The sequence below is a fragment of the Ixodes scapularis genome, unplaced genomic scaffold (genome assembly GCF_016920785.2).
Source record: "Ixodes scapularis isolate PalLabHiFi unplaced genomic scaffold, ASM1692078v2 ptg000137l_1___fragment_2___debris__unscaffolded, whole genome shotgun sequence".
NCBI classification, from domain to species: domain Eukaryota; kingdom Metazoa; phylum Arthropoda; class Arachnida; order Ixodida; family Ixodidae; genus Ixodes; species Ixodes scapularis.
The window spans coordinates 61,257-124,999 of record NW_024609919.1 but is presented as its reverse complement, the minus strand read 5'-3'; the positions used below and the strand labels follow the sequence as shown (position 1 = coordinate 124,999).

The 63,743-nt window shown below is 47.3% G+C and overlaps 1 protein-coding gene across 1 annotated transcript; it reads right to left on the bottom strand.

The window, feature by feature from the left end:
* Nucleotides 1–10,363: 10,363 nt before the first annotated feature.
* Nucleotides 10,364–48,895, bottom strand: LOC120846550 (histone H3-like centromeric protein A). Its single transcript, XM_040218358.1, has 4 exons — nucleotides 48,806–48,895; nucleotides 16,933–17,130; nucleotides 14,119–14,304; nucleotides 10,364–10,513 (listed from the first exon to the last, which is right to left on the bottom strand). The coding sequence occupies exons 1-4, from the start codon at nucleotides 48,893–48,895 to the stop codon at nucleotides 10,364–10,366; spliced, it is 624 nt and encodes a 207-aa protein (XP_040074292.1).
* Nucleotides 48,896–63,743: the final 14,848 nt, after the last annotated feature.

Here is a 63,743-nt window from a genome sequence, read left to right as displayed (position 1 = left end):
TCGCGAACTTTTGTCGAACCAGATTTTTTGGTCGAACTTTCGGGGTTCGACTGGATCGAACCGGTTCGACGAACCTTCGAACTTTTCACCGGATTCGACCGGTTCGGCTTTGTGGACAGTGTGGCCAGACCTTGATACAAGCATGTCTAGGTATGGAAATAAATTTTTATGCAAGGGGTTATTTTATATTGTGAACACCTGCAATTAAAAGAAACTAATTGTAATCACCCTACCGAAAAATCCGGTATAACTTTTCGCTATCCGGATTATGGAACCGGAAATCTATCTGGATTCTATCTGGACTCTATCTGGAATTTAGGTTTTCAGAAATTATTCCTTTGTTCTCAATCTGGATTTCGGGTTTCCAGTAACAAATTTCCGGTTCCATATTCCGGATAGGGAAAGTTATACCGGATTTTTCGGTAGGGCAATGAAGAAGTTAATAACTTTATTTTTAGTACTGTATTAACTGAAGTCGCCAATCAGCGCTGCACTTAATTCATCTCTTAGCCATTATCATCCAATCCGAAGCCAACTGGCCAGCCTGTCGCGCATGCGCACACGAGTCGAACCTCAATAGAAGGTTCGTCGAAAGTTTCACCAAAAGTTCGAAAAAGTCGAACCTGGTCGAACTCGAACCGCGGCCGGTTCGCGACACCCCTAGCTTTGACTACGTGCAATTTGGCTTGTCTTGGATTGGCAGAAACACTTTGCTACTTCGAGCAGCGAGCGGCCGTGAAATTAACGGCTGATGCCGAGTGGTTTTCGTGACGACTCGTCCATTTGTCTTCCATCTGCAAAATGCGGTTTGTTTGCTTCGCTTTTCTACGAGCGTACCGATATTGTGAAGCAAAGTGCGTTCCTCGGGCTTTGCGTAATCAGGATAAATCGTGTTCTTTTCAATACGCATCGAGTACGTTGCACCGACTCCCTCGTGAACCGCGCGCCCGAAAACCACGAGAGTCAAGGTAACCGAACGCCTCGGACACCAGAACCGCGCGAGACGGCAAAGCCCGCCGAGGAGCCTCTTTGTTCTCCTACTTCAGCGTGTTTTCTCGTACTATGTCGACTTTGCGGAGTAAGAAAAACAAGGGGAAAATAAAAAAATAAAAGTGAAGGGCAACCACACGCGCGTCTCTTCGTTTTATTATTTGCGTCCCCGTCTCGGATTAATAATGAGTCACCTTATGTTGTACCGCAGAGAAGGCCAGAAGCGCGAGCTCATAGCGTTGGCAGCTGCCCTTGTTGCACGAGGACTTGTACCGTCGAGATGTGCCCTAGAGCAAGGAGCTCGCGCTTGTAGCCTTTCTTGCGGTACAACACTAGGTGAAACAGAGTATAGCCTGCGTTTTTGCCACGAGTTTGTGACGTGTAAGCAACGCAACCCTTCACACTGCTTTTATTTATTTATTTTTAGAGCGCAGCTCTTAGGCGCCCGTTTCCGGCTTGAGCGGCGTCGCCGTCGCCGTCGCCGTTGGCGTCGCCGTCGGCGTAACCACGCGGTGCATTATGGGTAAATTTCCCCGTTAAATCTAGCGGAAAATTTCCCCGCTAAATCTAGCGGAAAATTTCCCCGCTAAATCTAGCGGAAAAAATTTCCCCGCTAAATCTAGCGGAAAAATGTCCCCGCTAAATCTAGCGGAAAAAATTTCCCCGCTAAATCTAGCGGAAAAAATTTCCCCGCTAAATCTAACGGAAAAAATTTCCCCGCTAAATCTAGCGGAAAAATTTCCCCGTCAAATCTAGCGGAAAAAATTTCCCCGCTAAATCTAGCGGAAAACTTTCCCCGCTAAATCTAGCGGAAAAACTTTCCCCGCTAAATCTAGCGGAAAAATTTCCCCGCTAAATCTAGCGGAAACAATTTCCCCGCTAAATCTAGCGGAAAACTTTCCCCGCTAAATCTAGCGGAAAAAATTTCCGCGCTAAATCTAGCGGAAAATATTTCCCCGCTAAATCTAGCGGAAAAAATTTCCGCGCTAAATCTAGCGGAAAAAATTTCCCCGCTTAATCTAGCGGAAAAATTTTGGTCACGTGACCCGGGGGGTCACGTGACCTGGGGAGTCACGTGACACCCCGAGGTCACGTGACCCCCTCCCGAGGTCACGTGACCTCCGAGGGGGCACGTGTTTGCCCCCACGTGACCTCACCAAGGTCACGTGCCCTCGGGGGGTGGGGGGTCACGTGACCCCCCCCCCCCCCCGAGAAAACGTTGCCCTCAGTACCCTCTCCTCCTCCTCCTCAAGAGCTGCGCTCCAATTCGGCGTTACAAGGACTGGTAAACGACTCACTTTTTTTTCCGCTGCGGATTTTTTAAATTTTTATTTGTGCCTGGTTCTGCTACTCTTCTGCTCTCGCCTCCCCTCCCCTCCATAAAAGAAAGGCCCACACAATAACGTGTTCCAGTAGCCTGAAGCAAGTCACTCTCATATTCTTCACCCTTGAAATACTTTAGGCTGTACAACAGTAATATGTGTGCACACTGAAAAGTAACTTCTTGCTGTAATGTTTGTCGTTGAATATTGGATCACCAGCACAAATATTACTTACCGATGAGTGCCCAGGAGAGCTTAAGAGACACCAGTGCACCCTTCAATGGTTCAAACCACTGCTTCATGCACCACACAGGTGACTGTGGCATAGTGACAAGCACAACCAGGGTGCTTGCTGTTTAATGTCAGAAACACTTAGGAAAATGCAGTTACCACTTGACCCTGAAGTTCTAGAGAATCTTAAATCTTGGTGCCATGCAAAATAACTAAGCTAAAGAAACCGTAAAGGAAGAGTCACAACAGGTACAACACACAGGTTCTCGTGACTCCACATACCGAGCCGGGCCGAGCAGCTGTAAATCAGCGAGCAGGTGTCGTAGAGTAGCTGCCACTGCAAGCGGTGCAGTGTCTCATAAAAAGAAATGGTTGCTGGAGAAAGCTCCCATGAATGCATGTCTGTGGTGAGCTTGGAGTAGTGATGGTGATCCTGAAGCAAATAGGATTCAAGCCAAGCCTGTTCCTGTGTTCCATGACGTATGGCCTCCTCCCCTTACCTGAATTCCTGGCTGTTATTTTCCTTCCTTACGTGTGCGTGCCCCCATCAGCAGCAATACTAATAATTGCACGTTGCTTCAACAGGACGTGCTGATTTGGAGGGGCCTGGTGGCAGAGTGTGTTAGCACACTGCACCTCGCAGTGTTTGGAGCGAAAACTTGCACTGATCGCCCCTGCCCGTTTTGACCTGGATGAGCAGTGCACCTTCACATGGGCGTGTATTACTGCTATATGAATTATCTTAAAGACTTTGGGCTATCGGTTGTATCGCACTAGTCAAATTTCTCATATAGAGCGTGACAAAGTGTCACCATGCGCTGCCAGACCGACCTTCCTTCTTCTCGACAAATAATGTCCAATTTTCTTTGTTCAAAATGCTCAGAACAAACGCATCAGGGGGCCCCGAGATCTTTATCTTCACCCGCACACGTAAGTGTGCGGGAAATAAGTGTGCGGGTGAAAAAAAAAAGTGTGCGGGAGAAACCTGCGACTGCCCAATGAGCATCCGAGAAAGCTAAACATAACATCCTTATGTTTAACAATTAGCTATGTCAGCTATCTTTCCCAGTCATATTTTCTTTGAGAAAGCTTTCATTCTCGACGCCCTCACCAAGGTTAAAATTTGATGCGTCTGTAACTACGATTGAAATCGAAAGTACCAAGAAACGTTCTGCTGGATATTCGAACAGACTAGTTTTAAGCCGTACCCTTTCAGTGGTTCATGCATAATACCCACTGATCTCTACCATGCTCAAACGGATCAAGCTTCTGATCGGACAGCATCATCAGTTTTCTGTGTAAGCACCAGCGGCATTGTAGTTGCGAAAGGTTGTGAAAATTTACGTCTTCTATAAATATCTCTACGACAGCAGAGTTGCTTGAAGTCATCGCAAATAAAAACTACCTCTTGCAGCGGCCGTTTATAGATAGTTGGAAGCGACTGCACTCCCGCATTCTCACTCATCACGTCGAACAGAAAGGCGCTAGTTTCAATTTGAGGTCGGTACTCTTTATACAACATATAGATTGCAGCAGCATGAGTCATCTGCACTCGGGGAACTCGAACGGTGCCATTGCGTGTGAACCGAATAAACCATTATTCAGCGTGTGTGGGACTGGCCGGACAGTTGATTCTTTCGAACGTGACACGCCCGGCGGCGATGTTGTGAGCTCTAGGGGTGTCGCGAACTTTTGTCGAACCGGATTTTTAGGTCCTTTTGGGGTTCGACTGGGTCGAATCGGTTCGACGAACCTTCAAACTTTTCACCGGATTCGACTTTGTGGACAGTGTGGCCAGACCTTAATACAAACATGTCTAGGTTTGGAGAATTTTTTTCTTTTTTTGCAAAGAGTTATTTGAATTTTGTGGACAGCTGCAATTAAAAGAAGAAGTTAATAACTTATTTTTTTTGTACTGTATTAACTGAAATAACCAATCAGCGCTGCCCTTAATTTTAGTCATCACCATCCAATCCGAAACCAACTGGCCAGCCTGCCGCGCATGCGCACACGAGTCGAACCTCAATACAGGGTTCGTCGACCTTTCTACTAAAAGTTCGAAAAAATCGAACCTGGTCGACCTCGAACCTCGGCCGGATCGCGACACCCCTAGTGAGCTTGCACGTCATTTCGGCACGCATATTAGTTAAAAATTTGAATCTATACATCAAAGTCGAGCTGGATATCCCTGTCTTGTCTGCACGACAGGGGAACATTTATTTTTCATTATTTTATTTACCTTGAAAATTTTCCCGCTAATTTTAGCGGAAAAATTTCCTACCAAATTTGAGAGAAACTTTTACCCTCGTAGTCGTAACCCGGAAACGGGTGCCCTGCGCTCTAAAACATGGCGCCACGGCGAGAAGGATTGCCGTCGATGGAAAGAAGAAAAATGTCGGGAGAGGGACTCCCTCCCCCATTGCTCTGGGCCAAAGTCGCAACGTGGTCGCAACCCTGTACCCCTGTGGGTCCGGTGCGGGGGTAGAGGCCCGTTCACGTGCTTGCGACCGAGTATGACCGGATATGCTGCAGCGGGGCTGGTTGTAAGCCGTCTCAAGAGGCTTAAAAACTGATCTTGTCGCTTTTTAAGCATCTTACGACCGGATGTGCTGCTGCGGGGCTGGTTGCAAGCAATCTCAAGAGGCTTAAAAACTGATCTTGTCGCTGTCGGTTGTAGTCTAACGCAAGTGTGTGAACGGGCCGCAGTGCAACGATTTTCGGACTTTGGCCAATTAACTGCGGAAATCAATTTGTGTCATCTATAAAACGAATAACAGAAAGGCACAATTTCTTAAAAGAGCTATTTTTTATTAAAAAAAATGAAACAAACCAAAGGTCAAAGTGCCTCTCAACTCTCCAAGTCGCCATTCGAGTGACCATCTTTGGGGGACCACCTGGTTTCCCCTTGGGCTCTCTCTTCAGAGACCCCAGCCGCTTCCTCCGCGATTGTCGACTTTTAAAGGATTAGCATCGTCAAAGGTCACGGCGAGCGATGGACACAAAGGACGGTTTGCCACGTGGCTGACGGCGAATGCAGCGGAGGGGGACAGGTTTTTGTTGACTTCCGCGTATCCCCCAGTGGCGCTGTCACCGTAGTTCCCGGAACAGCCGCACGCGGCTTCAGATCAGCAAATAGTCAGCTTTTTTTCTTTGCAACGACGAAGCAGAATAGCAGTTTATTGAAGCAAGGTGACACGTTTTTGGTCACTTGTGCTTGGATAACCAATATCAAAAATACAAACTGCCAACTCTTTGAACATTAATATTGTTGCCCTACCCATCTAACGGTGACAATGTTTGACCAGAGGGAAATTGGCGACTCCCTCATGGAAAAGGGGGGAGGGTGGGGGGGAGAGAGAGGCAGGGGGGTGATGTTTCTTCATTTTTTTTTGCCCGATCCCCCAAAAGTAATCCTGGTGATAGTTAGGGGGAGAAAATTGGCTTAGAAGGGAGGAAGGAATCATGTTTGTCTTTTTAGACTTATAGCCTCGTCCCCCTAGAGCGACTAACACAGATTTTTGTCTGGAAACACCACAAAGTTACGTGTCGCGGATGCTGTCCCACTGTAACAGCCAACACTTGCGACAAACAGGTTCCTGCTTGTCCTTGAAATTGAAGCGCCGCAAGCAGTCCCACCGAGGAACATCTCTCAAAGACAAACTTATCCCCTTCACCCACTTGTAACCTCGGCTGCCTCTCTTCCTTCCCTTCTGCCCTTCCTCCCGTAGCTCGCCTCACCGTTTGACCTTCAGAGAAGGCCTTGGCGGCCACTGATCGTTCCCGCAGTTCCAGTTCCTTGATTGCTTGTGGGGGTCGTGGCTTGCTCGCTGGCGGCCTTGTTGCGAAAGAGAATTTGCTGCGACTGGTTTTGCTCGCGAAAACCTGGGGTGCGAGATGGTGCTTCAAAACAGTGTTGGGGAATGGGCACCCCAATTCCATTCCAATTCCATTCGGGGGATTAGAGTTTTCGGTAATTCAATTCCTTTCAACTCCTAGGAATGGGGACACTGGGCCCATTCCCACTCCTGGAATGGCTGAGTCGTTCCATTCCATTCCTCTAATTCTTAAACGTAAAAATTGACACTTGACAGCTGCATTGCGTAGCAGGGTTGGGCAGAAATAGTCAAAAAATGTATTTGAAAATAGAAATACTGGGATAGAGGAAAATAGTAGCTAAAATACTGATACTCAAATATATCTGTAAAAATGTATCGCGATACGTATCGGAACTACGTTTTAAAAAGAGTCAGAAAGTCTTTGGAAAATCAAATACAGGAAAACATTTTAGGGAGGGAAGAAATATAAATACTGATAATGAAATACATTTTTCAAATTTCTTTGAGACGCCAACTGAGATGAAGCTTTAAGTTTGAAGTGGAAGTTTTTTTTTGTTTGTTTTTTTCTCCCGAAATTACTTTCTCGCAGGCTTGGCGCTTCGCCTTGAAGGTAGTGGTTCCGGACGAAGAGGAGTCTTCAATGGGTTCAAAAAACTTTCCATCAAGGATTGACCGCGGCCCCTTCCCTGGCATCCTGTCTGTCTGACCAGTGATGCGAAAAGACTTCGACCTCTAAATAAATTCCATCAAAACATCACTTCCCTGTCCAATAAGGGCGCCCCTGTCAACACTGATCAGATGACGTCACGGCGGAGTGAACTAGTATTCTTGTATCTGTAGGTGTTGCCTTGAACATGAAACTTTACCCACGCTGCTGTATGAAAGGACGATGCATACTTTCGTTGTAGGTGACCTCGTTTAAGACTGTGCAGGCAGTTGCATTTGGAATTTTCGAGAATAGGGTGGACCACCTGAAGCATCCTGGAGCACATGTCTAATCTTCCGTTACGGTTCATAAAACAATACGGTAGCATCCCTGTTGTCAAGGTCCTACCTGCCGACCTTCCGCCTCCAACGCATGAATGGCAGTCCTCAAGTTTCGGTTAGCATCATCCAAACAGAGACCTATGAATTGCGACCCGAGATGGCCGGCACAGGTGCGAGCTCTCCGAGAAACAGCGCGCTCGAGACGAGTCAGAGGAGTACGAAGACTGGGTCGGCACAGCGAGGCCACGTCTGGCCTCCTGCCTGGGTATCGGATCACCAGAGCAGTGGGTCAAGTTCACCTCGACTGATGGCGTACCCTTGAGCCGTGCAACAGGTGCAGATGCATTCGGGTTTGTGTTGAACTTCACTGGTGAAAGGCGCCACCGCCGTCCCCTTCCCTCCCTTCTTTGTTCTTTGCTTTGACCCTTGTTCTTTTGTATTGCACCTTTTTTTTGCGTATAAGTCTGCTAGGGCTCCACGCGGATTTGCAGCTTCCCACTCATTTTATTTCTGAACAACTGACTCGCTGACTAACTGAGTATAGCTAAACGTAAAAAAAAAAAGAATAAAAAATATAAAGAACCGGGCCCATTTCATTCCGGGCAAAAGGCATCTAATTCCATTCCCATTCCATTCCCTCAACGTTGCCGCCATTTCATTCCCCCCCATTCCATTCCGGGGACGCGAAAATGTGGAATGATTCCGGAATCATTCCAACTCCGGAGTGGCAACTCCGCAACACTGCTTCAAAACACCGAGGTCTTTACACCACTGCATCAGGATGGATACACCGAGGTTCGAGGACTGACCAATGCAAGACCGCTCGCCACGAAGTTGGACATGACGTTTCGGCAAACCGTTCCGGCAGACGGGAAACTGACATCACGTTTTGTGATAATCGGGATGCCGTATTCTTCTCCAAAAGGCGCCTTGGATATGAAGTTATAAACATCCTCAAAATCGGCATAAAATTTCGTGGTGCTCACCTAGAATTCCTCGAACGACCCCCAAAAAAGGAACGATTTGGGAATTCCAAGATCGGAAAATGTTTAATGTCGATTGTCATGACTGTTCGCGGAAAGTTGCCAATGGCAAATGAAGACTAGATGAAGCTTTAATCAAGAAATAAAGCAATCGTCTCCACTTTCACCGTGTTTTTCTGCACGTTTTACGCCCAAAGAGCAAAGCACGAAAACCGCGTCGCCAGACTCTGTTTGTCTGTGTATTTTGAAGTGTTTTGTTGACAACTCCAGTGCCACTAGGAAACAAGTTTCCTTGTCCCCTGTTCTGCGTAGTGTCCGCCAGGTGGGACGGCGGACTCTGACAAACAGGCTGTCTCTCGTTGTTGTGTGTCGCTGTCGTTTGTCGCTCTAGTGGGACGTGGCTATTAGGCTAGGTGGCACAAGCTACCACCCGTTACAAAGGATACAGCCGTTTACATCCATCCATCCATACAGGCGGTTTCCGCTACCTGCCTCGCTTTCATTGCCGTCGTGGACAATGAAGGCGAGGCCCATAGCTTTCAGTTACAATTAATAGTACAAACCCAACTCCAACTCCAAGTACAAATAATATGGTCCAGACTTGAAAGCTTGAAAAGTGGTTTTTATCCCGACTCAGAAGTACAATGACTTGTCCTGAATGAATGCTGATGAGTTAAACGGTAAGACATAGATGGTGAATGACCTCAGATTTGAAGGGAAACTGGGATGGCAGTTTCTTAGGACTATTGACCTTCAACACTTACCATATTTTTTGCATTGGGAGATTGAAATACAGTAAAACCTCGTTATAACAAAGTTGAAGGAGCGGTCGTAATTATTTCGTTATAACCATTAGTTTGTTATAGCCAATGTCCATTTCTTCCCACTATTAGCAAGCAAGGGGAATTATGATTGCTTTGTTATATCCATTAGTTTGTTATATCCCGTTTTGTTATAACGAGGTTTTACTGTATAGAGTTTAGCGAATAAATCCAAATTGACAAAACTTTTACTGGTGGGTGTTTTTCTGGGTTTATTCGAAGACACAGATTCCTAGTATACCTAGGCATTCAGTTCACTGCTATCAGACATCAAACTTCCTGATCATTATCCATCCATTTCAACAAGTTACTCAAAACCCTTAAAGGTTGAGCAATAAGCCGCTTGCAATGATTTCATATTACGAATAACTTAAAAATTGTCAAGATTTTGCATCATGACTCTTTAACTAAAGCAGAAACGTGCCGAGTGTTCTTCAGATACACTAGAAAAAAAAACCAAAAACTGCGCAAACATATCTCATCTGGTCAAATTGCTCAATCACAGTGCTTGCACGCAACCTACTGTCTCATGAAAGCAGTTCACCAAATGACAAGGCCTAAAACCCCTCCCGTTCTTGATACTGTGACCTCCGCTCGAAATCGGGATGCCGATTCAAACACCTTTGCCCTAATCTCTAAAATGACAAACAACTTTATTGAAAATAAAAACAAACAAGCAAACATTAAAAGTGATATGCTGAAATACCTGAGAGGAAAAAAAAGGAAAAAGTGTCCGAACTTTAGGTGCAATACGAGAACAGACAAATACGACACCAATCCGCAGAAAACTTTATGTGGAGCGGGTCGCACGCTTCCGTACACGCGTCCGTTAACGTTGCAAACGCAACTTTGTCATTGAAAAACAAAAAGCACGAGTTCACAGTTAAAACACTAAAAAGGCGCGAGGAAGAGAGTGAGAATGTTGACGAGTAAACGACTTTGTCCACACACAACCGTGGACGCAAGAAACTGGAACGCGGTCGAACCTGCGAGGCGGCGCTTTCCTCCCTCTTGGGCCTGCGACCGCACATTCGTCCCCGAGCCGACAGTGTGGCGACAAACTTCCACTGCACTGTCAGCTTGGGGGCGAACGGAGTGTTGGAAATGCAACGACGAGAAGAAAACTATTTACAATGTCGGCGAAACGAAGCTATGTACAGAGCATTGTCGGCGTCTGAAGGAAGTGGGCGGCTTCAGAAGGCCGTGGCGATGCTGGCACCGAAGGCCTTGAGGAGGTTCTGGAGGAAAATCATGTTTGGCCTCATCAAGGTCTTTCTCTTGGCGTAGAGGGAGCACAGGTAACTCGCCGACAGGAAGTTCGTCACGAAGTCCTCCGACGCGTCCTGGAAAAGAGGTGATGCCCGTCAAACGCCGACGAATCGAGGCGACACGTTAGAACTCGGACAGTGCCACAATTTTAATGTCGAAAAATTTACGGCTCGCATTTTTTACATCGTTTCTATTGGCAATAGAGGAGAAAATGTGGCACCTTCATTTAAAATGCTGCAAATTTGCTGCATACGGTAGAATCTCGATGATACGACGACGGTTCGTCCGAATTTCGGTACGAAACAAATTTTTCGAAATTCCCGGCCGAAGGTCGTTAAGACTAATATATTACGTTTCGGGATAGTCCGAATGCTTTCTCGGCCGCGGTGGATCATGGGAACGATTATCAACAACGTTTACACATCCTGTGGGGCGGCATCACTTGGCTCCTACGACTGTAGCAGGCTTTTTGAGTCATTTCTCTCGCCGTTCTTTCTATATATGCACCATGCAATCCCGGTAACCGTAGGTGCGTTCCGAATTTCTAAAACACACCCACATCCAGCGCTGCTCTGTGTTGTCGCGTGATGAGAATTTGGCTCGCTGGAGTAACTCGCATTTGCTTACTCCAGGGTTGCTGCTTTATATTTATTGTCACGCGATAAATGGGTTTCAGCAACTCTGACTGACTCGAGTGAACGTGAGAAATGACGTTTGGAATTGACGTTGATCGTGGAATCAACGCTTATCTGACGGCTTTTGCAAGTGTGAATTCACAAATCCTAGAGTGGCTGCTCCTCCGGAACCAGAGGAAAACTTGAGAATTGAGGATTGAGACCTGCTTTGTGCCGAGAAATCGGCCTTTGATTTAATTACCGCAGATGACAGCCTCGCTACTTGCGGATTAAGGACTGCCGAGGCAATCGTTGACGAAGTGACGGCACCGCAAGGATGGTCAAGTAGTGGAGATAACGACGGCGACGTAACTAATGACAAGCAGCCACCGACGACTGCTGAAACACTGCATGCCCTCGATGTGCTGCGCCGCATAGTGAGCCCGAGATCAAGGTCAGCGACGACAGGTACGCGCGTTCTTCCATGTTCCAAAAGTGCCGTTTGGGTGACATCGAAAAAAAAAAGACTCGGAAGAACATTACAGACTTCTTTAGACGGGCGTGTGACCAATGAATTGCACGTACAGCCGCCCCTTTGCTTTTACGTAGTTAGGCGACTTGTTTTTTGTTAGTATGAATTTTGAATGACACAAAAATTTCCTGCGATCCCTCGAGATTCATATCATCGATATTCTACTGCAATTGAAAAAAAACAACACCATATTTTTTTTAAATTTGCAGTCTTGTGTGGTTGTCATCGGAACTATGGTGTGACCTTTTTCGCGGTGCCATCTATCCATCTATCGGAAATAAAGGAAACCGTTTCCTTTATTTCCTTCTTTCTCCTTCTACGTCTTCTACGTTTCCTTCTACGTCTTTCCCCGCGGCAAGCCGTCCCACCTCGATCCCTCGACGATGGCAAGCGTGACCTTGAAAAGTTGACCAACGTGCAGGGAAGACTGCTGGTCCCAAAGACGACACCGAACCTCACTCGAAAAACTTCTTGTTCAATCTCTTTGTAGATTAAAAACTAGCGCACACAAGAAAGAAAGGGTTCCCACTTCTCGTATTATGGGTGGCCTTGACTAATTCCCACAATTACTTGGCCAAGGCCAAAGTTAGAACATCGTTGCACCGCCTCTTTAAAGGGGAGACACTGCTCTTTCATGTAATGGAAAACCGGCGGTCGGGTCTGTTAGTGCACCGCGGCTCGGACAGCGTAGAGCGCAAGCTCGCACCGCAAGACCCAAGGTTCCTGGATCTTGTGATCCTCCCTACTCCTGCCCGTTTCGATCTGGACGAGCATCCTACCGGCGTATGCCGAAGACCCAAGGCTAGCAGTGGTACCGACTAAATAGGCCCTGTAGGTCGATTCAGTCACATGCCTACCTGACCTATGACTGAATAGGCATGTATTGACGAAAGAAAGGACTACCGTAAAATCCAGAGAGATGCCCCACCCGAGAAAGATAACCCACCCCCATTACTGGCCAGATGTGCTATTTTATTTGAAGCACCAAAAGATAGCCCACTCCTAGTACAGTGTAGACCGCATATAACGTATGTCGCGGGAGTCTCGAAAATCCGCACTATAAGCGGTACCGCGCTATAACCAAAACATCAATTTTTTCAGGCCAAAATACATGCCATGAGACAACTTACCTTTGTAAAAGAATTTATTTTATGTTAGATGAAAAAGAAAGCTTAGTTTGAGGAAAATCATTATTTTACCAGCCTAGTACAGTTCTGTCTCAAGTGTGTCACACATTTTGAAAGAAATGAGCAGCTTTTGCCTGGTGCAGCCTTTTAACGGCGTCGCGGGTTGCGGACGGACGTTACGAGTGTTCAGGATTAGTAACCCCAATCACTTTTCTCGGGAGATGAAAACGCGTGAAAATTCGCATCCTTCATACGGTACGCGCCAGTAATACCTTGTACTTGAGCACACGGATGAAACGCGCCAAATAAGAAATCCGGGCGATGTTTGAGGACACAAATGCTTAGAAATCACCACTGTAGTCGAAGTAAACAAACACAACGACACGGGCGTTTCCGCCGTCTTGAGAGCGCCGCCACGACATCGCCGCACGAGTAGGTGGATCTTCCCTTCTAGTATGTGCTGGGTTATCATAGCGACACACAACGAAAATTCACAGTCAAGGATAGCGCTTTTACGCGAACGATGAGATGAACGCCGTCTACGACGACGATCACAACCGACGCCATGTTTGCGGATAGAAGCAGCCGGCCCGCGACCGGCATGCAGTGCGTGTGAATACTTCTCCTCGACCTGCGATTGGTCTGTCGTTGCGGTTTGTTCCCAACGCAGCGGAGGGACGCACGCACGTGAACGACACGTGCGTGCGTCCCTCCGTCGCTATGGAAACCGAAGCCTCTCCCTCTCTTTTCGCTTCTCCCCGCTCCTTCGAGCAACCTCCGTGCCCCGCGAGTTCCGCTTGCGGCTCGCGCCGTCAGCGCCGTTATCTAGTGTCGCACAGGGAAGCGTGCTCGCTGCTCGGGTCGTCGGCACGATCGGCGGGCTGTGCCAGAAACCGCATTATAACCGGTATTTCCCTTCGCACGCCTGAATTTTAAGCGGTATGTAATTACATGGAGTTCTATGGGAGGCGAACCGGTGGTTTAAAAAAACCGCATTATACCAAGTCCTGCACTATAAGCGGTTATGTTGTAAGTGGTCTATACTGCAATCATAGTTTCGGATCAACGATGACCGTGGCGCAAATGCGCCTAGTTAGCTATGGCGAGATATAAGCGAACACTGCTGATTGGAAAGTACAGTCATCTTTGCTTCATTGCCCCTTGCTGCGATAACAACTTCGACAGGGCCACACAATCAAAAAATAGTATTTTTTCAACATTCCTCGACTGCACACCGAAAGTTAGCCCACCCCTCATTTTCACCCAATTTTCTAACTATTTTGGTGAGCTATCTCTCAGGACTTTACGGTATGTGGGCAAACGTCGACGGACAGACGACGCGGGTCGTTGCCGACGGCGATCGGTATGTGCGCCACGACGAGGACCGAAAGACGAGGCAGGCCCACCTGTAGCGCCTGCAAGGCGAGCCCCTGCATGTAGTAGCGGTCGGAGCGACTGGGGGCCAAACCCTGCAGTATTTCCCTCACCACCCGCGCAAACGACAGCCGCGGAATGAGGAGCCGGGTAGTCCTCTGGAGGTGACGGATGTTCTTGAGCCAGGGTGGGGCACGAAGCTTCGGCCTCACATTGCCCTGGGCAGAAGAGGAGTGGCAACCGCGCTGATTAGCTCCTGGCGATTGGCCTCCACCGGGCTAAAGTGTCAACCGCCATTTTTAAAAAGAAAGCTGATGGCGACTTTTTTTTCTTCTAAAGTCTTACGCTGCATGAAATGCCGTATTTCAGGAGCGGTCGTCTAAATTTGCTTAGAAGACACTTAACGGTCGTCTCGGAAAGAAGCTATACATTTATTAATTTTACCGCTAAACCTGGCGGGAAATGCACCGACAAGCAGACGGATGGGCGAAATCTTGCAATTGGTGGAGCTCCGTTGAAAAGCATTTCGCACCTTCAAGAAAAGAACTCTAGCAATTTCTGCAGTTAGGCAAATCAATACCAAATAAACACACAAAAAAAGAAAGCTCTTCTTGCATTGTTGTGCCAAAGGCAGACTTAACACAGAATGCACTGCATACTGCTTCGCACTGACACTGCTGGGAGGAACTCTGCACGTGTCTTGCGCCTCGACGGCACGAATGTTGTCATGCGCTACGTCTCTGCAAGAGAGCCCCGCCAAAAGCGGAGTAAGCTCTGCCCGCACACCGAAAGTGGTCTTGAAGTGGCAATGAACACACCGCCGCTGGGACACCGCCCTTCTGCGATGCCATCGGGCGGAAATCAAGGGACCATTTTTCTTGTGACGCGGTAAATGCGCCGATCGGGGGAATGTTTTGGACGCTTTGGTGGGAGTAAAATGCGAACTTCATGCACACAATCAACAACTACAAGTTACCTGTTTGCTACAATCTCTTAAAATTATGTGATTTCTCGTTTGTTTGAGCAGTATTTATGGTCCGTGGCGGGCCGTAGCTGAAAACAGTTCCGAGATAATAAAATTAACTTCTTTAGGAAAAGGGGATTCTTAAAACCCTTACATTTGATGCTTTTTAGAGAACATCGAGACAATGTCTACGGGGTGTCCCAGATTACTTGCATCAAACTTTAAAAAAAGTGGAAGCCGTTTACAACTCCCTGTAACACCGAATTAGAGCGCAGCTCTTGAGGAGGAGGAGGGAAGGGTACTGGGGGGGGGTGAAGTGACCTGCGGGAGGGGTCACGTGACCTTGGGGTGACCTTGGGGGTCACGTGACGATGCCGATGATGTCATCAGTGACGTCACTGATGACATCATCAGTGACGATGACGATGCGGACTCCGATGACGTCATCAGCGATGATGACGATGACGATGCGGATGTCAGTGACGTCACTGATGACGTGATCCGTGATGATGACGATGACGATGCGGATGCCGGTGACGTCATCAGTGACTTCAGTGATGACGTCATCAGTGACGATGACGATGCGAATGCCGGTGACGTCATCAGTGACGGTGACGTCATCGGGGAGGTCTCGTGACCTCGGCAGGGGGTCACGTGACTCTGGGGGTGGTCACGTGACCTCGGGGGGTGGGGGTGAGGGGTGTCACGTGACCTCGAGGGGGGGGGGGGCAGGTGACCTCGGGGGGGGGGGGGTCAGGTGACCTCGGGGTCACGTGACTTTGGGTGGCGCGTGACCCTGGGGGAGGGGTCACGTGACCTTGGGGGTCGCGTGACCTTGGTTACGCCGACGCCAACGGCGACACCGCTCAAGCCGGGAACGGGCCCCTAAGAGCTGCGCTCTAAAAAGCAAACGGAGTCCTCCACGGAAGGAAAACCAACTGTACATCGTTAGCAAGCGTCTTAACATAGTTGCCACATTTTTCTCAATCTGCCCAATTATTCGGTCGATTAAGGCCAATTAGCAAACTTCAGTTATTCCTTTAAGGGCCGAGTTGTGAATGGGAAAGCGCCCCGTTTCTTTCTTTTACGATTTGGTGCAAGTCATCCCAGACGCCTGAAATATATATCTTTTAACCTGTTTACAATCCACGCACTAAATACTTCCAAATTGCGTTCACTTACACCTACGCAACGACGCGTTTGATTGCACGGTGCCCCACACACCGTACAAAAATCACAGGAAGTTGCATCTCTCCATTGTAACCATTACACCCACTGTTGCCGGGTGCCATTAATGATGCCCGCGAGACGGCCGGGGAAACGTCGCTACTTGTGAGCGACGCTCCTTCGGCGGCTTCGGCGCCCGCGTCTGACGGTTTCAAGATGGCGGCACCCGTGCAACCGGGTGGGTAAAGACAAGAGCAGAGCACGAAAAATCGTGAGCGCCGACTTTGTTGGTCCCGAGAAAAGGGACGATAAAGACGGCGGCAGAAAAGAGGGGAGAGAAAGCAGACGGAGGGTTAGCCGTGCGCTTTTCTCCGCAGCGACTGGAGGTCGTTGGAACTCTGGTTGACTTTGTTTTCGTGGCATAAACAACGCTGACTTTTTTTTTGGCATGGCAGGTTTGAAAAGAAGGCAGCTCCGACCTCACGGGCAACGTTCTGCCGCTTCTCCGCGTACAGTAAGGAGCTGCCGGCTACACGGGCTTGTCGGCACCTTACTCCGGTACGTCCGCGTCTGCGCCGCCTCGCCGTACCGAAGCGGCCGGGATGCGTGGGACCTCTTCCTCCTACTCTTGGCACATCTAGTTGAGCGGCTTTAGTGGCCGTATTTTTCAAGATGGCGGCACCCACGCGAAGGCTGCGAGGAAAGGGCCAGTTACCCTCCTGGGAGAGGTAGACTTTCGCCTCCTGCCGGGTCCCTTTGATGCCGAAGGCTCCGGTGCCGGTGGCTCTCGAGCTCGGCGTACCGCCGCCGATGATTGTGCGGGAGCTTGGCGCGCCGGGTTTGGCGGACGTCTTTCCGGCGTGGGTTTGGCCCCTAAAGAGAGGTTAAGGTAAGTGAGAAAAACCCAAAAAACCTAAAAACAAAAACAAAAAAATAAAAAATAAAGATAAAGAGTTTTTTCTTTTAGTGTTTTGTTTGAGGTAAGGCAGTCTCGCAAATCCACGTTTGGGAACTGTCTCGGCACGAATTGACAAACGCCATAAGCTAAGGCCCCGGCGAGCCAACTGGGGCCTTAACCTGGACACTTGGAGAGAGAGATTTTGGGGGTTTATGGCGCAATAGCTACGAGGCCATCTGCGCCGAACTAATTGTAAGGATCGTTGTACTAAAGGAAGGGTTTTACAAAAGCATGACCAAAAGGCTAGAGTCGGTGTAAAAGGCCAGTACTACTAAGGAATTCTATTACTCGTTCAAAAGGGACTAGGGGATTCTCTCCCATAAGGAAAGCAGGATGAAATGATATATGATATTGAAAAAATTCAGGGAAATGAATGCGGCGCTTGGGCTGAAGGCCGGGACACAACCACAAGATATGTAAAACAGTGAGCCTGTCACCACATTGATCACACACGGGTGGATCTTCTCCCGAAAGCAGATACCTATGAGTTATAAATGAGTGTCCAATTCTCAGGCGACACAACGTTTCATGAAGTGGGCTCTTGCATGAAGAGCTTTCCCAAACTCCCAATGCAGGTTTGGTAACATAGAGCTTGTTATCACACTCCATGTCCCATTCCAATTGCCAAGAATGAAGAATCGAGGACTTCACCAAGGGCTTAATATCTTGATAGGGTAAACAGGACAGCGATTGTGGAAGGTTCCCAGAAGATCCTGCAAGCTTGTCGGCTTCTTCGTTGCCCTGAATGCCAATATGACTGGGTACCCAGCAAAATTTTATATTTTGACCCCCATGCAAAGCAGAGTTAAGTTTATATTGAATTTGTTGTACAAGCATATTTCTAGTATCTTTAAGAGAGCAAACTGCAAGAATCACACTTTGAGAGTCACCAAACAGGACCGCCCTCAGTATTTTCCTACTGATAATATAGTCAATTGCCATTGATACCGCGTAGAGCTCCGCAGTAAAAATGCTGGCAATACAATCAACTCGTTTAACCTTGGAGAAGCTTTGAGAGTATACAGCGCAACCGACGAAAGATGAAGTCTTGGCGCCATCTGTATAAACATGAAGATAACCATCATACTTATTTTGCAGTTCAGCAAACTCTCGCTTAATTACAGCATGGGAAATGCCGTGCTTGTTGAACTTTGCGAGAGACCAGTCGGATTCAACTCGCTGTGTTTTCCAAGGTGGAATACCGTTGACTTTCCGAACGAGGACGACCTGGTCCAGAGAAAGGTCCACCGAGGAGCGAAGATGTTCAATGCGGAAGCTTAACGGTCTTACAATGCTTGATTTATTTTCAAAAAGGCGATAGAACCTTGAACTTGTGAGGGAAGAGTACGTCGGATGCTGAGGGTCGGCCAGAATCTTGTAAGCATATGTTAGACTAAGATATGTACGTCGTTTGTTAAGGGACAGCTCATTAGATTCTGCATACAAACTGAGGACGGGGGACGTCCGGTAGGCTCCTGTTGCCAGTCGCAAGCCGAGATGGTGAACTGAGTCCAGCATCTCAAGGGCAGAGGGCCGAGCCGACCCATACACTACTGCACCGTAGTCAAGGCGGGATCGTACAAGGGCATTGTATAGCTGCAGGATACATTTTCTATCAGACCCCCAATACTTGCGAGATAAAACTTTCAGAAAGTTTGTCGACTGAAGGCATCTTTGCTTCAGCGCTTTAAGGTGGGAAACAAAATTAAGCTTTCTATCAAATATCACACCAAGAAATTTGTGCTCTTTCCTAACAGGTATAGGAGTTCCATTCAATTCCAGGGATGGATCCAAAGAAAAGGGAACACAGACCGTTTTTGAAGCAGAGAACTTGAACCCATTTTCGTCGGCCCACTTGGACAGTTTGTTTATGGCTAACTGCAACTGGCGTACACAACTAGAAAGGTTACAAGACGATGATGAAATCTGTATATCATCAGCATAAAGAGAATATGAAATTGAGGGTGGCAGCAGTTGTGCCAGTGAATTCATTGTTAGCAAAAACAAAGTAACTCTTCAAACACCCCCTTGAGGGACTCCGTTTTCTTGAACAAAGGAATCAGATAGGGCTGAGCCGAGACGAACTTGTAAAGTCCCGTCTGTCAGATATTCCTTTATGCTTCGCAGCATACGGCCCCGGATATTACAGGCATACAGGTTTCGGAGAATCCCATACCTCCACGCTGTGTCATATGCCCTTCCTAAGTCGAAAAAAACCGCAACACAGTGCTGCCTGTTTACAAATGCCTCACGTATCACAGTCTCCAGGCGAACTAAGTGGTCAAGGGTAGATCGACCTTGGCGAAATCCACATTGATTGTTATCAAATACCCTCTGGCTTTCTAATATGTAGACCAGTCGCCTGTTTATAAGCCTTTCATATGTTTTCCCAAGGCAGCTTGTCAGTGCAATGGGGCGGTAGCTTGATGGTTGTGAGGGGTCTTTGTTAGGCTTTAGGAGGGGGATGATATGTGCGTGTTTCCAAGCCCGAGGGAAACATGCCTTTTCCCACAAAAGATTAAAAAACAAGAGAAGGTTTTCAAGGGATTCTGGAGAAAGGCGGCACAGCATTTCATAATGAATTCCATCGGGACCAGGGGCAGAAAGCTTTGTCACATTAAGAGCCATCTCAAGCTAGCATCGCGTAAATGGTTGGTTATAAGATGCTGAATTTCCTCCTGACATGACAAGCTTTTGTCGCTCTGCACGAGCTTTTGACTGTCCGAAAGTATCACTGTAGTTGGTCGAACTAGATGAATTATAAAAATGTTCCCCAAGTATGTTGCCAATATCTTTTAGTGATGAAGAAGGGGCATTAAACGTTGGAATGGCAAAGCACCTGTAATCCCCATTTACTTTCCTGTATCTGCCCCAGGCCTCTTTGGCTGGAACAAAGCTGGTTAAAGAAGAAAGATACTTCATCCACGACTTCCGCTTTGCCTGCTTCCTAGTCCAACGAGCCTTGGCTTTTCGTCGCTTGAACTCAACAAGGTTGCTTGAAGTGGGGTATCTGCGAAATTTGCCCCACGCCCTATTTTGGTCCGCCCGGGTTGTGGCACACTCCTTATTCCACCAAGGTTTACATTTTTTGGGTATATTACCAGATGTCTGTGGAATGGACTGCTGAGCAGCCTTTAGTATCTGCTCAGAAACATAAAGTGTAGCGTTCTCAGGGGACATAGACGAAAGAAGCGAAGGATCTAAAGTGGAGTGAAGATTAAAAAGCGCCCAGTCTGCCTTGTCTAATTTCCAGCTAGGGACCCTCTTTAAAAGATTAGGCAATGGAACGGTACTCTCTAAAACAACTGGATAGTGATCACTTCCAAAAGGGTTATGAAGAACCTTCCAAAAGAAGCAAGGAAGTAATGAAGGTGAAGCAATAGAAAGATCAATGGATGTGAATGAGTTGTGTGCCGCACTAAAAAAGGTTGGCTCTCTCCCGTTAAGTAGGCACAGCCTTGAAGACAATAAAAGACGTTCAATCGCACCACCACGGGAGTCTTGACGGGTACTATCCCACATAGGATGATGGGCGTTAAAATCACCCAAAATTAAAAAAAAGGTTGCGGGAGCTGTCCTATAAGTCCCTGCAGCTCTTGAAGGTTTAAAGGAATGTTAGGTGGTAAGTATAAAGAAACAATTGTTACAAGGCGGTCCAGAAGGAGACATACTGCAGCAGCTTCCAGCGGCGTGCACAGCGGAACTTGAGAGCAAGCAACTCCACTCTGCACGACCACTGCAACACCACCAGAAGGGGTGGAAGAGGGGCGATCTTTTCTAAAAACCTGATGATGTCTTAAAATATTAAAGGAATCAGTGCGAAGATGGGTTTCTCGCAAGGCGAGAGCGATGGGCCAAAGCTGATCCATGAAATAGTTCACATGATCAATATTTCTTAAAATACCGCAACAGCTCCATTGCATAAAATGTAACTTAGTCATCTGTAAAAGGCATGTAAATATACTACTGAAAAAATAAACCTAATAAAATGAGTAAGATTGTAGAGTCAACACAAACTAGGTGGAAGACATTGGGATCATCATTTGGGAGGGACTACAGGCTTCTTATTCTTTTTATGTTTACTAGAGGGCGTTTCCCACTCCATATTGTCCTGGTCGGACCCAGGAGTGGACAGATTGTCAGCGTCCGTCAACATCTCCACCTCCTGAGAGGTATCCGTTGTTTTATGAGCAGCACTTGTCCGGCCAGGTGTCCGGGGGGGGGGGGGGGGGCAAACCCCGGCCACGACCGGCTGGGGGGGTTGCAGACGAGCTGGGCGACGAGTCGTCTGAGCTCGTCCGGTCCCCTCCTTTCACAGGAGCTGCATGGGCACCATGCTGCTCCTTCCGTAGGGGGGCCCTCTCTAGCGAGCAAGAGCGAGAAGTTCGCTCCGTCTCCCCAGCGGGGGACCTAGGAGAGGGGGCAGGCGCGGCTGCTGCCGGCCTGTCCTTGGAAAGAGGAGCAGCACGCGTGCTACCGCCAGGGATTGGAGGAAGCAGCTGCTGCCCCTGTCGGGGAGCTGGGGCCCTGAAGCCGGCAGCCAGGATCTCGGGAGAGACCTGAGTGGCCCTCGACTCCGAGCGTGGTGCAGGGCCCCTGCGCACCACCTCGGCAAAACTCCCCTTTGATAAAAAGGAGAACCGCTTCTTGGCTTCTGGGTACGGTATGTTTATGTTTTCTTTTGCTTTGATGGTAAGGATGTCCTTTTCTAACTTCCAAGAGGGACATGCCCGATAATCAGCAGGATGCGGTCCACCGCAATTAGCGCAGTGGGCCACAGCCGCCTCCCAAGTATCGGAAACATGACCTTGACTACCGCACTTCGCACATATCTCCTTCCCACGACAGCTGCGTGTTCCATGACCAAAACGCCGGCAACGGAAGCACCGCTGGGGGTTGGGGACGTACGGGCGGATGCGGCAGTTCAAGTATCCTGCCTTGATTGTCTCAGGGAGAGTGTGCCTTTCAAAAGTCAGAATGACATGTCTCGAAGGAATTTGTTCGCCATCTTTCCTAAACATGATGCGTTTTACGGCGACGACACCAGCACCTTGGAGTCCCTCGAGGAGTTCTTCCTCACTGGTGTGCAAGAAGTCGTCCTCAGAAAGGACTTCACGGACAGTGTTTAGAGTGCGATGAGGGCTCACCGACACCTTCACATCAACGATGGTAGTCAGTTTGAGGCAGACTTGTACACGTTACTGAAAAATAGTAAGGAATTACATTTACAATTACTCAAGGCTAAATTGTAATTTATTACAATTACAATTACTCTCCCATAAAAGTAACTGACCGTTACCCCAAAAAGTAATCCGTTACTTTCGTGGCGTTACTTTTAACATTATTGTCCTCAAGTAAGAAACAAAGGGAAGAGGGTTAATCAAGTTCTTATTGGCTGCCACCTGTTCCATTTAATCACCTTGAGTATTTTGAGCAACAGCTGGCTCTCGAATGTCTCGTCAGACATTTTGCATTATCTCTTACTCAATATGTCGTTTGCTACGCTGAACACCATTTGAGCTGAGGCACTGGATGGGAGTGCCATCTTGTTCCTCACCAATGCTTCATGCTCTGCACTGAGCTTTTTCAGCGAAGCAAGGGATACTATTTACCTCGAATGTAGAGCAAAGCTTCGTCGTTGCAGCCGTTGCCTGCTATTCGAGAGATTTAGTAGATCCTTCCGATACCTCCGATACCCGCGATAGCGGTACCGGAGTATCGGATATCGATATTGGAGTCATCGGACCGATCTACTAAAATTCTCCATTCTCTAAATCGCGAAGCTGTAGAAGCCATCAATAGCAAAGCATAGTTGTAACAGTAAGGTGATAATTAAATAATAAATAAGGTTTGGATCGATATTCTTTTTCCTTTGGTTCTGAACAGTTCGAGCCTCACTTGAGTTGTTGTTGAATAAAAAAAAAGTTTCCAGTATATAAATTTAAGCAATAAAAGAAAAAGGACACTCATAACAACAATTAATTAGATCGTCGGTTAAAACAGGGAAATGTAAACGCACGTTCGCCGTTCACGCGGAGCCAATGTAAGCTGCTGCAGCCGCTATCATCCATCCATGGCAGATAGCGTTTTGGCAGGTGGGTTGGCAGGCTGCGGTAAAAATAGCGTGGGTGATATTGCGTGCTTGAATAAAATTATTTGACGAAACATGTTTTTGAAACCCGGCGTGAACAGTAGTCCGGTTTTTGAGGACCTGGTAAAAGTTTCATGAAATCGCAGCACCGGGAGAAAAGCAGCACAGCACGTATCGAAAGTCGCATCGAAAGAAGCATCGAAAGCAGACGACGGTACGGAGTCTGCTTTTGATGGGAGCTGCGCTGCTTTCCCCCGGTGCTGCGCTTTCGTAGAACTTTTGCCGGGTCCTCAAAGATGAGGCTACCGTTCACGCCGGGTTTCAAGAATCTGCTTCGTCGAACAACTTCAATCAAGCACGAAATGTCACCCACGGTACAGTGTACTAGATCTACGGCTATTTTTATGGCAGCCTGCCGCCATTGCGCTGTCCGCCATATTACTATGATGGCTAGAGACGATATAACTCTACATAAAGATGGCCGCCAGTGACCGCATTCCGGTCCATAGGAGGAGCTGGTCAAACGCGATCCAGCAAATAGACATAGAGATCAGTGGTCTCTCCCATATACTTGCGTGTATTGCCTGGTGTCAAGCAATGGCCGCCGGTGGCGACAGCGACGGGCTCCCGATCCGCGATCCAGCCTACTATAATAGAGATCAGTGGTCGCCCGCCTTCTCTGGTGGTCGTCAGTTCATAGAGTAATCTACACAAGGGAAAGAGTGGCCACTCGAGCCGTTTCGCGGCCGAGCGTTTAGTTTTCTCACCGACCGCTAAGTGGTGCCAGTGTGCCAAAGAATGAAAATATTTCGTGAGGTTTGTTATAAATAAACACTCAAGTTTTACTTTTATTATATTTAAAATTGTTGAAAGTATCATAAAGGGTGAAATAGGTTTTGTTTACTACGTTAAGATCACGTGATATACGGGCCATTTCCGGTTCCTGCAGTTGCTCTGAGAAAGCGACTGGAGTGGCTAAAGCGGGACGGACGGACGGACGCGTGCGTGCGTGGACGGCGTGACCCAGAGCCGTATATTGGGAGAGTTTGGCCAGTGGGTGTGGCGACGAAGGCGCCGGAGAGGAGAAAAGTAAATGAAAGGGAGGAGAGCGCCGAAGGAGCGAGAGAGAGAGAAGGGAGCAGAGAGGAGACGACCGCCATTTTTTAGCAACGCTTTGGGAGACTGGTCGGAGAAGAGCACTGCTGAGGCTACGCGTCGTCTGCTACGGGCCGACTTCTTTTTCGCCTGAATAAAAGTTTGTGGCCATACGCCGAAAAATCTTCATTTATTAGCTTTTTAACCCACCGAGGAATAATGGAATGTCACTTTCTTGCCAGAGCCAGCGATATAAAAGGCAATAATCGAGATTTAGATGCCGATCCCAAGCGTTCCGCCGGGAAAATGATCGAAGATGGCGGCCCTCCCCACTCAGCTGGGAACAGCCGGGAGTTCATGCGCATGCGCTCATGCCTCTCGCTCTGCGCCGTGTGCTGATTGGCTCACTCAAGAGGGGCGCGTTACGGCGGCGAGATCATAGACTGACCAAACTCTCCCCATATACGGCTCTGGCGTGACCGCATGGTGCCTGACACCTGTCGACGCGTTTTGTGTTGAGCACATGTAAGCACAGCGAGCAGAATGGGAGCACAACGTGGATATTGTCTGCGCCTAACAGGTTTCTTCAGAAGGTAAGACGTTTTCTCATTTCTTTGTTATTGCTTAGGAGTAATGCTATATGCACTCCGGAGTGCAGCTCGGCCGGAAATTGCTATATGCACTACGTTTTTCTCGTATAAAATGAATGATCACAACGAGTTTTCCATCCGGTGGCATAGCGTAGGGGTCAGCGTGTCCGCTCTGTACGCAAGTGGACGCAGGTTCGAATCGCGGTGATCCTACCTTTTTTCTTTTTCTTTCCTTGGATGCTCGAGTAGCGGTCCTCCAGCTCGACCTCGAGAAGACATTCGACTGTGTAGCGCACGAAATTCTCTCAGCGATTTTGGACCATGAGAATGTGGGCCAAGTAATTCGCGGGGGCGTGGCTCTGGCGTACCGAAATTGTACTACAAGGCTGATTATAAACAAGTGTCTGGGGGCCCCCATTAAAGTACAACGTTCGGTGCGCCAGGGCTGCCCCCTCAGTCCTCTTTTGTACAGTATTTATATCGAAACGTTATGTTTAAGGATACAGTATTGTGGGGGGATTACGGATTTTCAACTGGGTTGCTCAGAAGTTAGGCTTTTAGCCTACGCCGACGACATTGCTGTTTTTTGCACCAACAAAGAACGTGTCGAACGAGTAGTGAGGGGAATTAAGGAGTATTCTGCAACCACGGGGAGTAATGTAAACTGGGACAAAAGTATACATGCCTTGCAAGTGACGTCACCCTAGGGAACATCTAGGGAAGGACGGGGCCCCGCACCATACTGGTGGTTGACTTCACGCCGCGCGGATGCGCTTACAAAGGCGTAGGATGCTGCTAACGGCCCGGACATGCGTTAAGATGCACCATATTTTCAACAAAGGTACCGTGAACTTAGAAAAACGTGCTGAGCTTACGATGATGACGTTTATCCTACGTGCGGAATTTTTCGGCATTGGTGCGATTGCGCTACGAGCAGAAAGTTTCGAAATGCCGCCGGCGAAGTTTTGACGCAAAGGGATATGCCGTGTCCCCAGAAAAAGAAAAAAAGCTTAATTGCGCACTTCATAATTTGGCGAGCGGCTCTAGGAGTCGCTTGTAGAAAAATTGTTACGATTTTGCGAAATACTATTAAACAACGCAATGTTACCGTCATAATCTTAACCCTGAGACAGGGATAAATCAAATAACGGACAAGAAACTCTCATTGTCTCAGGGTTTATATTATTATGTTTCCTAACCGGCTCGGCCTGCATACTTTCGCTCCTTGCAAAGGTTATCGTATCGCGGACGGCACGAACCGATGACCCGGCGGCTCGGTGAGCTTGCACATGGGGGCCGCCGATCGCCGTCGGGCCGGGCTCGCGGCGCGACACTCGCCCGGATTCAGCCGGGAGCCCTGAAGGTGCGCTCGAAGCGTGAAAACGGCGTTATGCAACGAAGGTCAAAGGCTATATACACCACGAACGAGCAAAAGCCGATGCAAAGGCGTGCACGAACGTAAACAACGGTAGAAAAGTGCCGCCGTTCGCCGCTATGAAATGCGTCCCGCAAACTCGATAATCCGCAGCCGCATCTGTTTCCTGCCGCTCGTAGTTTCTCTAACTTGACGTCTACTCTGCCTCATGGGGCATGCCGACGAAACGATCGGACGATCGTCGGGATACGGGGTATTGCTACAGCCGAGCGCGGCGCAGTTTACCATTGCTCTCGCTGCGAAGGGCCGTCGAGTCAACCACCAACATGGTAGATACCGGTGTTCGACGTCATGATGTGACGTAGGTGCAAGGCATGTATTGGGTTTTGGCACGGGGAATGGACTTCAAGACCGAGTTTTTTTTTTGCAAATGTTAGATGGTAAACAACCCCCGTCAAGTACTTGGGAGTACCGCCAGAATGCTATAAGAGCATTCTAGCGGTACTCCCAAGCGGTACTCCATTGGATTGCGCAAGAAATGAAATCTCAACTGGAACAATGGAAAGGACAGCATCTCTCGATATTTGCCAGAGCGGCGGCGTGTAATTTATTTTTAGTATAAACAATATGGTATGTGATGCAGGTGCTGTATTGCACACGACTTAACATTTAAAAACTTCATAGAGTGTTTGCTCTTCTTATTTGGGGGTCATCCTGGGAAAGGTGCGCGAGGGACAATTTGTTTAGGGAAGTCCGGGACGGGGGACTCGAATTGTCCCCCCTTTTTCTCCGTCCGGTAGTAAATAGATTTTTGTTTTTTCGGGACTCTTCCGACCCTTTTCTAAGAACTGTGTGTCAGCTGAGGTTGGCGCGAGCGCTGCCTCAGCTGATAGTGTCGTCCACAGAGTGTATAGGTGACATTCACTTGACGTCACTCGCTAGGTTCGCTGGCATCGCCCACCACGGTCGCCATCTTCGAGGTCTCTTGCTATCGCGAATGCCATCTGGCCGGACCTTTTGAGCGTGGTTTAGCAGTATTTTACAACTTTAAAGGGTCTTTTTGATCGAAACTAAAGGCTATTCTTATACTTCGATGCTTTTGAAGAGCCGTATGAGTATTTTTTGTGTGTTTTAGTTAGTTTTTGTCGCTATCGGACTCGTTTACCGCGGCCGCGTTGCTCCCTCGGCTCCATGAAGCGCTCCGTGTCGAACGCCGTGCCGACGGCGGTAGCTCTTGCAAGAACTAATTTTTCAACTTTGGTGCTTTTGTAGCACGGTGTGATTACTTTTTGTTTTGTTTTGCTAGTTTCTTTATTGTTTTTCTCTAGCGGATTTTCTGTACTACGGCCGTGTAACCGTGTTGCTCCATCGCCGCTGTGTCGTACATACGTCGTGCCTTCGGTATTCGTTCCTGTGCAGAAACATACCGTGCGCCTCACAGAGTGCGCAGCTTATGAAAAATGCGGCGCATTTTTCATTAGCCCAGGCGATTTAAAAACCGCATGTAAGCGATTTGGCGAGCGGGAAGACAAGCGACGGCGACCCGCTTCGCTGCCGCTCGGTCACTCGCGCGACGAGGCAAGCCGCGTGAAAGCGACGGGAGCACACGACCAAGGCGATGAGCGCTAAGTTTTCAAGAAATCCCAAAACCGAGCTACGCGACGAGTGACAGAGAAGGGTGAACCGCATGTATGCGATTTAGCGAGCGATGGCGACAGCGACGGGAGTCGGCGACGAGCGACGGAGATTTCTCGCGGTCGGTCGGCGCGTCGCTCGGTTTTTGGATTTCTAGAAAGGGTCGCTTATCGCCTTGGTCGCTTGCTCCCGTCGCTTTCATGCGGTTTGCCACGTCGCGCGAGTGACCGAGCGACAGCGAAGCGGGTCGTCGTCGCTTGTCTCGTCGCTGTCGCTCGTCTCGTCCCGTCGCTCGCCAAATTGCTTACATGCGGTTCAGCCTTTACACACGGTACTCGGCGGCAACAAAGAAAACGGCCCGCCCCCGAGACCAACTTTTCTTCTCTCTTCTGTTCAACGAAGCTTCAACGATATGAAATTAGCACACACTAGCAGCGGACGACCGCGTAGCGTACCCAAGCTACAGAGACCTCGAAGATGGCGCGGATCGACGGTGGCGCTCCCTGGCAAAATCGAACCTGCAGGCTCAGTGAATACCACCTATACCCGGTCATGTTCGTGGTTATTTCAGAGAAATTATAAGTTCTTTTCGGTTCTTGCGGACACCTTTTTCAATGGGTTATTTTAGTACGGTTACACGTGAAAAGCTATATAAAGATTTAAGAAGCAGCGTATTATCTGTACCGAGGTACAGATCCATATACTGTGAAGGCCCAGGGCAGGATGTTTTGAAAAGAGTGAAGAGGATGCGAGTTAAGCCGGGGGTTAAGACTTTCTTTTTTAAACTTCATACCGGAACGTTATCAGTTAGAACATATTAAGAAAGAATAGACAGTTTTGTCCCTTGGGGAACAAACTGTTACACTTGTAAAGTCCCAGAGACTATTGAACATGTTTTTTTACATTGTTGGGAGGGGGTATTCTTCTGGGATGTGCTCCAAAGAACCCTACACAAGGATTTTCCTTTAGACCAACACGGTATTAGATTTTTGGCAATAGATAATGAAGGAGGGGTGCCATTTGATTTGCTAATACTTCTGGGCCTCCACAGTCTATGGCTCTCCCGCACCGCGAGGCTCCATAACGATGCCGATGCTAGACCGGCCAAGATATATTTTCGCCAAAATGTTGTGGCGTACGTAGAATATTTAAAAACAGAAGCTGATGTACCAGATTGGGTATCCAGAATCGAACCGTAAGAAACGTTGAGAGACTTTTGATGTGACGTCAACCATCAAAGGGATGATTGTTTCATACTTCCTTTTCATTTGTATATAATTGACATGTTACCATGTGTGTGTAATGTAAATATGTGTGTGTGTGTGCTTTCGGTTTAAATAATCGGATAACAAAGAAAAAGAGTGTAGCCTAGTGGTAAGATGTCCGTTTTATAAGCAAGCTATCCCGGGTTCGATCCCCAGTGCGGCTTACTTTTTCGTTTTTGTTTTCTCGAACATTTTATTTTGCCGACGCATTTGGCGATGTTTACGTTTATTTTTTTACGATTAATACAGGAAAAAACGAAAGTCATCGCCGAAATTTCGCTGAACGAAATGGTATGTGACTTGGTTTCCGGAGGTGCATGGGGTACAGCGGGGCTTGGTTTGCCGGCTGTTCGCCGCAAAGCGGCGTGTACGACGGGGCCAATGGGTTAATACCTTTGTAATTAGCAGCCGCATACTGTCGCTGCGAAGCGGCGTAAACGCAGGCGGGGACCTGTGTTAACGAGCTCCCCAGTGATACACGCGCTTTACGACTCTTTCGGACGGCACTTGTAGGCGCGAGTGGAGTGCCGTCGGACGGCACTGTAGACACAGCCAACGAAAAAAAACGCACAAGAGGACGAAACAAACGACTGTCGTTTGTTTCGTCCTTTTGTGTCATCCATAGTAACCCTGAGACGCAGGAAAAAAAGTACGGACAGTACAACGAAGTCTTTATTATGGATATGGATATCATTCACCAGCTCGCCTGTGTTTTTTACCTTTCGTCCTCTTGTGCGTTTCTTTCGTTTTAAGTCAACTTAGATCAGCAACACGCTCAAGTCTAATTGTTATCACAGCCTTCCATTTAGCGCATACTATTTGACGTGGGAACAAATACGACGCAGCAAAGGTAGCAGCCTGAGACGGAGGTTGGGAACCCGACGTATCGGTAAGGGGACGTTTCGGCATGGGGACGAACCTATTTTTCCAACTGCTGGGGCAAAAAAAAGTAAAAAAAAAATTTGGGGCAAAAAAAAGGACGGCAGTTTCCTGCCATTAGAGCCCTGCGCGGATAACAGTTTGATCATCCGCATCCGCAATGTTCTTAAATAATTGTATCTGCATCCGCGGACTTTATATCCGAACCGCATCTGCGAAATTCGGAACCACATCTGACTCTCAATCCGCGCATTCATTTTACATCATAAAATCATGCATGAATAAAGATTATAAAAGCCATGTTGATAATATCTTATAAGCCGCCTGCCTACCTTTCTACAAAGACCTTTGTGTAAGAACATGGTGAAAGTCATTTTATCGTATTCTGTTTTATCGTATTTCTATGATAAGCGATCATCTTTCACATTTCATATCGCTGGAAAGATGCTCGCAGTTCTGAGATCGTCTTGGGAGTCCGTGGCATTGACACTGTTTTTCAGGAAGGGGGGGGGGGGGAGGGGGGGGGGGGAGGGCGTGTCTGTTTTGCAGACGCTCGTTGCAAAGAGCAAGCGCCGCATAAATACATACATACATACATACACAATATTGTCAGCCCGAGTTTAGCCGGCAGAGGCAGGGAGTAAATTGAAAACCCAAAACGAGCACACTCGGGTGCGGCAGGGAGTGCGCAGGGATGCGCGCCCGAGAATACTCGGGCGCAGCACTCAAAAGGGTTAAGGTACGTAGGGGGGGGGGGGGGGGGGGGGGGGGTCCACACTGACTCGGAGACGACTCCATCGAGGACGGCTCAAGTACGGAAGGCGTCCTGGAATGGTTGGATCAAAGATATTTGCAGCTGCAATAGACTCGCCGTTACCGTTGTTCAGTTATTGGGCGCATTTTTGACAACGGGTGGTCTCGGAGAGCACAGATGGATGTTAATGGCCCTTTGTACGCTCGGATACGTGTTGCTGATTCTGCTTCGTCTTTGTCTAAGCTCATCCACAGTACGCCGAAGACACGAAGCACGATTTATGCTCAGCCAGACCGACTACTTCAGCTTGCAGCACTGTTGGGTCCACAAGTGTGAAACACGTAATCGTATTCAGTGGGGGTTGACGGATTTATTTATTTATTCAAAATACCCCTAAAGGTAGGAGGGTATTACATGGGGGGAACTCACGCAAGCACATATATTACTATACACGCAAGAACACAAAGCATGCAAAGACAATATGAAAACTTGGAATATAAAAGAGTGTTAAGTATTAGTATATTCTTTCTTTTACGTGTCCATTGTTTTTAGCGCTTTTACCCTCGAAAGTACGGATCACCAACTAGCCCAAGTGCATACCCTTCTATTAGTATAACCACGCATGAGCTCTTGGAAGTTAGACATATCTAGTTCAGTTGCAATGTAAGCCGGTAGGTTGTTCCATTTGGTTATGGTTCATGGTATGAATGATCGTGCATAACTAGACGAGTGGCTTGTGATGTGCGTTACTTTGAATGAATGACCGTGACGTGGAAAGATAATGGGGGGTGTTGGAAAAAAATACTTGTGAAGCGATGCATGGCTTGTGAAATAATGGCAGACGGGCATGTTTATGGCGGCGCGATAGGTCTTGCAACTCAGCGGTGGACCAGGGGCGCCACCATACGGGAAGACAGCGGGTGAGGGCACGTAACAGCCAGTCACGAATGACAGCTTTCCGGCAAAAAAGTCCGGCGGTACGCCGTCACTTGTGATTGGCTGTTGCCTGCCCTCCCCCGCTGTCTTCCCGTCTGGTGCTCCCTCCTCGAAAGAGGGGTGCGTCACAATCATTGATTGTGACGCACCCCTCTTTCTTGAATGTGATTTCAGATTTTTTACGATGCTTAGAGCCTGTAGTTTGAGTTATGGCAATATATAGGCAATCTGAGAATCCACTTTAAGAGCCCCTGAATAGAAAAAATTTTTTTTTTGTTTAAACAGTCCGGCTGGGATATGCATATCAAAAAATTAATTTTACGCAAAAAAAATTGTTAGAGCAATATTGACGTTGTGAGACTCAATTTAGTCGGTAGTCACCTACTTTCCACTTGTTTTCTCTTTGCATTTGAAGTGCGTAAAGGAGAGGTGGATCAGCTTGGCCATCACGTTGAGGTAAAAAGAGTGCATAGCCGTCTCGTTGAGCTGGAAAGAGCGTATGACCGTTCCATGACGTCATGGACTTTGCGCGCAAAATTTAAGATAAATCCTGCGCCTTCAATTTCGCTCTAAAAGATTTTTTTTTTCATATAAAATTAATTTTTGACAAGCGTTTCCCAACCAGACTGTTTAAAAAAAACATTCTTGTTACATTTCAGGGGTCCTTAAGGCGAAACTGAGTGTAGATGGTGGGACCTGGCTTCCTCGGTTGTGGGAACCCTCGAACTTGTCTGAGCATGCGCTCGTGCATATTCGTGTTGGAACCTCCCAAACCGGCGGTTCCCTAAGATAATTTATATAGAGAAAAAAGAAAAAGGATGTGTGCGCGCATTGTTTTGGTTGCTTTGCCTCAGAAAGTTTCCTCCGGGCCCAGTCGAAATTGTATAGCATGAAGCATAGTGGGGCTAAGGGTTCCTGCAACGCCCGGTTTGTTTAGCGCCCTACTCCAGCTGTGCTTCCAATTCGGTGCCAAAGTGGCAACGAGTGACATTGGAGGGCCCGGAGTGTCGGGCTGTCGAATGTCGCTATCCAAAAAAAGTACAAGAGAATGTGAACGTCTCTTTCGCCGCGGATTCTCAACTTTCGGCTGTCGAAGCTTCCACGGACTGCCGTGCCGGAGAGCGACCTGCATCAGGCTCGCATCCAACTCCACTGCTGTGACGACACCACCCGAATCGCGACTGACGACGCCTCTACGACGTCGTCGGGCGAACATTGACAGACCACTTTTTAGGACAGAATAACTGCGCCAGTCGGAGAAGCGTTCCAAGCACCGGGCGTGACAGTGCTTAAAGCGGCGGCCCAGCGATGCCTGGTTGGCTCTTGTAAACACCGGGCAAGGTGCCCACAATCCGGACGATTGTCCACGCAGCCTCCGAGAATTCTGCCACTTCTTTGATTGAAAGCCCTCGTCGGAAACACCCGGCCGGTCGTCCTCTTTCCCACCCGATTATCTCGTGCGTCGTCGCTGCTTGCAAACAGTAGTTTTCGAACGTAAATGGCACTTTGGTGCCCAAATGCACCACCGCAACGTAGAGTGATAACGCTTTTTTGTTTTGCTTCTGCTGCAGGGGTCTGGACATGAGGAGCAACCTGGCGTCCATCGGATTGAGAGACAGCTACTGAAAGCACGACGATGCGGATGTGGCGGTTTTCTTCGAGCGTCTGCCTCTTGGGTAAGTGTGCATAGACCTGCCTAGCTCTGCATTTATCTTGCAGGGCAGTGGCTGTGAGATACGTGGAAACATGTGCCGCGATGAACGAGACGACAAACGACCGATAGGCTTCAATGCTCCATTTCTCGTCTTTCGAACATTTTTGTATTGCGGTCAACTGGTTTAAAGCCGGCTGTTGAAACAATTCGTTTGCCCGAACCTGCATGGTGACCCTTCATATTCCATTGTTTTTGCTAGAATAAGGGAACTGCAAGTCAATGGATGATCTGCGTTGCTATGGGGTGCACAAGTGAAGCTTGGTTCTGAGCAAAAAATTGAATTTCAGCTAACTGTGCTCCTAGGATCCTAGATTTTCAGAGACGATGCATTACGAAGTGTTGCAGGGCTCATTTTTGCATCTCCTCCTCTTACTGGCCTGCCAGAATAGGAGTTCCACTTGTGGCATCAGTGGAGCAAGCTTTATGGCTGTAACGAGAAATATTTGTGTGTCAGTTCTGCCCAACTGTAATTTTGAGCTACCTCTGTGTTCTGTCCTGATAGTTCGGTCCCAGAACCAATTACGGGTTTCAAATGCCTTGGTACATCGTCTGGTCAGGTTTTGGTGTTGTAATTTGGACGGAGGAACCAGACTGTGAAGTAGAGAGATTCTGCAGCATTCTGGATTTTGTCTTTTGTGCAGCAGCCAGCAGCTTTTCATTTGTTAGTTTCTTGTAAATAAGAATCACTTACTTTTCCCTGTGCCTTGGTCAAGATTTGAGTGTGATCCGACATCGGCTGACATAGGCTGTTCTATGGATATTGAAACTGTGTGACTGGATGCTGACGAAGCGAGATACTGGACGAAATGAATGCTGGCAAGCAACTGCCTGGTTTTATTTCTCAATAAACCAAGAAAAACATAAACCTCTTACTGGGGGTGGGATTGTGCCTGCACAACGGCTCACTCGGTGCTGTCAGTTATTCCAGAGATGCCGCCAACTTTTTCGAAGTTGAGTTTCAAAGATTGAACTGAAGGGTTAGAAAGGTTTGAAGCAGTTCAAACCTTTCAGCCTTTTGCATAAAAAAAATCAACAATTTTTGCATCTTTTGAATTTTTTACGCCAAGAAGCTGGACTATCTTCAAACTTTCGAGTTTGTCGCAACTACAGTGTTCGAAGTCGTGCACCATTTGTGCCAAATTGCGCCATCAATGAAAGCCTGTTTCATTTTGTGCCAAAGTGCCATTTTTGCTAATTGTGCCTCACCTGCGCCAAAATAAGCTTGAACGAAGCAAAAAACATTTTTTTTTATTACTGCTTGATTTAATTTTTTGTAAAGTAGGGTGAAACGAAAATGGTACAAATATTTATTTCAATGCGTCTTTACCCACCGTATAGTTTGTCTTGTCTTAGGTCAAAGCACATGTCAAGGGCTCCAATGTATACTCCAACTCATGTTTACAAACAAACCGGAGCGCCCCTAGCAGATGCCTCCGGCACCGCGCATGTGCAATGGAGTGTGGACAAGAAGCTCGCTGCGCCCATAAACAAACCATTGAAATGTGATGTTCTTGGCGTCGATGTGAGTCCTCCTGCCGTTTTTTGCGTTCTAATTGTTGATTCTACGTCTTCCTGGCAATGCCTGACTACTTGAGCCGCCTCAGTGAAATTACCGAAGCTCGTTACACCGCAAAACCTCGCGTGAATAATGTGACATGCGGCGATTCATTCCGCATGGACGCCGCAGAAGGGACGCTAAGCCTGATTCGCATGATGAGATTTTGCTCGCAATTTTCAGTCGCGACGTCGCTCGGGCTGCAAAAGCGTGAACCGTAGCTGAGATGGTCGACGTCGATACTGAAAATCGACGTCTACCTTCTATTTTATGTCCTGGAGCAGTTCGCTGAGGTAAGAATTGATCAGAGAGATCCTCTTGGATTGGGACTTCTCCCTGGGGTTTCTGTCCACATACTTGTGAAAGGCATCTGAAAAAGAAAAGAAATATACTAATCAGTCGCGCACTACTTCTTTGTCTGCCGTCAAAGTTTGTATAAAAAAGTGTAATATTTATTTGCCGTAGTAATGAACAAAGCTATTACACATAAAGTTTTGCCTTGCCTATGACATGAAAGGGCCCTCATAAATTGCTGTTAGCCCCTTATTTTATGCTCGAGAGAAATCTTTCACCGAGCAAATGTCCTTCCTAAGACGTGCACTGACAGCAAGCTCTTAAAAACTAACTTTGTACCCTCAAAGCTGTAGGTCATGCTGGATGTCAGGGTTGTTCATCTATAGCTTGTGCCGGTAACCACATATTAATACCTCCTATAGAGCTCCCCCATTCATGGAGCTTGGCGTGCGCATTAAATTGCCTATAAAATCTCATATCAAGAATTCCACCTTTAGAAATTTGCATGTCGTGATTTTTGCAACAAAGAAAAATAGTGCTGCTTTACTTTGGTTTTCTGTTTCAAACGTTTGTTCTGAATTCAAACTTTCAAAGGCCCTACAGTATTTCATCTCACTAATTTGCAACCGCTCCCTCCAACTGAAATCTCAGGTCTGCAACGCCCTTCAGAAATAGGCACCTACTGTGTACTGCCTCCATCTTTGCAGGAGTCGGGGCCTTCTTGGCTATTGCTCCTTTAAAGCGCAGGCAGGGTTTCCCTGTTACACTCCGCATTTGTAGGCTCTCGCGGCCAAACACAAGCTTAGCTTGGCCGCCTGCTTGACAAACATGGAGTCACCCCGCGCTCCCATAATGTATGCCATCTTGTCTGCTTTCACGATCACACCATTTCGAAGATGGACCTGGAAAGGAATTAATTGACAGATAAACTATATTGTCACGAATGGCAAATGATGAGGCGGCAAATAACTGGAGAAACTAAACGTTTAATAGGGCGAACTTGTGCTCCAAAAAATAGAAGGTTAGCATTGCAGGCATCAATATCGGCGAAACAGCAGGATCGAGCACTGGGGCGACTGACTCCGGCTTGCCACGCAGAGCTCTTTATGTATCCGCGTGGGTTTCTGGAACATTTGGTGCGTAGAACATTCATACCTGAAGCAGACGACAAGGTTCTCAAACTTACAAGAACGCTAAATTGAAAGAATAAATGAAAGGAGCGTCCGCTTCCAGTAATCTAACCTGGGGCCTCTGCGCGAAAGCCAAGCGTGGTAACCATTTGGCCACGCATGCGCTCGCTCGGCGATGCGCATGGCAATATATACAGTTCATGCACGCACACACGAAGGATTACAATTACTTGCCAGTCGTAACACAATATAGCACACTTTGGAAAAGCTGTGAAGACAACGATACACAAAATAGCATTGCCACTGTCTACAATAAAATTGGAAAGGTTGTTTCGTAAGGTGGGAAAATCGAGTTCCGATGACGCATTGGTCTGCTTGCGTTGTGCCTTATAAATTTTGCTTCTGTACAACTTCATGTGCTTTTTTTCTACCTTGAAATCAGTGCTGTTTCTGATCTTGCAGTCATGCTAGATTTCATGATGAGCACTGCGTTGATGCTGTCCGGAGCAAGGTGTTTTTTTTCCTAGTCTTCAGCCTGTCTGTAGTGAAAATATACTTCTTAGTTTAGCATTGAAGTGAGGCAGTGTTAGCTTCGCCCAGCAAACTATGTTTTCAAACTTGGGCTTGCCTTCAAAGTTTTTGGACATTTCATCCCACAATGATGTGGCGGACTTTTCTTGCAAGAGTGCATTCTTGGGTTCAGTGAGAAAAGAAGGCAGCATTCGCCATTTCCTCTGCAGAGCGTCAACGCATGGCAAGAGGTATGCGTACCAGCTTTGCAGGACTGACAGCTGTTTTCGAGCTTCGTAGTTCAATGCTGTTCTGGGCTGGATGAATTGCACCTCGTGGTAGAATGGTCCGGATGCCGGAACCCTTTTCTTCACCTCCACAACAGCCGTCTGATAGAATGCCAGACAGCGCAGCTTAGGTGCTTTCATCCGAGCTTCCCCCTTCTATGCTTTGAAGAAGCTCTAGGCAACTTTCTCCAAGGTAGACTTCCCCCAGCAGAAGAAGCGAATGCGGATCCATGGGGTTCCGCTTCTCGACATCTTGAACTCCTTCAGGTCGCATGAAATTTTGGCGGAAGCACCAAATGAGCCTTGGGCTTTCTTGTTGCATGACAGCAATCAGGTTCTCTTTGCTCTGAAAGAGAGCATTTATTTTGTTGAAAAACCCCAAGACGGAGGCCATGAACTTCAAATACGTCTCATTGATTGGGTTCATGTCGGTTAAAATCAGCCCTGCGGCTGAAACTCTGTCCTCTACTGACGCTTGCAAAAAAAGCAACTTCAATGTGTCCTATTCCTGAAGGATGCGCTCGACGCATTTTTACAGTGCCAGCCACCGCGCTTCGCTCGGCCTTAGGATTCTCTGTTCCTCTGTCTTAAGGTATTCCTGCAGACCAGCAAGCTGAGCTTGGCACTTGCTGAATGGTGTGAGCGTAGCAGCCCTCTGAGGTTTCTATTTTGAAAGTCCCTACAAACCCCTCGAAAAAGTCAGTCTGTCCCTGCGTCCCTGCAGCGTAAATAAAAAGTAACTGCTGGTGTCCCTACAAATAAGGACATGTCCCTACAAATAGGGACTTGTCCCTACATCTCACAACACTAACTGAGACATCAGTTTGCCGTTTGTTTACATTTTTTTTCTGGCATAGTGGCCCTGAGCATGGCCACGTGTATTTCAGATACTGCGTGCATTAAATCGCATATACTGTAAAGGTTAGCATAAACGCTTGCCCCCAAAAATCACCGATCCCATCTTTTTATTTGTTTATTTATTTGGGAAAGTAAGGTCGATGAAAATGCGTCACATCCATACCGAGAAGGTTCACAGTGCCTCTTAAAAAAAGGGGGGGGGGATAGAAAATATGAGTAAAGGAGGGGCAAATATATAAATAAATCACATCAGCTGCGTGATCTGCAATATCGGTTTGTGACAAGCATGTTCTCTGCGGGTTCCCTCGTGCTTATCGCATTGTGACACGCGACTCTGCAGCGTCCGCAATCTGCAGGTATCCGTTCCCGCGAGGTGCAATTTTTTAACTCTTTCCCGTGTTTCTTTTTCTTTTGTCTGCGATTTGCGTGCGCGATATTGGTTCCCGTGATACCCAAGTTTGTAGCGGGTTTTGGCGTGTATATCGCACTCTCAAGCGGAAATGCGCTGCGTTTGCGTTCTCGGTGATGTGATTGCTGCGCCAATTGCGCCAAACTGCGCCAAGGGGCTAACCCTGCTATATCCTGCTACATTTTGCCAAAATATGGGTAATCTGCGCCAAGCCCGTGCCAAAACACCAATTTTGGTCGCCTTTCAGAAACGAAACGAAACTGAATATTGTAATTGAGCACGCGTAAGCTAGGTGGCACAAGCGGCCGCCCGACACAAAGTGCCCTGCGTCAATCGTTCATGCGGTCTTGCATCGTTTTTCCCGCCGTCTCTCGTTTTCCGCCAGGGATGTTCCATACTTCGCTAAAGTATTCCCTTTCTTGGGCGTAAAATTTCCCTATTTGGGCACTTTTTCTCTGCATAAATTTGAACTATCCCTGCACATTTCCCTGCATCATATATGTATTGTCACTTCAGCTTTTTAGGCTGTGCTTGTGAGGCCGGTGCAACATTATGCGCTGCAAAAAAGGCTGCCCTTTAGACCTGCGATCTTCACGGTGTCGTTCTCAGTGCAGACTTTATAGAAAGGCTTAGTTGCCGATGTGGTATCATTGAAGGTTTTTACAGCTGCTTCATGCTTAGCCGTTCTGCTGTGCTTGTGGAGGTCACTTTTCCCGCAATTGACAGTCACACTGCAGGCTTTGCACTTGGCTTCAGTGGTGTTGTGTTCTTCTAGCCATCCCTTGAACTCTGGCAAGCTCAAACACTCGGAGTGAAATGACTTGACGTAACTTTTCCTTCTCGATCTTGTTCGTTTTGGATGGGACAATCCGGTGCTGTTATTCGATTCCATGGTCAGTACCCGTGAAAGCCAGACCACCTGACCAGGAAGCAACGAGCAACGAAAATGTTTGCTTTTGCCGGGGTACCACCCATAGTTGCCGTCATTCACATAGAACACCAACATTGCCAGCCGTGGTGGGGTGTGCATTGCCTTGACCATGTCAACATGAGCGGAAGTGTACCATAAGAATTGTTTTTCAATATTTCTTGCTTTTTAACGCTTTTTCCCAAATTCCCTCCCCAATTACTAAAACTCCCTACAATCTTATGAAGATTCCCTTTTCCCTTTTTGCCTAAATCGAGGGTGAAAATTCTCTGAAAAAGGAAAAATTCCCTGCATGGAACATCACTAAATTCCCGCTCTCGTTGTTGTCTCGTGTCTTTTTAGAAAAATTTCAACGATAGACGCGGGCATGTGCGGACGCTCCGACGCTAGTGTGCTGGGTACCAGCCATGCCGTCATGCTGTGAAACGAAACCGTTTTTGCACGGCGGGAGTTACTTTGTGAGCTGAAGCACTCACTCCTGAAAGCTACGGCTGTGGGAAAATTATATTTGGTCCCTGCCTGCCAGTCACCGTGGTCGTGCGACGTCGGGTGTTGCCGTCCCCACGTCGCTGCAGATATGGCACTTCCTAAACTGAAACGTAAGGACTGCCGCATGTTCATCAACATTCCTGTTCTTGTTTAATATGTAACTACAAAAATTCCTCTTTAACTCAGACTACTGTATTGAAGTGTTGATTACAGTATAGACCACTTACAACATAACCGCTTGTAGTGCAGGACCGGGTATAACGCAGCTTTTTTAAACCACCGGTTTGCCTCCCATAGAACTCCATGTAATTACATACTGCTTAAAATGCAGGCGCGCGAAGGGAAATACCGGTTGTAGTGCGGTTTTCGGAACAGCCCGGCGACCGCGCTGACTGACCGACCCACAGAGCACGCTTCCCTGTGCGACACTAGATAACGGCGCGAGCCGCAAGCGGGTCTCACGGGGCAAGGAGGTTGCTCGAAGAAGCGAAGAGAGAGGCTTCAGTTGCCATAGCGACGCAGGGACGCACGCACGTGTCGTTTACGGCGCAAGGAGTTGGTGAGCCCAACCAGCCGTTCGCACGCGTTGCATGCCGGTCGCGGGCCGGCTGCTTCTATCCACAAACATGGCGTCGGTGGTGATCGTCGACGTAGATGGCGTGGTGGAAGCTCATCGTTCCGCGTAAAAGCGCTATCCTTGACTGTGAATTTTCATTGTGTGTCGCTATGATAACCCAGCACGTACTGGAAGCGAAGATCCACCTACTCGTGGCGGCACTCTCAAGACAGCAGAAACGCCCGCGTCGTCGTGTTTGTTCACTTCGACTACAGTGGTGCTTTCTCAGCATTTGTGTTTTCAAACATCGCCCGGATTTCTTATTTGGAGCATTTCATATGTGCATTTCATGCCTTTTTTTGAGCATTTCATGCGTGTACCATATAAAGGATGTGAATTTTCACGCGTTTTCATCACCGGAGAAAAGTGATTAGGGTTAGCAATCTTGAACGCTCGCAACGTCCATCCGCAACCCGCGACGCCGTTAAAAGGCTGCGCTAGACAAAAGTCGCTCATTTCTTTCAAAATGTGTGACACACTTGAGAGAGAAGTGTACTAGTCTGGTGAAATACAGACTTTCCTCAAACTAAGCTTTATTTTTCATCTAACATAAAATAAATTGTTTTACAAAGGTAAGTTGTCTGATGGCATGTATTTTGGCCTGAAAAATTGATGTTTTGGTTATAGCGCGGTACTGCTTATAGTGCGAATTTTTGCGACTCCCGCAACATACGTTAGATGCGGTCTACACTGTATAGGAAGCGAGCAAGCCGGCTGTGTCGCGGCGGTCGCCTATTGTTCGCCGCGACCTGGCGGTAGCCGCCGCAGGAGCATCCGGCAGCAATGGCGACGAACAGCACGGCGGACAGTGTCCCCGTCGTGATTACGACGGAATTTAAGGCAGTTACGAGTTCGGAAAGTTCCTTCGGAAGCCGATGCTGCCGGCTCAGTATCATCGCGAAGTAATAACAACGAACAGCACAGAGGACAGTGGGCGACTAAGAATCCGGAAAGCTTCTTCGGTAGCCGGTGCAGAATCATCGGGGGGAAGCAGTGGCGATTAGCAGCACAGCGGACAGTGTTCCCGGGGTGATTACGACGGGGTTTAAGGCGGTTACGAATCCAGAAAGCTTCTTCCGTGGTGCCAATATGACGAAGAGAAAACTGTTTCATGAATCTGGCCGCGTGTGCGACGTGAAGGAGGTCGGTTTCGACGGACAAGTGGATGTCACGGAGCGCCGTACTCTGCAAACGAAATTAAGCGCGCCCGCAAAACAATTTTGTTGGCGTTGAGTGGACTGCGGTAATTATGTACGTTTATTTCTGAATCAGCTTGACAATAACTGGGCGATTTTTTTTCGCGCCGTTCCACGATTCTCTTTACTGTCTTCCTGTAGGCTGATGGAAACATCCAACGGCAGGCTTAGGAGGGCGACCGCATTCCGCTTCTCGATTCCGGTGAAGTATTTGCTGCATACTTTAGTGTTTGCCGTCGGTGTCGATGCTGTTCCATCGTCGCTAGAAGAGAAAAAAAGTTAGTTGCATTATTCGGCAGCAGCTTAAACAAAGCGCGAACTGGAAGGTAAGAAACACCACTAACCTGTATGGACGCACAAGTCGTACCCAGGTCGCGCAGTACTCCGCCTCGTACGGCTTCGAAGGGACGATGTAGTACTTCGTGCCGTGCGCGATCTTGCCGACCACGCAGCAATTGTTGCGGCTTTCTTGGTGCGGAATAGCAATCTCAGAAATTACAGCGCTAACCCACTACAACGCACAACCAACGCAGCGACTGGCAGAAGATGCCCGATGCAACGGACCCGTTTGCCGCTAGGGGCGCCCTGGTCGGGGCTTGAATTAGATCCGCACGGTTCCTATACTTAGGCATTCAGTTCACTGCTATCAGACATCAAACTTCCTGATCATTATCCAGTTCAACTAAAAGCAAAAAAAAAACAAAAAAAAAAAACGGTCATTTTCAAGTTACTTGAAACCCTTAAAGGTTGAGAACTAAGCCACTTGCAATGATTTCATATTGTGAATAACTTAAAACTTTTCAAGATTTTGCATCATGACCCTTTAACTAAAGCAGAAACGTGCCGAGTGTTCGTCAGATACACTAGAAAACAAAAACCCAAAAACTATGCAAACATGTCTCATCTGGTCAAATTGCTCGATCACAGTGCTTGCACGCAACCTACTGTCTCATGGAAGCAGTTCACCAAATGACAAGGCCTAAAACCCCTCCCATTCTTGATACTGTGACCTCCGTTCGAAATCGGGATGTCGATTCAAACACCTTTGCCCTAATCTCTAAAATGACAAACAACTTTATTGAAAATAAAAACAAACAAACATTAAAAGTGATATGCCGAAACACATGGGGAAAAAAAAGGAAAAAGTGCCCGAAATTTAGGCGCAATACGAAAACGGACAAATACGACACCAATCCGCAGAAGAGTTCAGAAGTCTGTGGCGAGGCTGGTGCCGAATACCTTGAGGAGGTCCTGGAGGTCCTGTGTGAGTGGACTACGAAGTCCCCCCACAGCAGCCCGGAGAGTGCCATCTGTCCAAGTATCTGACGGTAATGCTTATGGTTCCTGTTCAGCCGGTATACACCTGCAGTGCCCTTCGTCATATAAAAGTTCCACACCGCATTGAAACAAACAGTCTTTCAGGGTGTACGGGCATTTCACCACTACAACTGCATGAGGAGTTGGTTCAATTGGATCCCAGAGATTTCTCTGTCGAGATGGCACGAGCCATGGGCATTCCGGGTGAACAAGGATGCCGCAGGGGAAGTTCTGCACGTCGTGTCCAAGGGCACGCAAGCAACTCTCGTAGCATTGCGCAGCAACAGGCTCGTGCTTGATGCCATGCCTATTGAAAGAAAAGAGGCAGGCAAGGGTCAGAAACCAGCTGCTACGAAAGGATCTGAAAAAAGGCTCGAGTATTGGACACAAACACGACAATGAATACACTACGTACCGACGGACTTTAATCGTGTTTACTGGTCAGGCACGGTCATTTCACCACTGCCACTTTGTTGGGAGATGCATAGCAACTGTGTTCAAACTGACTTTCGTGAGTTCATTTATAGTTCATTATTATTGAAATAATCAGTTCACTGCTATCAGACATCAAACTTCCTGATATTATCCAATTCAACTAAAAGAAAAAAAAAACAGTCATTTTCAAGTTACTTGAAACCCTTAAAGGTTGAGCACTAAGCCGCTTGCGATGATTTGATAATGCGAGTAACTTAAAAATTTTCAAGATTTTGCATCATGACCCTTTAACTCAGGGCCAACGAGGTATAGGGCATTAGAGTGATAAACTGGCAGCTGAAAGTGACCCCCAATTGACCGCCGCCATGTTGTACAATTTTTACCACTAGACACGTGACCAGGCCAAATCTATGACGTACCCAGACCAAATCTCTGGCGTCAACGATAAGATGGCAGCGCCCAGTGCGTGTCGGAAGCGTTGTGGGCGTTGATCGGAGTGTGTGGATTTCGTGTGCGGAATTCGGTTTTTCAGGGTTTTGTATGATCCCCGCGTAGGAATAACGTGAAGTGGGAGGGAATGAGGCTTTTCTTTTTTATTTAATTCAGAGTAAGCCAGATTCGGTCCCGTGCTTCTCGTACGGGCTCGGATCACTACCTCGGACATCGCTCGGTCGTTCGAGTTTAATTAAAATATCCGCAATCGTTAACCACGGGAGCTCCTCCATAATCGCTGAGTCGAAGGATACGTCGAACCCATCCGGAACGCGGAGTCTAAAGGTATGTAGGACGTAACCAGAACGCGGAGTTCTAACGGTACAGCGGACGTGCCCGGGCAATTTTCTTAGCTCGACCGTCAAGATTCGCATTTGAAGCAGCGAGTGAAGTGTTGAAATCTCCGAACTGCTCGGTGCTGAGCTAACTACGGACCACTTCATTATGTCATCCGTAGTGACGTGAAAAAGACCGACGGCGGTCACTCCGGGGGACAGCGGCTCCCGGCCGCCTGCCGGGTGCCTTCTGTGAAGGGGCGACAGTCGTGTAAGCAGTACTGTACCAGCTTCTCTTATAGTTATGTTGTTCTCAAGCAGCTTCCCGATCACTAAACCCCGCAAACGCGTGCCGAAATTTCAAAAGGTGTCTGCCAACCTGGAAAGCCTTGAACTCCCAGGGAATTTCGGATCATCTGGGAAAGTCGGGGAATCATTCAAAAAGTGGGCTAAATAAGGGAAGACGACGGTTGCTCGTCGGCACGGCCATGCTGAATGACATTGCCGAAATGTCATCCTTCGACTCAAAAACTCAAGGAATTTGATCAAAATAGTCAGGGAATAACTTGAAAAAGTCGGGGAATTTTAAATCACTAGTTTGTTAGACACAATATTTGATTTTCTTGGCACTCCACGCGTTTTTACACACGACAGGCACACGCCCGTGTATCACACGGCAGCCAGGCCAAGCGGCTGCCAGCCCCTTGTGCAAGGTCGATAAGACGCAAGCGTGGAACGCTTTCGGACTGCTGTAAATACACCAGCGGGAGCGTCCGGCCGCAGTCCGACTGCCCACGCTAGGACACCCGACACAGACTCCGCGTCCTGGGTACGTCTGACGTATCTTTAGATTTTGCATCCTAGGTACGTCAGACCTATCTTTAGACACAGCGCCTGATAATAGTAGTGAATTGGGTCACGTTCAGTGCGCAAATCACTTTATTACACTCGGAGAGCGGAATTCCATTCCCGTTGCGCAGGTAGTTCCCGAGCTAGGCATGCACTTGAAGACTATGTTTCACTCTTTCACAAAGCAAGCTTTGCGGGACCCCTTCGCCCTTGTGCACCCATTCGCAGGTCGTGTCGCCTTTCCTCACGTAACTCCCGCAGGTTCAGTGAGTTGCCGAGCCACTGCAGCCCTGGCGTCGCTCGGTACATACAAGAGGCGGCTCACGTCGGTCGTCCAGCAGCGTACTGGAGGGACGCAAAGCTAGCAGCCTCCTTGGTGCATGCAAGACGAGGCTGAGCAGAGCTCCAAGCTCTTCTGACGTACATGTGCACTCCAATGAGACCGGTGTCGCACCCCGATTCCTAGAGATGTGGTCGCACTGGCAGTCTTGTCGGTCCCTGGGGGCCGTCGAGGAGTGCCAGAAAGCAAAATTCCATCCTTCTTGCGCAGGTAGTTCCCCAGCTAGTCACTTCCTTGACGACGTCGCACCCTCTCTGGAAGCAAGCTTCGGGATGCTCTTGTGCACCCATTTGCAGGTCGTGTCGCCTTTGCTCACGTAACTCCCGCAGGTCCAGCGAGTTGCCGAGCCGCTGTAGCCCCGGCGTCGCTGGTCGTGCATCCTGGTCCTGGTCGTGCATCAACCACCGCTGCCCATTTCCGCTGAGTGCTTGGGTGTGGTAGCTTGACGTGCTTTCACAGAAAGCTGTATGCCTTTGCCGAGTAAAAATGGAGCGTGAGGGCAAACTTGCGCACATCCTCTGTACATGCGTTTTTGTTGCGCCTGACTCTTTTTAAGACGAGGTTGCGCATTGTGTTGGTGAATGCATTGTCAAGTATGTCAACTGCTGGCTTAGGAAGTCGTTTCCTCAGTTCACGGAGCAGCGTGTTCAGCTTCCTAATCCTGGCCGTCTTCCGATTGATCTTCTTCTTTGCCTGTTTCAACAGTTTCTTTGCCTTCTGCAGCTTTTGCCTACTCGTGGGCAGGACCCTGTGCAGTCGTGGTGACACAGCTGCGTACGAGTGGTCACCGAAGGAAGTGTTGCGTCGCTTGAACACAGCTTCAGGGGGAGTCTCTGACGTCGTAGCCTGAGAGGGGAAGTAACCAGCTTTACATTGCTTCCAGAACCAGCAGCAGCTTGGGCCTCTCCTGGGGTTGGCTGATCAGTCGTCGATCCAGGCTGCCTCTCTGGAGGGTGAGACCTGTCAGCAGAACAACGAGCGGTGACATTCAAGACTGCCTGTATTCCACAAGACTGTGTGCCAGGGCATGCATTCTTGGCAGGTTATACCGTGCAGTGTGATATGTGACCACACCTTTTATGCGTTGGCCAGGACTGGCACTGACCCACAAAAAGGGGGTGCTGGGAGTTCTGGCTTATGAATAGGGTTCCATGTTTTGGGTGTTTTTTAATTTGTGAGTATTACCTGGCTCAGTGAGCAAAAGAAGAGCCGTGATCAAAGGGTGCAGCCAAAAGCTGTAACCAAAAGTTGTGTCCAAATGCCGTGACTAATACGACGCAATCTAAGGAAAAAGAAAATAAGAGAAAAACAAACAGCTGTGCTCACGTTATCATTTTCGTCATGTGACTTAATTATTAATCGTGTGGTCAAACAAAAAATAAACCTAGAAATAAATTATCCCCTGCCCGGTTTCGAACCTAGGCTCTCATGATCGCAAAACTAGTGTGCTATTCATTGGGTCAACCTTGCTCATTGACGTCAATATAACTCGGCCAATGGTAATGCTCACGCATTCTCACATCATGAAAGAAAGCTGAGGTGCTCTCGTAGTTTTATTTTTTTTTAAAATGGGGGTGATTTTTTGGTGCTTATTTGTTCTCTCGAATTTTGAGCTTATCAGTGTCTTTTTTTTATATAGACTAAAACTCTGAGTGTCACGGTACTTATGTGGTAAAAGCAAATGCATATCTGTGGCGTTTCTAGGAGACACAACATGATATGCACTACTCATTGCTAAATGGAGCACATAAAAACAATTTCCAAAGAAAAAGAGCAGCCTCGCAGACAGTTCAGTGCGGTCGGTGTTGTGGTTCAACAAAAGTACAGATGTTTATCAAGGTTCCCTGCCGTGGAAAGTGCAATTTCTCTTCAAAGCCAGCTCAATTCGGGTTCTTTCGGTTTTTGCAGATTTCAAGAAAAATCGTTTGGAGGTCATATTTTTATGTATATCAGTATATACTGAAAACACGTAACCCACTTATAATTGAATGATTGTAAAAAGCATACAGCATGTCATGGAATTATTATAATGGTGGTGGTTGAAAGTGTTGCAAAGAACCTGAATGTTTTACTCGAACCTATCAACTTGATCCCAAAGATGCCACTTTTCTAGTGATTCGTTGACCACCACTTTCAGATACAAGAGACACACCTTTGCAAGTTGTGCAACTAGTCGCCCGAAGTACCTGAAAACTGGAGCTTGTTACTTCCCCCCTCTCAGGCTACGACGTCAGAGACTCCCCCTGAAGCTGTGTTCAAGCGACGCAACACTTCCTTCGGTGACCACTCGTACGCAGCTGTGTCACCACGACTGCACAGGGTCCTGGCCACGAGTAGGCAAAAGCTGCAGAAGGCGAGGAAACTGTTGAAACAGGTAAAGAAGAAGATCAATCGGAAGACGGCCAGGATTAGGAAGCTGAACACGCTGCTCCGTGAACTGAGGAAACGACTTCCTAAGCCAGCAGTTGACATACTTGACAATGCATTCACCAACACAATGCGCACCCAAGTAGCACGGGGAGCCCGGCCGAAGGATGGCCATATCCCCATGGCCGAGCCTATTTTCATCGGCCATTGCCCGGCCAAAGAGGTCGGTGCCGACCTCGTTATGGTCCCTCGGCATAAGAAAGGCCCACCTGCCCGGGCTTTGGGAGGGCCGGGCCCCATGGCCGAGCACCCCTGGCTCAGGCATCGGCTGGGCACCAATGGCCGGGCACCGGCAGAAGACTAAGGGCCAAGGGCAGTATTGGGTCGGCCACCGAGCTGGCATGGTGGCATTGGCAGAACACCAGTGGCCGAGGGCGGATTTGGGTCGGCCACCAACCTGAGATCGTGGCACCGGCAGAACACCAGTGGCCGAGGGTGGATTTGGGTCGGCCACCAAGATGATATCGTGGCACCGGCAAAACACCAGCTGCCAAGGGCGGATTTGGGTCGGCCACCGAGATGATATCGTGGCACTGGCAAAACACCAGTGGCCGAGGGCGGATTTGGGTCGGCCACCGAGATGATATCGATGGCACTGGCAAAACACCAGTGGCCGAGGGCGGATTTGGGTCGGCCACCGAGATGATATCGATGGCACTGGCAAAACACCAGTGGCCGAGGGCGGATTTGGGTCGGCCACCGAGATGATATCGATGGCACTGGCAAAACACCAGTGGCCGAGGGCGGATTTGGGTCGGCCACCGAGATGATATCGTGGCACCAGGAGGACACCAGTGGCCGAGGGCGACTTTGGGTCGGCCACCGAGATGATATCGTGGCACCGGCAGGACGCCAGTGGCCGAGGGCAGCTTTTGGGTCGGCCACCGACCTGAGATCCTGGCACTTGCAGAACCCTGGTGGCCGAGGGCGGTTTTGGGTTGGCCGCCAACCTGAGATTGTGGTACCAGCAGAACGCCATTGGCCGAGGGCGGCTTTCTGTCGGCCGCCGAGTTGACAGTGTGGCACCGGCAGGATGCCAGTGGCCGGCAATGGCATTGGGTTGACAGCCAAGCTGGTATGGTGTCCATAGAAAAAACTTGGCAAAGATGGTTAGGCCAATGACTCTCACTAGAGGCCACGCTCAAGGTCTGTTCATACTTGCAAGACGCAGTGGTTGCGTGACTGCATTTTGGTCACCGAGAGACGGTGATGATCGCAAAAGCGACTGGTTTGGAGTTGAAACCGCTCGCTTTTGCGACAAAAAAGCAGTCGCGCGACCACCAGAACTTGGAAGTGTGAATGCGCCTTTAGGGACTCCACTCCCCGATTGTCTTGTGGCACCGCCAGAAGATTGAGTGAGACCGCTCTGCCATGAACCGCTTCAACATTTCTGGACGACGGAAAGCTGTCCTTGAAATTCTAAGTAAAGCTCCAAATAATTTAAATACAATAATTTTAATCCATAAGATGGCCTAAGTGTTGTTACTCTGGAGCATAGCTTATTTAGTGTCGCTCATGTTCCCCTAACCAGTGGATTGCAGGTTGCCTGTTGGCCTATTCAATTTCTTGTCATGCAGCTGGCCTCCTCTGTTTGGGGGGGGGGGGGGGGGGGCTACAGAAACACACCCTAATTCATGGCAGGAGCCAACAAAAATATGTAAATTTATTTGAAGTGAAAAATAAACAAGCGAACAGGGAATCCTATTTGGCAAGTACACCATTAACCGTAAGCAAAGGACGGATATGTAATACTCTTTCAAGTAGCAATGACAGTCAAACTTCAGGGAATAACATTACCTAGCATTCCTTCATGTGTGCTTTGTTGAAAGTGATGAGATCTGATCATTTTGTTCACACACTTGCTTCTGTTCTGTTGGGAATATGTGGAAGAGCGTCCTCCGGTACAAGCCCGTGCCATTGACTGCACTACGGTGCTATTTGGTAACCGGATGTGCCTATATGCATTTTTCTCATGAGCACATGCCATTGGCATTAGGTCCTACAAGAATGACATCACTCTCAGCAGCTCCTGCCATCTAAACACAGTAAATGTTTAAAGTTGGAAAGATTGCTTGCCCCGATTTCCAGCAACCAGGACCCTGGTTAGGAGCAAGAGTAAGGCTAGACACATCTTTCGTTAGTCTTGCCTGGCAATAGGTTGTTCGAAAACACCATGAACTGTGCTGTCGAAGGCCGAAGCTGCTTTGTCCTGACCCTAGTTGACCTAAACCCGTTGTCACATCAAGAGAAATGTTTGCACATTATTCAGGAACTATGTTTTGTAGGTATGTGTGTACAGTCAAACCCGACTATATTGAACCCGTTTACTTGGAATTATTTCTTATATTGAAAAACTTTTGTGCACAGTAATGTTACAGCGATAATATATATCAACAATTACGGTTACATTGAACAAAAATAGCAGCCACTACCGATACATCGAACTGCCAAGAGTGCCGTTTTGCTCTGCAAGCTTGCTTTCCCCCAATGTTTGCGGCCGCATTGGGGGAAAGCCAGCTTGAAGAGCACGCTGGCTTCTTTTTTGTGGGCGGACGCATCGACTTAACACCTCTAAGAAAAAAAGCCGTAGCGCTCCGAGTGGTTACATCACAATGTCGGTGAAGGAAGGCCATGATGCAACTACATAAAAAAAATATCACATCGCCGTGAAAAACATTTTTCTTGTCAAGCGGCACGGTGGGGTTCGTGCGCGTTTATCCGACATTAATATGTCTTAAAAGTGCTGTCTTGTACAATTTATTATATATATATAATATAAATGTAATATACAATGTGCTACCAAGGTTGAAAGTACCAATTTTATATTCATGATTACCCCCATAACCGCGGGACTATGTGCAGTCCCGCAGCTCCCCACACCTTTCGAATGAACCAGTTCGGTGAGACATTTTCATCTTCCCTCCAACGGCTCCGATTCTGGTAAATGTATGTTGTGTGCGAGCTGCAGACTGTCTGAAAAGGAACGCTGGGACTTTCAGAAGGGAAGAGAACGGAAAAAAATCTAGTCATCGCCGCGGGGAGCGCACACGAGCAAGAGATCGGCCGACAACGTTAAGCCTCCCACACTGCTCCGCTGCTCTCGTGTGGGGTTCTTTTGATCCTTGTTCCCGACGTTTTTCTGTCGTCACCGCAGTCTCGGGTAGTTTTTGTGTTCGCTTGATACTACGGCATTTACATGGATTCGTGGAACAAGTCCTGCTACTGTTTCAGTGACATCTGTGGAAACTAGCCAACAATGACACTGGTCGATTATCGATAGACCTTTCAAGATCTCGACAAAGAGGGCCTTCTTGGAGCTTGTCTTCAAATGTTTTCGTGCCAGATATTGTGGGACGTATGTACGATCGACACGTGAGAAACAACTTATTTACGGGCTTTCTTGGTCATGTGGGACGCAAGTAAGTGCTGCAGTCTTTCTTTTAAAATTTTGTGATAGAGTGGAATTTTGTTCTTTGTTGCTATCCGTGTACAGTGGCGTCGACATTTGTAAATATGCGTTATAACATTCTAGTTTTCACTGGAAGGTGAATGACAAGTTTGTGCAATCATACAAAATGCATTTTTTGTGGTTTCGTGTTTGTTGATACTAATGTCATTTTATTGCCTTTACCGCATTTATACCAGGACCTTAACTGTATTACGGCAATAGTATTATTGTATACAAAAGAAGTTATATTTTGTTTACATGATTGTAAGTGACCCTTTACTAGCCGTGTCCACGTTGACTACGTCTACCTGATCTTTAACTGATCTGTTTTGCTGTGTCCACTCACTGCGTGTCTCACAATTTTGTTGAAGCGTTTCTGTATAAATTATGCATTCCTACAACAATTGCGGCTACTGAATGTTTTCAACTTAAAACAATCACTTTGTATAGGCGTCTTATACGCATACTTCGTGCCATTTTGTACCGATTATTTAGCAATGTAATGCTTTGCCCGTGAAATACGATGTTTTTTAGACCCATTGTTATGGGCAGCTTTCATTTTAGCTAACATATCACGCTTATGTGACTAAAACCGCGTTACGACAATCGACCCACGCGCGTTGCCTTCGCTTCGACGTGCGCCCCCGATGGCCTTCATTTGCGACGTCACGAGAGGAGCGCTACGGCCTTCTCTTCTGGGAGGTGTTGGTCGACCGCCCGGAAGAAAAAAAAAATCTCTTTTGCGCAGGGAGCAGGGGGAGGGCACTCCATGGTTCCTCTTCCCACTCCGTCCACAAAAGAGAATACCGTCTTTTCTTTCGGGAAGGTTGAGGCGGCCGCCCGGAAGAAAAAAAGCCAGCTTGCTCTGCTAGCTGGCTTTCCCCCAATGCAGCTGCCTGCCTTAGGGGAAAGCCAACTTGCAAAGCGAAACGGAAGCTCTGCAGGTGCTACTGCTCAAACGTGCTCCGTGCTCTCAGCATAGTTCGGCCCAAATGTGCGAATATAGAAGGCAGCGGCCTCAATTTCGGAGTCCATCGATAGCGTAGAAAAATATTGTTATCGCGGATGCAATGAAGAAAAAGCAGCAGAAGATGCGAGACTATTTCATTGTGTAATATGTTAGCAGAAAGTGGATTTTTGAGAGTCAAATTCATTAATACTTCTAATTGAATAACCCGCTATATCGAACTGGCGAACGTTTTCTTGCGAGTTTGATGTAAACGGGTTTGACGTATAGTGGATTTTGAGTTCAAAACGAATTTAAAGTGAATATTTTTTTCTGTTGAATAGTTTTGAATTCAGTAAAACCTCGTTATAACAAAATGGGATATAACAAACAAATGGATATAACAAAGCAATCATAATTCCCCTTGCTTGAATAGTTGGAAGAAATGGACATTGGCTATAACAAACTAATGGTTATAACAAAGTAATTACGACCGCTCCTTCAACTTCTTTATAACGAGGTTTTACTGTATTGTTATAGTTTTTACAAACCTTCCACTACTGTACGATACTTAAATAGAAACCCTGCAGGTTGCTGCCGAGATTTCACTTGTACTCTCCTAAGTCCTTATTTTGATACGTAACTCATATTTATAAACTGCGGCATCTGAACAAGAAATTTGTTGCAGATATTCTAATCAAGGAGATTTTTAAATCTGCTTGTTATATGCAAATATTTTGTATTCAATATAAAGTATAAAAAAAGGAGCATGAATGATGAACGTATGTTCTCAAGGCCTCTTTTGCCTAACCCAGACATTGTTTCTCAAAATTAATGAACTTCTAATTGCAAGTTTTAGAATGTGTCCAAATTTGTGCGTTTCAAAGAAATGGCATTGTCGTAATGCGCCAATCCAGACAAGGTTTAGGCTTGGCACATGCGCACTGGTGACGACGCTATTTTTGCTTCCGCAAGGCTTTTGGGTACTCTAGCCTATAATTGCCTAAAACTATTACTTAAGGTATTCACATCAAACTTGATCACATCAGTCATGCTCGTGAATGCAAGTGACAACCTAGCTTTTCATAATCTACACCTTTTTGTGTCTAGAAATTTAGTTTTTTATCCAAAAGTGTTTTTTGTACTCCTTCATACACAAACTCATCTCAGTTACGTCACAGTGCGGTGGTGGCGCTTCGGGCACAATTCCGGTCTGGGGCTCTGGGCGGAAGTCCCCGTGCGAGACATGTATTCCTGCGTTGTTTTGAAAGGAACCTGACAAAAACCCTCTTTCTCGTCAAAACATCACGACTGGGGCTGTACCAAAAGAGTCTAGAAAGGTTTGAAGGTTAGTTTTCATGTGCTCGGTTCGTCCGAGAACGTGGATATGTGCCGTGAAAAGGGAAAACCAGATGCCGTCGGACCACAACTGCTTGGGCGGGAAGCACTTCGGGTTGAATTCACGAATACTGGTGGTCATCAATTTATTCTTTTGTTCCCACATGAATGCCAAAAAACCGTCATGTTGCACCGACCATTGTATAATGACTATGTTCAGTGCGTCTTCAAGTTCAAACGGCCGCCTGATCATTCGAACTATCGTCTGCTGTCTCAGACAATTCTGCTTGTCTGCTCTTTTAGAAGACACCGGCCCGAACATCAAATGTTGGTGCCGTACTTGCGATAAGAAGTAAGTGCAGCCCTCAAAAGACTTAAATTTGAAACTTGGTAAGCAGGCTTCATGTAAACAGTAGATACAAAAAGATGTTCATCATTGTTACCAGTGGCCATCACCAACTTGTTATGCCTAATTCACTTGGTCCGATTCTGCTTGCGATTTTCAGTATCGGCGTCGACCATCTTAGCTACGGTTCACGCTGTTGCAGCCCGAGTGACTTCGCGACTGAAAATTGCGAGCGAAATCTCATCATGCGAATCAGGCTTTAGCGTACATTCTGCAGCGTCCACGCGGAATGAATCGCCGCATGTCACATTATTCACGCGAAGTTTTGCGGTGTAAGGAGCCCCGGTAATCTCCCTGAGGCCGCTCAAGTAGTCAGGCATCGCCAAAACGACGTAGAATCACCAATTCGAATGCCAAAAAGGGCAGGGGGACTCACACCGACAACGACAACATCGCATTCCAATGGTTTGTTTATGGGCGACGGCGAGCTTCTCGCCCACACTCCATCGCGCATGCGCGGCGCGAGTGGCGCTCCAGTTTGTAAATATGAGCTGGTGTAAACTATAATTTAAGGAATGACATATAAAATATCAAGCAAATAAAAAAATGTCAACCATTTACCTACTACTCAGTTTCATCTGAAATGACCCAATACCATGGTGTTAAGAGAGTTCAGCCTTCAGTTGTGTGGTGTAAACATCAGCCAGTGTGCAATGGTATTACAAATACCAGAGTCACCACTTGCGCGAAGGCATGATGTTGCTCCAATGACACTGCCTAGCTTTCTGCTTCTTCGTCCATTTATCATTTTCTTTTTAGACACAGCCTGCTATTCTTTTGCCCTCGCCATGCCCGCCATCAATTGGGGCATAAAATTCATAATGTTTCCTGTTCATATGTTCGTTATACCGTATTTTCTCGAATCTAGGCCGGCGCCGATTCTAGGCCGACCCTACGAAATCGCAAGGTTGAAAAAAATAAAAAAAAATCCCCGAATGCAAGCCGATCGAAAACTAGAAACACTAAACGATACAAGCCAGAATATTTATTTGAAAATGTAGTGACGTAGAACTGCCCACCGCTTCACGCGTAGTCGCTGTCGTCGTCGCTGCTGCTGCTTGACTCTTTGTCACTGTCTGCCTCCCACAACACATCGTCTTCCGTGCCGTCAAGCGCATTCGAAATAGAGCACTTTTGGAACGACTTTACGACAAGTTCCGACGGTATGTCGTCCCAAGCAGCGGCGATCCAGCTCGCCACCTGCCCCAACGAGGTACGCCCCGTGCTTTCGCAAGTTCCCTCGCCTTCGCCTGGATGGTCTCTGTAGTGACGGGAAGAGCGGCCGCTCTTTTCGCTCTTATGAAGCTGGCCACTTCGGTTTCCACATCGTGGTTCCGACCTCTCTGCGGTCCCGAAAATGACTTCCTCGTGGCGGCACAGTTGAAGAGCTGCTCCCGTTGCTTTCGCCAGCGGCGCACATTCTTTTCGTCGACGCCGAAATCTCGCTGGGCTTGAAGATTTGATGTTCGCTCCGCAACCAGAATCACCTTTCTCTTGAAGGCCGCCGTGTAATGAGATCGGCTAGTCGGCGCCATTCAGCCGGAACAATTGCGACACAGTCCGAGCAAAAGTGACAAAAAACGGGCCGATCTTCGGAAGACAAAGACGGCGTACCGATGCGGCGAAACAAGATGGCGTAATGGCGTTGCTTCCGCGATTGTGCTTGCTCATGACCGCCGCGAGGTGGCGTATTACGGTTACAGCGAAACCGCATCCTCGTATCTAAGCCGACCCCCCCAGTTTCGTATTCTCATTTTTCAAAAAAATGATCGGCCTAGATTCGAATAAATACGGTACCTTACAATACAACACAGACCATGCTACAGGCCACACAAGTCAACTCAATGTAGTGACCTCGGAGAGAGGCGCTGTGATGCGTTGTCACTTGATGCGCTAAGTTGCCCGAGACAGCTTGCAACGGCCGCTACAATCCATTGCACTTACAAACGGAGTATAGTGACTTCTAGATAAATTAATTGAATCATTTTGTCAACTCGCTACATGCACTAAAATACTACTTCGAGAAATTAGCACAGTTGAGAGCAATCAACCAAGCACAGTACCCCGAGGACTGATGCACCACAAAGTTCAGTTTTCATAGGCACTTCCAGACACATCACAAATAAAAAAAAAATATAAATAAATTTTTTTTTTTGTATGATGCTTTGTGGTGCCTGGGAGATAATGCGACCAACTATGGCCACTGTGGATACGGTGCTCGAGTAACCACTAGTTGTTGAGACACAGCACCTCCAACAGAAATTGACTGCAACAGACTCGGCAAAACCGTTATTTCTTTATTTTAAGACAATAGAATACAACAGGTCTTGGTGGTGGATTCTGAATTACATGTTTCTAAGTGTTCAATAACGAAAATTAAAAAAAAAAAAATTGAGGATGACAATATCTTTGAATTCTCACAAAAAAATTGTTTGACTTTTTCTATATTTAAAAAAACTTCTGAGCATGCATAAAAGTATTTACGTTTCGGGAAGTTTTATTACCCTGTGGAGCTCGAAGATATGTTTATGCGCAATTGGGAAAATCATATTTCCACCTCCTCAGACGCAATTTATTTTAACAAAAACATGGAAGGTCTTTTTGTAAAAGTAGGTCTATTCCATTGCAAAAACATATTTTGCTAGCTCCTATAAAATCTTAATTGAAAACAAAAAATAGGCACGACATTATTGTCCTATCTTAACATGTTGCCCCATTTGTTTTTATCGCCTTCCTTGTTTCTGTTAGACTCTACAAATTGGCCGGTTCCCCAATTCCCCATTCTTGGGTCAGGCTCTGTTGATGCACTGTTTAGTTAAATTAAACTATTATTGCTACATGAAAGTTTTATGAGTCTGTGCTTTGTCGGACACATGTCTATATTTCCTGTTTACAGTGTAACAGTTACACTTGCGGCTCACCCGGACCGTGTCGCTTGCTCCAGTGCCGCTACAAGCCATGCCTTCATAGTGCCTTGTTTGGAAGACTTCAATGTCATAGGTGCCTTGCGACCACGCCTTCTAGAAAAAAAAAACACACACAATTAATTGCCTGCACGCAGAACACCAAAGAAAAAAATCAAACCTCTGGGTATCTAATGCCTGTCAAGAATATCAATGTAACCTGTGCTTTAGTGCACATTCTATATACTCTGTGCATTAGTTGTAACATGGGGAAGGGAGCAGATGCTGTACAGAGATGTTGTCCACCTAAAGTAGGTTTAAAGTATGTCCCTTACATCTATCACTTGCTTCATGCAGTTAAGCATGTTATGTACGAACCAAGATTGAATATGATATTCAGTCAATTTCCGTGCAAACGACATAAACAATCACGTGCCTCTGTCAAGTGGCAAATTTGAATGCAAGCTCTGCTAGGTACATATATATGTCTCGTCTGGTTGAAATTAATCACTGGAGCTCACTCTTAAGAGACATTGCACAATTTCAGGTTGTCCGAGCCATGCAGCTTGCTCCACCTTACGTATCATTGCGCAGCATGTTAGTAACATGACAGCCTCCTTGTCAACGCTAAAGTCATTTTCCTCGTTTGAGGTTTTTTGGCAATGCTTATTCCACAGCCTACAGCCCTACAACTTGAATCTCTATCATATTGAGGGCTATATCACTCAGCTTGCATCCACCCCCTTCTAGAGGCTGCAACCACAGAGGCATAACATAAACAGATCCAGTCCCTATAACACCAAAAAATATTGAACGGTTCCAATTGCATTGCTGCATCAATAGACCCATTTTCTGAAAGTCCACACAAGGCACACTAGATCTTGTAAAGAGGTACAGTAGCACAGCCAAAAATAATTTACGTCCCCACTCACCCCTCCCAATATTAATTAGCACAGTACGCTGTGTAATAATAATGCTACTTTCCACTTACAGTAGGGGTGCATGTTCTGGTGTAAGTCATCGCACTAGTAATAGGCAAAATAAAATTGCCCATAAAACTGCATATCGAGTGGAAGCTTGATTATGTATTTCCAGTTTAGGCAACGTCCTGCATTTTATTATAAATTAGCGCAGGTTTGTCAAAGTGCTGTAATTATCGTCTTTTTCGGTAATACGACTCCGGGTTCATTATTTGACACTTTCGCGCGTTCCCATAAATGTTGTATAATGAATGTTCCACTGCATACGGTCTAAACTTCCAAGGGGGAGGGGGGGGGTACTGAAGTCTCATGAGTAAAGCACTGCGGATTCGCCAAATGCCCAAGAACTACCCACGGTTATGCCCAGTGAACTGGCAGGTGCGGATAAAAATAAATTAGATTTGGCGGATTGTGAATTGGATGCAGATGTCATGGGCTACAGGCGCGGATATCCGTGGGTCCGGATCTATATTTTTGTCGAGGGGGCTCTCAAGCGTGTGTTATCGCAGAGCGAAGGGAATAAGTGAGTGATTCTACAAAGTGCATTATGGAACGTTTGGCAGGAAAAAAATTACTCTCTCAGAAAAGGAGTGCCGATTTGGGAGAAAATATTTCTTTACACTAAGACCTGAGTCTTATCAGAGATCGGTTTAGTGTTGTGCATCACCAAACCTGCTGTCCCTACAAAAAATAAAGAATGTAGGGGCATCAATTGCCTTGGGAAAGTGTGTTCTTGTCTGGCACGAAAAGAGTGGAAAACATTCTTTGGGCAAAGGAAACTCAAAACGTACAAGCCACAAAAAAGTAGAAGCCCCAGTCGTGTAATTGCGTCTTACCACGCATATACCAGTGCTTCTCTGCAAAGAGTGACCGCCTTTCCTCGCACACTTTTTTTATTTTTTAAAGGGACACTGACAGGGTATTTATGCTCGCCAAGGTTTTTAGTTGTAAGTGACATATGAGAGCTCAACTACCCAGAACAAAATTTGCGGCTCGAAATTCGGTTTCTTTCCGCCCGAAAACCGCCGATCAAGAACTGGCCGGTTCGAGTCTCTCTCACTCTCCTTTCCGCGGTCACAGGCCGTTTTCTAAGGTATCGATGCGACCACCAAATTTAATCAAAGTCGTGGGTCACTGAAGGCACACACTCAATATTAAAAATAGAAAAAAATATGAAACCCATTTTTTGTGGCTTCTAAAAAGCTGTAAATACGTTGATTGATAAAAAAAGTTCCACAGACAACCGGAAGCATTCTGTGCGTTCGTCGTTTCGCGTATCGTGGGACTCGCGGGGACGGCGATGGCAGCGGACGACGGGCATGGGACCTCTATTTCAGAACCGTCGTTCGCGGTACCGGCGAATTCTGTCGGCCGTTAAAAGAGAAATTTGGGACAGATCAAAAGAATTGGTATTCATCCCGTACGACACGCCCGGCCACCAAGCAGATTTGCATGAAAACGTCGCCGAGCCGTCGCTCCCTTCTCGTGGCTGAAGACATCGCTCGCGCAAACGTCAAGCACGACGTGTCTACTTCGAGTTGAATATGCACGCGTACGATTTCTGTACTACGTGCGAATGTCCCCAAAGCGTGGTGCTTCCCGACTTCGACCCGGGAGTGCTTTTGCTAGAGAAAAATCGACAGCAAACTTTCCAACTTACAGTTTACCGGCTGAATTATTACTAAGGAAAGAGATCCACCAGAAATGAGATGTGCCAGTAGCTCAGTGGGAAAGACGTCCGGTTCACACGCGTTAGGTCTGGGATCGATCCCTCGTGTAACTCTATCATCACTGAAGAAACAAACAAAAAAATAACAAACAAAAGTTGTGGACGATACTTCGCTGAATTAAATGGTATGGGATTTCCGTTTTGACACCTGCGAACTCAATGTAATCACTTTCCACAAAATACGAGGAGCATATAAATCAGGTAGCGTCCGCTTTCCGAGGTGCCCGTATATGTTCTACAGGAATTGCAGCCAGCCATTGGTCCCGATCCCGTTGATCTTTCGGAAACTCTGTTGCACAATGCCACTTTTTTTCGGATGCAGGACATGTGAGCCAGCTCTTCACGCAACATCTTGGGTGTATTCTTTTCGGAGCCGATCATGGAAATTCACCACGGGCACTTACTACTCATCCTCCAACTCCTCAATGTACAAAACAACTCATCTTGGAGTACAGAACAACGAGCGGAACAAACATTACTGCAATAGAATCGCACGGCGAGCAGTTCCCGCACGCCGCATCGCACACCGCATGTCGTGTCGTCTGCTATGGAGAGGAAAAAAAAAACGCACGGTCGGGTGTAGCCACGTGACTTCCGCCACTCACTCTCTTCTCTCCACTTCTCCGACCTCCGTCGGGTTTCGGTTTCGATTTCGAGCAATTGCGTCTTTTGGTTTTATTAAACAAATACGCTACTCTGTTGCAAAATATTAATTGGGTAGTCCTCCGACACCATAATAAAGCGCCTGGCAAAAAATAAAAAAAAATTTTTGGGGCTGTCAGTGTCCCTTTAACTTAAAAAAAACAACCTTCAAAAAGAAAATGTAGGAGGGACACGCAGGTAAAAAACAAATTTAACATGAACAAAAAAAAATTTTTTTAGAGGCTGGTACACATGTACAGCACAGAGCTGGTGAACCTAATTTAGCACTAATTCACCACTGTATCACTGGTGTAGGACACAAAGCACAATGTCAGAACTGCATAAACAAGATCAGCATTAATTCCCAGGTCTTGACTAATAGCCCTAATGTAGAGCTGTGGTTGTATGTGTAAACAGGCCTTACATAATATCTTTTTTTCACTATTACCTTGAAGGTTTCACAACTGCGGTGATGCGATTGGCCTAACCCGTTTTGGAGCACCTTTCGGAGCAGCCAAAACAGTGTTTTGGAGCAGCAAAAGTGGCCTTTGCAGCAGCCAAGACAGTGTGTTGGAGCAGCAAAAGTGGCTTTTGGAGCAGCCAAAACAGTGTTTCGGAGCAGCAGAAGTGACGTTTGGAGCAGGTATTCTTAGAAAAATAAAAATATTTGTTTTAAGTGCTGGACAAACGAAGGGCACTTTGCTCGCCGCAATAAGCAAACTATGGTCAAGCTAGACCACCTGGGAGTCTTTCAACGTGTAACTGAAATGCCAATGACACGACACATTTTGCAGTGCTTCCGGTAAATTATACACACATATGTAACTGCTGAAGATAAATAAGAACCAAACTGCACATAATAAAATTTATTTGAAAATGATCAGCTTACTAGTAAATATCACAGCAGTAGGTTGACTAGTTATATAATATAATGAAAGGAAGCAGTCTCCGACTGATGAAACACGTAACTACTGCAGAGCAATGCGAAATTGTACACAAGACAAAGGTTCATTACGAGTCTTAGCGCGTGCTTTTCTTTTCGCTTTTTGAAACTTTCTGAAAGGCTGCTCCAAGCCTCGCTTTACCTTCGGCTAGAAATTAATGTCAACTTTCAATGTCTCCAAAGAGACATTGAGACATCCCATAAGTGTACAATGCTGTAGGCGTTGCCGAGCGATTCCGAAAAACCGCTTGCCGCCGTTTCACTGGTTCCCGACGTGCCAGATTTTCGTCAAAAGTAAGCAAATGTAAAACAATGAATTGCAAGCGTCCCAGCAGGTGCCTCTCTTGCACAATCATATTCGCATGCACCTGAGGGCAACTTCGGCAAGCTTGCAGTTGCACGTGCTTCGTCGCGTGAGCGGAGATAGCTGTTCGACCGAAACCATGCTACTCCGCTTCAGTGCCAACTGGTTCCCAAAACTGTATGCAAAATGCACCTGTCCAGGATACAACAAAAACGTCCAGCGGCACGTGCTTGATAGGCAGGCAAACAAGGTACGTACTAAACACACACAAAAAAAGAGAACCTGAGCGCATCGATGCAAGACATCGCGAGTAAGGGTCAAAAAGCTTTTGGAGCGCTTTGTGCAACGACTGAACTCGAGACAGACAGGCACGCTCTGCGAGTTCAGCGTGCATACATTGCCTTCTTTGCTTTAGATCACTTCTCTCCACCCACTTTCTTCCGTGGGAGATTTTTTACGTATCAGGGTCCCTCTCGAAAAAAAACCTACCAAGAGAAACCTAAATAATCATTACTTCGACAGAGCAAACTGAGTTAAAGAGGGATTTTTGTAGTAGCGTAAGATTTAAAAATGCACAGGAATTTCGGTGAACACGCCGCGAACATGCGGCAGTCCTTAAATTTCAGTTTAGAAAGCGCCACATCTGCAGCGACTTGGGGATGGCAACGCCCGACGTTGCGCCACCACGGTGACTGGCAGGCAGACACAAAATAATAGTTTTCCATCGGCCGTTGTTTTGAGGAGCGAGTGCTTCAGCTCACAAAGTAACTCCTCCCACCGCGCAAAAACGTGGTTTCGTTTCACAGTATGACGGCATGGCTGGCCTGGTACCCGGTACGCTACTGTCGGAGCATCCACACATGCCCGCGTTTATCTTTGAAAAAAAAAGTCAGCCGCGTGAACCGCAGCGCGTGCAGCGTCATTCGCTCCCTAACACTCAACACTTTGTGTGTTGGGGTCAACACTTTGTGTGTTGGGGAGCGAATGACGCTGCACGCGCTGCGGTTCACGCGGCTGACCGAAGTTGTTTTGTTTTCTTCTTTTACCCTAAACCGCCGATCTATCAACCGCCGATCTATCAAGATCGGCCGCGCCGAAAAATAAGGCAAAACGACGACGACGACGACGAATAAACGCTCAGTCTTGTGACAACCAGCTAGGCTGACATGACTCCTTCATTTTGTCTTCCGAATTTACTTCACTCCTGCATGCTCAATTATGGTACTCAGTTTAGTTTCGGTTTCGAAAAGCCACCAAAATTGGTCCTTTGGCGCAGATTACTTTTATTTTGGCGAAATATAGCAGGATGTAGCAGGGTTAGTCCCTTGGCGCAGTTTGGCGTAATTGGCGCAGCAATCACATCACTGCAACTGGGCATTACACAAGGGATAGGCTGCTGATATTTGCGATAGCAAATAAGTGACCATTACACTCAAGAACAAGAAAAGTCATGTAGGTAGTGTTCTAAGACATAAGAACTCAGGAGCTACATTATAAAGAATGGTCACCATCTTTTGGTTTTATTTTACATCCACTTCCTTCCCTTCTTCTCATACTTCAGTCCTTGTCTTCTTCGGTCTCCCTACACTTCCACACTTTGAGGCTCATACCTCCTGGGATGATAAAGTAAAATATTGCCAATTGTGGCAAACTTGAGTTGGCATCACTATTTCGATATCCAATGGTCTTCAAAATGCCTTGCTGGCTGGACATCTTGACAACGCGAAAGGGCCAAGGAGGTTGGAGTTTGTCCCTAGGAGGTCTTTACGAACTAAGACCAAGTCATTCAGCTGCACGTTGGGTATCCGGCTGCCGTGGCGAGCCCTGAAGTTTTTCTTCATGCTGCCTCGATACTTGAACCTTTTGTCTGCTATTTTCCTTCATTCCCTCAGCTCCAGTTTCTCCGAAATTCCCAGCTGCTGGTCCCCTGGCAATTTAGGAGCGTCTTCAAAGACAGCATAGTATTGCACCCAGGAGCGGCAGTACGCGAACGTTGTGATGAGCCAATTCTGCCGTGAGGCAACGTTTCCATACGCCTTTGAAGGTTGGATACATCATTGCGTGTTGTTGGAGGTCTTGGATGACCCTCTCTGCCATGCCATTAGCTGCTGGATGGTATGAAGATGACCATTGCAAAGTGATTCTGCGCTGTAGACCCCAGTCCCAGAGGCGTTCGCTTACAAAGGCA

Bases quoted from the DNA above. Each gene is read 5' to 3' on its own strand.
- LOC120846550 (XM_040218358.1), bottom strand. From the start codon at position 48,895: ATGGCGTTCTGCTGGTACCACAATCTCAGGTTGGCGGCCAACCCAAAA. The intron at 14,305-16,932 runs GTAACTGGCCCT...TCTTCTGCCCAG, and splicing joins AGTCTACCTCTCCCAGGAGG to GGCAATGTGAGGCCGAAGCT. The intron at 10,514-14,118 runs GTGGGCCTGCCT...CCTCTTTTCCAG, and splicing joins TCGCCTTGCAGGCGCTACAG to GACGCGTCGGAGGACTTCGT.